Source organism: Gossypium hirsutum, chromosome A06, assembly GCF_007990345.1.
Source record: "Gossypium hirsutum isolate 1008001.06 chromosome A06, Gossypium_hirsutum_v2.1, whole genome shotgun sequence".
NCBI lineage: Eukaryota > Viridiplantae > Streptophyta > Magnoliopsida > Malvales > Malvaceae > Gossypium > Gossypium hirsutum.
This window is the reverse complement of record NC_053429.1, coordinates 23,659,426-23,731,514: the sequence shown is the minus strand read 5'-3', so window position 1 is coordinate 23,731,514 and position 72,089 is coordinate 23,659,426. Positions and strand designations below refer to the sequence as shown.

Here is a 72,089-nt window from a genome sequence, read left to right as displayed (position 1 = left end):
AATATTGTGATTGAATCTAATTGCTAAAGTATGATCAATCCTTTGAATTATCCAAGTGTTGACGTGTCTAAATTCAGTATTCTCGTTAAAGACTTTGTTCATCTTTGTTCCTTTTTCTCTGACGTGTCTTTTTATTGGGCGAGAAGGGAAGATAATAAGGCAGCTCATAAATTGGCTAGGATGGCTTTATCTTGCACTTGTTTTCATGATTTTGAGATACCTATGAATGTTCTTTCGTATTTTCTTAATAGATTTCATATTTTCTTAATAGAGATGTAGTGTCTAACTTTTAAAGTGTAACACCCGAAACTCGGTCTAGAAGTTAAGACCAAATCTAGAGGAGTTACATTAACACATCAAAAACTGATTTCCATAAGTATCTAGAAACGTTCAAAGATTACTCAACGATTAGCGAAAAATCTTTTCAGAGTCTTATTTTGAAAACCAAAATCCATTTTGTCAACTTCAGTGATTTTGTAGTTTCACGTTAAAAATAATAAACTATTGACTAATTTAGAAAAAACCAAAATGAGCTCAGAAACAAATTACAACCCCCAAGATCAAACATTTCTATATTATTGCAAAACAATCCGAGCTCCCACACGTCGTTTGGTCCTAAGTTAGGTATTTACCTAAAAACACAAAGATAAAACCAAAAGGTGAGCTATAAATCCCAGTGTATAACCAATATCAATTATAGTTAACAAAACATAGTATATAAATCAGAGTAAACACAGCGAACTTAACAGCAAGTGTAATATAACAGAACAACGCAACCCAACCAGAACAAACAGAGTAGAATAGAATAAGGCAAAACAGAACAGAGCAGAACTGAACAGAGCTAAATAGAGGATGTATGTTTATGTAGATGTGGTATTTTTCAAAACCAATCAGGATGCAAATTTATTAGAAAACATCCTACCCAAGTCCGCTACACACCAAAATAGAGTTCCCCAGAACTTGTCCAGCCAAATCACACTAACAGGTAACTGTGGACAGTGCCACCAGAATTTTACAGTTAAAACTGCCAGATCAGGTACATATGGTAAAGCCACAAAATTGTAGCCAAGCTTCCAGAACAGGAATGTGGATAGACTACCAAAAAATGTAGATAATCAAACTACCAGAAACTTTCTCCTTTCACATCATCCCAAGTCCATGCAATGTGATACATATACAGAAGTAGAGTGATAAGCATGTAAGTTATACTATTGTAGTAAGCATAGGAGTCCATGCGTTATAAGGCAGATTTATCGAAACTTAACAAATAATATCATATTTTTCATGAAGTCACATGCATGGTTATAAATAGGAATTAGTGCCAATCAATTCAACATATTTGGATATCACATGTTTTTAAGCAATAGAGTCACGTAAAGGCGTACCAACAAACTTAACAAAATACAGATCGTACCTGGATAATTCACATTTATTTGACAATAGCACATTACGTTCTGATAGATCCTACTTAATTAGGTTAAAACATAGAAAACAAACGTACAGTCACAAGTTGTTCATTTCAAACCATCAGATATCAAGTTATTTAGCCTAATTCAGATCGTACGAATCCTATAGTAGGCCTACGTTCATTTCGAACGACGCTTGTGGCCTAAGGGAAAAGTTTCAAATATTGTTTCACATGCCAGTGTGGTTTCACACGACCTATAGAACTAGCCCGTGTGACTCCACACGGTCTGGCACATGCCTGTATGTCCTACACGGCCTAACACATGCTTGTGTCACTTGCCTGTATGGTCCTAATTTGGAAACAGTGAGTTACATGGCCTAACACATAGTTGTGTGGCTCACACGGCCTACCACTAGACCTGGCACATGGTCATGTGGTCTCGACAATCATGTTTTTCAACGACCAAAATTTGAAGAAGAAGGGGGTTTCCAATACCCACCTGATACAGATTCGATTCAGGAGAAACGAGGATGAATTCTCGTCCCTAAATGACAAGCAATTGCCTAGAAAACAATTAATTGCCAGTCAAATCGCTAAAAACTAACATTCTAGAATTGAAGTTATGTTGAAGAACTTTCAACACAAAAACATTAAATGAACTTACCGATCAACGAATTGAACAAAAAAGGAGAAGTCAGAACCTATACTGAATCAATTCGACATTACATAGCAAAAAGAAATGTAGTTTGAAGAGAAGAATCAAACAAAGAAAAATAAAGAAAGAACGAAGGAATGGTAGAAACAGAAATGGAAAGTCAAACGAAAATAAAGCAATATCATCAACTAAGGAGGTTTTTGGGAAGTTTACTTAACCACTTGAAACTAACTATCACATAAAGAATTTCAAAAAAAAAATATTCCCTATTATTTCCCTAGAGATTCGAACATCAAACCAAAGAGTACACAAAAGATTAACCATTGAACCAGCAGGTTCATTCTTGTCATCAATTGGTTGAATTTAACTTATAACCCACATGTCTAAAGATAGAGATTTAATCAAAGGTAGAAAAGTTTCAAGAGATATGATTCAAACCTAGAACCTCACATATATAACCAAAACACTTAGCCACTAAACCAAATCAAATCAATTGTTAAAAATTTCCAAAATCTAAATTTGAAATCGAGGGATGACCACTCTTGGTTTCAAAACTCAATTTCTTCTAACCCAATTTTTGGGATATTACAATAAGAATGAGACATACAAAATTGGGTGTAAGGGATAAGTCTATTGGCTTGGGTTTAGTTTATCTCCCTCTTGCGTGTTCTGTTCTATTTTTTTATATAAAATGTGTTTTACCCTAAAAATGTACATATATAATATAATTTTTACTAGTTGTATATTATAATAAGATCCGTAATTAGTATAATATATACAATAACTCTTAAATTTGTATATATCATACAAGAATCAGTATGATATAATTAGGGTAAAATGTAGCCCTAAAATCAAAAACATTTTTGTACTTGGTGATTAAAACATAATTTAAAGGATATGGATGTACTTAAACTTGGCAATTTGTACCTTTTTTTATACCTAATCTTTTTTTTAGACTTAATTAGAACTTAAGCTTAGAAACTATAAGTCAAATTTGTACTTTTAGATACCTGAATAGTAGCATTAAAATACGTTGACGTGCCACTTACAGCCAAAATACATTTGAACTTGGACAGCCATTTGTCCAGATGCATTCTAGACAAATTATTTTAGTAATTATTTATATTTTTTATTTTTCATAAATTATCATATTATGGAATTAAGAAATTAAAATACATAAAATTTGATATTTTATAAAATCTAGCATTTTATACAATTTTATACATTTTACATTTTATATAAATTCAGGATCTTATTTATTAATTCGTGTAGATTATAGTTAAAATTTTAAAGAAGCATGGGTGTTGGAAAAATATAGACATCACATATACAATAAGCATTATTACATGTTATTATTTACTATCATCAAATATTAGTCTAAATTAAAAGTGATCTAATTTGGTTAAAATTTATTGGGCTTCAGTTAATAAATAAATTATGAGCCACATCCGTGTAGATACTCTCATAACTAATTTCTAATTGATGATGGGTTGATTAGAAATTAAGGTTTATGTGCAAAATTTATATATTAGGATTATGTCCTCAAATCAAATTACATATACCTAACTTTTTTGGCATCTCATCTTCAGAAAAAAGAAAGCCACATTCTCTAAATTACTTGTGTGTTAATTTTGAAGATCAAAACCGTAAGACTCGAATATTTCAAGATATCAATGGATTCAGGTATGGTTTTGCATTACATATTCTGGTTTACTAAGTTTTTATATCCATTTTTTTTATTCTTATAAGTTGTATCCAAGCCTCGTTATGTCAAATCATTGAAAATGAATTGATTCTCCATTATTTTTTAAATTGATTCGTTTTTTAGATTTTATAAATTTAATATTTCGGTTATATATGTTGATGTTTGAAGATCTATATTGAAGCCTTTTTATCTTGATTATTTTGAATTTTCTGCGTTTTAATGTTTAATTTTTAATTTTGATAGATTTTGAATGTTTGTGCTTTAATTTCCATTGGGAAATCAAATAATAGTGTTGTTGATTGAATTCTATTACTCCATTGATTATTCAATAATTGAGAATTCAAGATTAACAAGTTTTAGTTTTATTTGGTGATTGTAAATGCATTAGAATTTTAGTTTTGCTAAAAGTATAATTAATACATATTATGGTGGATTTATATGTAAATTTATTTTGTGCGTTAAAAAAAATGTTTTGACGCATCTCAAGTTTTTTTATAAGAATTGTTTTGAAGCATTATTGCATTATTTGTTTGATTCAAATTTTAATTGATTTATGTGATTCATATTTAATGTTTTTATGTGTATATTGTTTAATAAAATATATCTTATTATATTTTTAAACAGAATTGAACAAATTGGTTAGGTTTAAATCAATTCCTCATGATGTTTTTAGTTTCGATTAGAAAATCTAAATCAGATAGGTTTCTCATGGTTTTAAAACATTATTAATTAATCGATTAAATTAAAAGAAAAGGGACTTAGGTTTGTGAAATAATAGAAGACGCCATTTGTAAAGAAAGTAATTCAAATTCAATTTTTGTTGGTTTAGTTTTAAAAATTGCGGTATTTTAAGCATATTAGTGATATATATTGATTTTACTATTATTATAGTTATGAAATTATTATAGTTTTTAAGGTAATTATGAAGTTATTATATTAAGATTACATCTTTAATGAATGATATTACCCTCATCGTAATATTAATATGTTTATCATTCTCTTGATTTTTCATTGATTCAAACTTTGGCTTGAATCATGGCGGACTTTATTTATATATATAAGATCTTGTATATATTATGTATTCTTTGTTAAAAAAGATAAATTCTATTCATGATTTGTTTCTTTATTATGCATGAATTTGGGGATAATATTTGCACAAATTTTTAGTTCATTAGATAATTTTCATGAATTGATATTGAAATGATGCAAATAAATGATTCTTGAATTTTCGCATAACTTAGGGAAAATTTACTGATTCATATTTTGTTAGTTTTGTAAAGTGATGATTTTTAAATTGATTCCATTCTTCCAGTTTGATTTTAGTCGGCTATTTTTTTTTTAAAGAAATCTCAAGCACATATATTTTGAATATATATATATAGAATTTTGCTCTATAGAGAATTGTCAATTTATGTTTCGACAATTTTATTATATGTTTAGGTTGAATGCACGTCAATTTTATTATATGTTTAGGTTGAATGCACGTTGAACCCTTATTCAATTGAAGTTATCTTTTTTTATATATATTCAATTTTTGAGTGTTTTGACAATACGTGTTTAAAGAATTTGGTTTTAAGTTTGGTTTTACCAAATTTGGTTTTGAATTTTAATCATAAAAAATTTGATGGTTGCTTTTTTAAGTATTAAAAAAATCAATGAAATATTAAGGTTTTCGGTTTTTTTATTGTGCCATTTAGACAACCTTATTTAGATTATTTTGGAAACTGTAGTACAGTCAGAAATTTTAGTTTTGACCTTTGGCTATTGGGTAAATTTTAAATTTGAGTATTGGTATGTCAATAAGAATTTTAAAACAACTTAATCGAAGCAATAAGTCGTCAAAGTGATCTCTGTTGTGAAAAATTAATTTATTTTAAAATATAAAATGTTGTGTGCATGTAACTTGAGTTAATATTGATCGGCCCAAAGGAAAGTTAATATTTAACAAAATTACATGTACAATGTGGTAATAAACTTGTGACGATTATTTGATTTTGCATGTGAGTAATAAATCAGCCCAAAGGAAGATTTATTATTCGACATGTTCTTATTGTCAGTGTTTGATTACTACACCAAGATATCACTTACAAGTTAACATTTTGTCGAAAGATGAAATATTAATAGAGTGTCCTATATTTGAGATGGGTTTACCTTCATTCAAATTATTTTGGTTTGAATTTAAAGCATTATGTGAGCTTGTTTTGTTTTATTCAACTACTATTATACCTACCAACATCATTGCATACATTAAAACATTCAAAGGCATTATATCTAATAAGATTATCACAACAAAGAATTCATGGCTGACATCGAAAAGAGGTTTCTCAAGAATGGAAAATTTAAAATTGGTACGTTTATAACAAAGCTAACTTCAATAGGGTATATAAAGAAAAATAAGAAAACTACGCATATGACACTTCAAAAGAAACAACAAAATGAATTAACCAAGGATGGTTGTTTCTATTGTGGTGCGACATGTGCATTTCTTAATTTTTTTCTATTTTAAGGTTAATTTGACTTCGGTACTTAAACACACTTAGTGGGTAGATTTCAGTACAACAACTCACATCAATGTGTCTATGAAAGGTTGCTAGAATTACTGGAAGCCTAATGATGGTGAAAGATACATCTATGAAGGTAACGGTAATTCAATAGAAGTTGAAGCAATAGAGACTTTTAAATTATTATTAAGAACTGAATTACATTTTAATTTGAATGAGACTTCTTTTTTTTTTTGTAAAGGCGGAACTTGATTTCCATTTCAGCATTTGACAAATTTAACAATTTTTTTTCATTTGAAAATAGAAAATTTAATCTCTTTCATAATCCAAATTTGGTTGGTTCTGCTTGTTTATCAGGTTATGATAATCTATATTTGCTTGATACTATTGTTTCATTTAATGAATCCTTGCATACTATTGTAATATGTAAGAAATGCATATTAACTATTAAGAATGCAACTACTTCATTGTGGCACAAGAGATTAGGTTATGTCTCTGAAAAAAAAGAGAATTGAGAACTTGTGCCCAACGGTATTCTTAACCCTTTTATAATTTTTTGGATACTTTGAAAAATTTAAGGGTTACAATTTTTATGATCCCACTACTAAGGTTATTTTTAAGATTCATAATGCTTATTTTTTAGAATGTTGAATTTGTAGGGGAAAGAGAATTAAGGACATTGTATTTGGAGAAAAATAGGTTGATATTTCTCAACACTTCCTTTAATTGCTATTGAATATGATTAGGAAAAGTCTATTATACCTAAAATCATTCAAGTAGTAACTCCAGATCAAGACAATGTCATTGAACCTCCAGGTTAAGTAACAAACTCTACAACCTGAAGAACTAATGACATTAAGATGGTCCACTAGAGAAATAATTATAATGACTTTAGCAATATATTTTTACCTTGAGCTATATTATATGGATATTAAGACTGCGTTTCTCAATGGTGACATTGATGAGATGATTTATATGGTTAATTAGAAAACTTTGTGTTTATTGATGCAAAATTAATTGTTTGCAAATCAAAGAAATTCATCTATGGGCTTAGGTAGGCCTTTTGTTAGTGGTATTACAATATTAACCAAATGATTATCTCATTGGATTATGAGATGAACTTGGTTAATGATTGTATATATCACAAGTTTAGTGGGAGTCAGAATAGTCTTAATCAATGCTCCAAGAATGATTTTGCGATTACGAAAATGCATAAGATTTCCCACATTTCAGCAGTGAGAAGTCTAATATTTGCTCAAGTTTGTACGTGTTCAGATATTGTGTACATTATTTGGATGTTGTGTAGATCTTTGATCAATTTGAGTATGGATAGTCGGAAAGCAACCACATGATTCATACATTATCTTAAAAAACAAAACAAAACATTACATACTCACATACCGAAGGTTTGATAAGTTAGAGATCGTCAGATATACAAACTCTGGTTTTAATGAAATATGGAGGAAAAATTTTGTCACTAAGGTGCAAATTGTGACAACAAATTGCAATCATTTATTCCAATAGCAACAAGAGCACATCAAAGTCAAAGCACATAGGCTTTAAATTCCTTGTTGTTAAAGTAAGAGTTCAAAGTGGTTAGGTGTCAATCGAGTATAATGGTACAAACTCCATGATTGTGGATCACTTACTAAGGGACTACCGCCCAAGGTTTTTATGAGCACACTGCTTATATGGGTGAAATGTCTTTTTAGGATATTCGATCTTAGTTGAAATTTGTAATTTTAAATATTTTTTTATTATAGACACATTTTTCAGTTTTTTCAGTTAATGGATATTAAGGATATTTTCTGTAGAAATAAAGTTTATTTAGTTTATTCACATTACTCTGATTTTAGTAAAATTTGATCTCACTAAGGCTAAGGGGGACTAGTTGGAAATAGACATGTTTTGATCACATTGCATGTAATTTCAATGCTACACATCCATACTTGATCAATGTCATTTGATTGTGTTAATAGACGTGATCATGATGGATTTAGTTATGATATATGTAACAAAAGTCGCTTTGGTTCTATGTTAACATGATTTGTAATGCCCTGATTTATTTATTCATGTTTCTGTAAATTTTGATACAATTGTGTATTTGCTTCAGTGGTTAAGTGTTTTGGGTGTGTGTAAGAGGTATTGGGTTCCAGTCCCACTTTTGCCAAATTTTGTTATTTTTTATCCAAGCCTTACCCTTGTTAAGTAGGCTTATATAAAATTGTCTGTTAATCCATGTTAGAATGAGCCTACTGGTTTGAGTGGTAAGGGAGTTAGAGTGTTAGAGGTCTTGTGCTTGAATCCCTGTGTGAGTGTGGATGTTATTTTTGCTCAATTACACGATAGAGTTTCGGTGGAGTTGGAATTTTGAGATAGTTGAGTGTTAGTGAGTTAGTGGGGAGGAATTTAGAGGATTTGTTGATATATTGTTTTTTATTTTATTATTATTTTCTCTCTTTTCCAATTCCCAAAATTTAACATTCTTTTCCTATTGGCTGGCAAAATTCATTGTCATCTTGTTTGTGAAATTTTGTCGCAATCCTGCCTTTTCAATCCCGGTTTTTTAGTTCTTCAGTGTTTTTGTGCGATTTGGTAAGTGTAAGGGGTGAATTTCGAGTCGGTTAGGAAATCGTTTGTAGGCTGTTCAAATCAAGTTTATTCTTTTCTTTTCGTTAGTTATTTTTTTTGAGTATTTGTAGCAGTGAATCGTGAAGAACGGGGTTCTCCTCTTATAGAATCACAATAGGAATCGTTCGGGGTGTTGGGGTAAGTGATGAACGCTTGAATTGAACTATTTTCAGTTTTTTGGTTTCGGTTTAATCATGAATTAAGATTGATTTTGGGAGTTTTGTTTGATGATTTTAGGTTCTGGTGATCTCGGGTGTGTTTACGCATCAAAATCAAATAGGTGTGTACCCTCTTATGCGAGAAAATCGAGTTTCGGTAAAATCTAAAAGTGCAGTCTGTTGACGCCATACGGGCGTGTGGTCACCCGTGTGGTTGGCCGTGTACAAGACACGGCCGTCCGTTTGACAAAGGTACTGCTGTGCGCAAGACACAGCTTGTGGTGGTGAGAGTGTGGCTGTGTGGGGCACACGGGCTAGGTCAAATTGGGCGTATGGGTTTCAGGCCAAGCTATGTGGGCCACATGGGCAAGGCTAATCTGGGCGTGTAGGCCAATAATTTTAAAATTTTCCTTAGGGTCGTACGGTTCGTTCCAATCGACTGTGGGCCTACCGTAGGGTCGGTAAGGGCTACCAAACCTTAAATTATTTGATCTGATAGTCTGATAGTCTGCTTTGTGTAGGATACTTATCAGTACATCTGTTCTGTTAAGTATATATTTATGCGATTTGTATATGAGCATGTTATGCATGATATTATTGTATCTGTTATTTTTGTATCTGTGATTGGGGTGGATTTTATATATATGGAGGAAGTGATCTGTACGACAATACTTCACCTAAGTTCTGGCAGCTTGACTGCATATTATCTGTAATGTGTCGCATCGACACTATATGGTGTGTAGGGATAGGTGGGTGTTTTTTACCCCACATGGTGTGATGGGATAGTCGGAGATTGTGTGTAGAGGATGGGGGCAAGATTCTGCATATCTGTACTGCTTAACTACTTAATTGATTCTGTTATCTGTATCTGAAATGGACATAAGTCTGAATCTGTATCTAACTGCTTATGAGATTTCCGTATGTATTGCATGCCTATTTCTGTTGGGTTAAACATTGAGTTTACGAAAACTCACATCTATTTGTCTATTCTGTACAGGTAATCCATAGACTTAGGCGAATCGCTATGGCGGAGTGTCACGGTAACCGCGAGTTCGTGAACTGTATTTTAATAATGGTTTTTATTTAATTTGAGGATTATTTCCTGAGAGTTGTGTAATTATTGGACTCTATGGACTGTTTGATTTTTATTTTGGTTTTGGATGCATTTCAACTTTTATTGCGATGTTTGACTAAAATCATAATTTTATACGAAACCAAATTTTTTTTCCCAAAATACGAACTGGATTTCTAAAAATATAACGGTTTCTAAGACTTCCATTGTAAATTATGTTTTGACGAAATGAATTAATTAAATAACGCTTTCAATAATAGTTATAAAATTTGGATGATTTATCAAAATAACACTGTTTTCAAAATCCTACTTTGTGACATCTCCGAATTCGGCCATAACGTCTAGGTCGGGTTTGGGATGTTACATGATTAATGGACGAGATTGTTAGAAATACCTTTTGAATATGATAGTAAGGTTTTGAGCTCATAAGGTTATATAAAGATATGCAATTATAAGGTATATATATGTGGTCCAAGTGGGAGATTGTTGGAAAAATATGAACATCACATATATAATAAGCATAATTGCATATTTTTTACTATCATAAAATATTAGTCCAAATTAAAAGTGATTTAATTGGGTTAAAGTTTATTGGGCTTCTGATAAATTTAGTATGGGTCAAATATGTATATATACACTTGTAACTAATTTCTAATTGATGATGGGCTGATTAGAAATTAAGGTTAATATGCAAAAGTTATATATTAGAGTTACGGTCCCCAAATTACATAAACGTAACTTTTCTGACATTCCATCTTCAAAAAAGAGAGAGCCACCTTCTTTAAATTATTTGTGTATTAATTTAGAAGATCAAAACCGCAAGACGAATATTTCAAAATATCAATTGATTCAAGTACGATTCTATATTTAATTTTGTTCTTGATGACATGACAAATATTAGTTTATTAAGTTTTATATCCATTTTTTTTATTCTAACAATGGGTAGCTAAAACATAATTTAAAAGGAAAAATATTTGATACATTGTTAGTAAAATTTTTAGACTCTACAAACAAGATTGAGAATGATGACAAGTATCTTATAAGGTATAATAAAATATTAAAAATAAATATATAAAAAATAAAGCACATCAATTTTTTTAACTCTCTTTGCAGGATATAATAAAATATTAAAAAAATGAAACTAATTTAAAATACAAGAGGTTTTGGGTTGAGTTATTTTGTACGTAGTAAATTCGAAAATTTAGATGTGCATAATGAAAATTGTGGGTCCGCATTCCGAATTACTATTTTCTTTTTACGTTTAACAGCAAATTCTATGAAATTTTTTTTTTTGGAAGTTTAACATCTTATCTTAACTTGAGATTGAAATTTATCTATAATTTTTTTACTAAAAATAAAACATTAATTTTTTTTATGGTTAACCACTATTCCATATATATATATATGGAATTATATAATTAATTTGACATTAAAATAATTTATTAATATATTGATAATTCTTATTTGATAATAATAAAATTAATATTTATTAATGTAATAATCAATTTTGTCATATCTTTTAAAAAACTTAAAAGATAACATAATATATTACTAATTAAATATAAAAAAAATTTAAATATGTAAAATTATTAAATATAATTAGATAAATTAAAAATAAAAAAATTCAATTTTTTAAATTAAATAAATATAACTTTATGCATAAATGTGGTTTTATTTTAAATATAATAATTAATTGTGTTAAAGTATTTTTTTATCATCAAGAGAAATTAAATGTGTGAGATTGACATTATATATATATAAAGAGAATATTAATCTAATAATATCTATAATGTATAAATTTATTTATTTTTAATTTATAGGTTAAAACTCAAGAAAATAAATAAAATTTATAATAAATTCTATATACTACAATTAAATTAAAAATTAATTTTTTGATAGATACTAATTGCACTTATCAAATTGGTTTGATTTAATCTAAATCCTATCTCAACAAATAGTAGAACTCATATTTATTTGAGAAATTATGTAACACTCCAAACACGGCCTAGAAGTTTAAGCCGAATTTGGACGTGTTACACCAATGTATTGAAAACTAATTTCTTTTCGAAGTTTTAACTTTGAAAACTAAAAATTCATTTTAGTCGATTTAGGTGTTTTAGTAGTTTCGTGTTGGAAATTGACAGATACTGACGAGATTAATAAAAACAAGGCAAGTCCAAAAATAAATTACAAACCCAAAAGATCAAATCATAGTTATATCAGTGCAAAACAATCCGAGCTCCCGTACGTCGTCTTATCCTCAATCAGATGCTTACCTGAACAGACAAAGGTAAGACAAAAGGTGAGCTACCAAGCACCACATATAACCAAACTCAAATACAAATAAATAGATCATATATATAAATCATAGTAACGCAAAAAACCTAATAACAATTATATAACCAATACGGAACAGATCTAGAGTATCACAAAGATTTCAACAACAGTAGTACAACAGAACTGAACTAACAGAATAGAGCAAAACAAAACAAATCAAGCAGAGCAGAGTAGAACAGAACAGAATAGAGCAGAGCAGAACAAAACTATAAAAAGGATTTGTGTTATGCCGATGTTGTATTTTACAAACAGATCAGAATGCGGATTTATCAGAAAACATCCTATCCAACTCCGCTACACACCAAAATAGAGTTCCCCCAGAACTAGTCTAGCCAAATCACACCAACAGATAACTGTGGGCAGTGCCACCAGAATTTTGTAGTTAAAACTGCCAGATCGGATACATCTGGTCAAGCCAATATAGTACAACCAAGCTACCAGGACAGAATTGTGGATAAACCACCAGATAGTGCAGATCATTAAACTGCCAAAAACTTCCTCCTTTCACATCAACCCAAATCTCATGCAATGTGTCTTGGCATGCATATGCAGAACCAAAGTGATGAGCATGTAAGTCATGCCATCTTTCAATAACAGAATCAGAAGACATAAGTGTCCATGTCCTGTAAAACAGACTTATCAAACCTCAACAAATCATATCAGAATTGCCATGAAGTCACATGCACAGTTATAAATCAAAACCAGTAACAATCAATGTAACATAATCAAATATCGCATATTTGTCAACAATAGAGTAATACAGAGGCGTACTAACAAACTTAACAAAATACAAATCATACCTGGGTAATTCGCACATATTAGGCAATAGCACATTACGTTCCGACAGATCCTGCTTACTTAGGTTAAAAAATGGTAGTCATACATATAGATCACAAGTTTTTCATCTTCAGATCATCATATATCAAGTTATATAGCCTAATTCAGATTGTATGGACCCTACAGTAGGCCTATGTTCATTTCGGATGACGCTTGTGGCCCAAGAGAAAAATTTCAAATATTGCTTCACACGCCTGTGTGCTTACCCATGTGTCCCACACGTTCGGACACATGCCCGTGTCACTTGTCCGTGTGGTCCTAATTCGCAAACAGTGAGTTACACGGCTTGAACACACACCCATATCACTGGCCCATGTGAACCTTGCATAATTCATAACCACACATGGTCTGAGCACATGCCCATATGCCCCCAATTTTTGTGAACAGTAAGTTACACGGCCGTGTGGCATCGACAGTCCATTTTTCGATGACTAAAATTCATAGAATAAGGGGTTTCTGACACCCACTCAATACAGATTCGATGCAGGAGCAACAAGGATGAATTCCTATCCCTAAACGACAAGCAATTGCCCAGCAAACGATTAATTCACAATCAAATCGAAGTTACATCGAAGAAATTTTGACACCAAAACTTCAAATCGAACTTACCGGCTAACGAATTCAACCAAAAAGAGACATTAGACCCCGTACAAAATCAATGTAACATAACATAACACAAAAGAAAGGTCACTTGAAATTAAGAAACCAAAATGAAGATTCTAAAGAACAGAAAAAAGAATGACAGAAAAACGTAGCAGAAAAAGAAAGAACAAGATGAAAATAAAACACAATGGAGGTTTCTGGAAGGTTTTAAATAACCAATCTAAATTAATTACCATACAATGAAATTCAAAAAAAAAAACATTCCTTGTTGCTTTCGCCAGAATTCATACATAAGACTAAAGATTATACAAAAACTTAACTATTGAACCAACAGGCTCATCGTTAACATCAATTGATTTTATTTAACTTATAAACTAAACGTTCAAAGGTAAAGGTTTAAGCAAAATAACAAAATTTTCAAAAACTAGATTCGAAACCAGAATCTCACAAATCTAAGCTCAAAATCGAGAAATGACCACTCATGGTTTCAACACCCAATTTCTTCTAACCCAATTTTTGGGATGTTACAAATTAGATAAAAAAAAGTTGATCAATTAAAAATTAGTATTTTGTGTTATCTACTTTTCTCATTTTTTTAATGTATAAAACCAGCAAAATAATATAAAATAATTATAATTGTTTTCTTAATAATGTTTTTGTTATTATCACTTAATTAGACTTTGAATCAATATTAAATTATATTGATTATTTTACATTAATTATTACTTAATTAATATTGCAGTTATATAAAAATCATACGTACATTAGTAAAACATTTTCATTCCAATAGCATGTAGGAAATCATATTTTACTATTATCAAATATGTTTTATTTTCATCACAAAAAAAAGTATGGTTTTTATTATTATTCGATATTTGATATTTGGTAGTTTTACTATTACTTGATTTTAATAATATTTATACAATTGTAAATTATTAAAATAATAGTTTATGTTAAATATGACTCCTATTTTCGGTCAAATTTGAAAAATAATCTTTCAGTTAAACTCTGTTTACTTGTTTCAATCAAACACTGATTAGTTTCGATTATTTTATTATTATTTGACCTATGAATTTAGCCTATAAATAGGCTCATTTACAACATTACAAAAATACACCCATTAGAGATTAGAACTCATAACACATTTAGAGAATTTTGTGTTTACGTTTTGAGGGTTCTTTATTTTCGGGTTTTCGGGATTTAGTCTTTATCTCCATCTTTTGTACTCTTCATTCTTTTGCTATTATAGTAAAATTATTTTTGCCCTTGATTTTTTATCTTCTTTATTTTTGCTATTATAGTAAAATTATTTTCGGGATTTAGTCTTTATTTCCCTATGTTGGAGTTTAGCCCCAAATTTGCAAGGCCATCAGTAACACAATAAAGTAATGGCTTTTTTTTATTTTATTTAATTATTTAATATTTTACTATAAGTTATTTTTAAAATTTTTAATTTTTATTGCTTTTATAATTATATTTTTATTTTTTCAATTATTTTTTAAAATGAATCATTTTTATTATAGATTAGACCAATAATCATTTAAAATGATATAAATTTTATTTTAAAAAATCAATACTAATTAATATTAAATGAGTGAACTTTAGAAGATATTACCTATCAATTTTAATGGTAAATATAAATTGTTGGGATTTTTAGTCAACTTCAAAAGTAAATTTGTGTTTGGCAGACCTAAAAGATTAGAGTATAAGAAAAGTATAATTGCAGCTTACATATATGATTACACTTCAATGTAAAGAATGCGTACATTTAGTAATGGCCAAACAAAAGTGAATTCGATATATTAAAAAGATAAACTGCATACTTTAAAATAATATTTATCTTATTTTAATTATTTTTTATTTTAGTCATTTTAATTAAGATAACTATTTGAACTAGTCATTGCCATTAAAAATTCTGTTAATCCACTAATGAATTACTGAGATGGTATATTAATCAATTGAATGATGACATGTGACACTTTTTTTTTTACTTTTGACTAAAGCTTAGAGACTTCTCTTAATTATCCTAAAACACTTTTTTTTTTCTCTCTTCTCTTTGTAAACCAAAGCCCCCCACCACCATTTTCTCTTTTCTATTCTTCTACCATTGTTGCCAACAATGACTTAATGTTGGGAAAAACGATAAGTTGAAATGCATGAACTAAATGCTTTTTGTTCGAATTACTCATGCCTGGGGACAATTAAATACAACATATGGTTAGAAAAATATTAATTAACAACTTGAAGAAATTAAAGTTCATTGCAACACAATTAGATCTTCAAGTTATACCTAGTTTTGTTCTATGGAGTAATTGGGTTTGATATAATGTGGAACTCCATTTCTATACCCAGTGAGTTGCCATCCTTCATGCTAGCTTCAAGCTTTACTAGATCTTCATCACTGGTTAATATTGTGATTCAGAAAGTTGGGAGACCTTCAAGCCTTGATGCTAGCATTCATATCAAGGAAGGCCATTGAAGGGTATGTTTCATTCCTAGATCAATTATGTGCAAGGGTTTTATACGAAAGATAATAATTTAACAATAGAATTTTATTAATCAATATGTTCAGAAAATTACAAGCATTTATGACGAAATAACTACATTAAGGGCACAATATCCTAACAAAATTCCTTTCTTTTTTTTCAATGGGTGTTTCTTCATTAATTGCTACTACCTTACCTTTGTCATTGTTAAAGTTGTGATTCCTATCAAAATTCTTGCTCAAACTAGTTAGATTTTTAAATTCCCTATTGAAATTTTGAGTGAGAAAGGCTAATTGCTATGCGAATCCTCAATGATAGTTTCTCCTTTAGTTGCAACTAAAGATGCTACTTGTAGTGCGATGTTCTTCTCTGTTTTTCCCTTTCTCTTCTTAGTATCTTCGAGATTCATCTCAAAAGTTTGCAAGGAACCAATGAGTTCATCAATCCTTATTGTATCAATGCCATTGGCTCTTCCATAGTGTAACACCCTAAACTTGGTCTAAACGTTATAGCCGAATCCAAAGATGTCACAAGGTAAAATTTTGAAAACAGTGTCGTTTCGTCAAATCATTCAAATTCATAGTACATATTCCTTTATAATTATTTTCGAAAGTGTTATTTAATTCATTTACTTACCAAAACATAATTTACAGCGGAAGTCTTAAAACTGTTATATTTTAGAAATCCTGTTCGTTTTTTAGAAAAACCTTTGTTTTCGTGAAACCATATTTTTCATCATGCATCGCAACGAATGAGTCAGAAACAGCATCCAAATACAAAATAAAGACCAACTGTCCAGAGAGTCCCAAAAATTACAAACTCTAAAATGAAATTAGAATTATAAATAAAAACGTAATTGACTAAGTAAAATAGTTCTCGATCAAGTGGTCATCGCTGAGCCTCTGTCGCACCTACCCGTCTAAGTCTATGGATTACTTGAACAGAACAGACAAACATATATGAGCTTACGTAAACTCAGTGTGTAATCCAACAAAATTAGACATACCATTCATACAGAAATCTCATATATAGTCAGATTTATATTCGGACTTAAGTCTTTTACAGATACAGATAACAGAACAGATCTACGATCAGAAATACAGAATCCTACCCCCATCCTCTACACATCAACTCCGACCATCCCAGCACACCATGTGGGGTTAAAAACACCCACCCATCCTTACACACCATATCGTGCCATTACGACACATGTCAGATAATATGCAGCCAAGTTGCAAGAATATAGGCGATGATCGTCATACAGAACACTTCCTCTACATATACAAATCCCACCCCAGTCAGATACATATAATCAGAATAATCATGCTCACATGCTCATATATAGTTATCAGATATATATATTTACATCAGACTAACCAGTCATGCATAACAGTATCATATTCAAAGTAGAATATCAGGCTAACAGATCACATAGTTTAAGGGTTTGGTTAGCCCTTACCGACCCTACAGTAAACCCACAGTCGATCGGAACGACCCATGTGACCTTAAAGAAAATTTTAGAAATATGGGTCCACACGCCCAGATTGGCCTTGCCCGTGTGGCCTATACGCCCAACTTGGCCTAGCCCATGTGGCCCACACGGCTACATTCACACCACCACACGGTCGTGTCTTATGCACGGTCATGCCCTTGGCAAACACACAGCCGTGTCTGGCAAACTGCCAGGCACACGCCCATATGGCGTCGACAAATTGGTTTTTCGGCTTTTGTCGAAGCTTATTTTTCTACGTTTTGGGAACACATTTGGTGCTTTTTTTTATGCGAAACCACTCCCGAGCCTTCCAAAACCTAAAAACAAAGTACCCCACATCTTTTAGCAACTAATTTACAAGTCTAAAATGATTTACCCAAATACACAAAATCGATTTACCACTAACAAAAATGACCACAACCTTGAATCAAGTCGTTGAAGTGAGATTTTTCGCCTTACAATCTTCTTTTAATCACAGAATTCATCACTTAGCCACCATAGACTAACATTGCTAAACCAAACCAAAAGTTAAAGGGTGTAAAATCACTTACCAGCTAAATAAAGAACCAGGAAACCGCAGAAACGATGATTAAACGCAGGATTCACAATCTGAATCAAAGGAAACAAAAGAAAGTTTACCGAAAGGAGAAAAATGTCAGAAAATGGAAAAGGGGAAAAAATTGACGTTAGAACTTTTGGGGATTTTTGGAGGTGAGAGAAAAGATAACAAATAAAAATAAAATAAAATAAAAAAGATTTAAATCTCTCAATATCCCACTAAATCCACCACTAACCGATAACTACCTACTCACACAGACTTTCAACTCTATCCAAGCTCTCACAGTTAGCCGAAGCAAAAACTATCACTCATGCTCATACAGGGACTTGAACACAAGACCTCTAATACATTAACTCCCTTATCACTTGAACTAGTAGGCTCATTCTGATATGGGTTAACAAACATTAAACAAGGGCAAGGCTTAAATCTAAAATAACAAAATTTGACAAAAGTGGGACTTGAACCTAAAACCTCACACACACACCCAGTACACTTAACCACTGAAACAGATACTCATTTATGTCAAGTATTTACAGAAATAGAAATAAATTATTCAAGGTATTACACATAGTAATCATCTTAATCGCAAATTGTTCAAGTAATGACCTCAATAATTTTTGACCAACTTGGTGTTAAACACTCTTCACCAAGAGCAAATGCCTAGTCTTTAAATTCACACAATTTTGCATAAAACTCATATAAGGACTCATCATTCAACAATCTTATAGTTTTAAACTTTGTTGTCAACATTTGAAGTTGGGATTGCTTGACAGTATTGGTGCCTTCATATGTAGTTTCAATAAGCAGTAGTGCACTTAGAGATACATTTTAACTCTTGAAGGCCCATATCATTAAAGGTTGCATTGATGGATTTTGATTTTGTATTTTCCATCTTGCGTTCTTCAATAGTCCAAGTTATTTTTAGTTTAGGAGTCTTCACTCCGCTTACATCAGTTGTAAAGGGCTCCCAACTAGTTAATATAAAACTCCAAGCTCTGTCATCCATACACTTGTTAAACACCCTTATCATTACCTTGTAGTAGGTGTAGTCAGAACCATAGACATTAGGGTCTTGAGACCGATATTCCTTCCATCTCTTATGTGATTCAACAATAGGCTCTTAACTTAGTTCGTCAAGTGTCTAGCTTTGATACCCATTGAAAGTGCACTTAATTTACCTACCAATTGCAACTTGTGGAAATAATTGGAAGTGTAAAAGTAAATATGGAAACATAAGTTTGTTACATAGTTCAAAAAACTATCCTACGTCTACAGGTCCTAAAGAGTAATCCTTTATGAAACTACAATACATTGATTTAAGTTTAACTAAATCACCAAGTTGCAACCTTACCACTATACATTAACTAGATCACTCTTCCTACTATGATTTTCCCCATGAAAAACTAGTTATAAATTGACCATGGAGAACAATTTGTTTACAAAGAATTTGCACTAAAATAAGTTCTTAACAATGAACAATTAAGTGCTCTCAACCTCTTATCTTAATAAAATAAGTAAGCCTTCCATATATAAGCATTAGTGAACTTCAATCTTCTTAAAGTCGTGCTCGAGTAAGTCTTCAATATGGCATCAAATAACAGAGATCTTTTAGGAATAAACTTCTTTTAGAAATAGGATTTTTTTTAATTAAGCAAATCATATCACACTAAAAGCCTTCAAGAAGTCCTTGCTTGACTTGATTTTCTTCAAAATTCAATTCAAGTAATTGTTACTAATAATCTTCAAAATTATGTAAAAAAAAGTCTATTTTTTTATTAAAAGGATGTCAACAAATATGGCATATTGAACAACAATCCCATTGTAAGACAAATTACAGCTGGTGTTGCACCTGATATGTGCAAATAGATAAGTAAAATTTTCTAAATTTCAAATGCAATCATTTAAACTTGTGTTTGGTAGGCTTAAAAGATTAGAGTATGAGTGGAAGAAAAATAAGTATAATTGCAATTTACCTAAAATTAGACAAAATGAAAGAATACGTAGGCTACATTTAATAAAAATTGAAATGGAAAATCTCGGAAAGAGTTTGCTCCGAATGTAAAGACTTGTTTAGTTTGGTATATTAAAAAACAGACTTTGAATCTGATGTTACAGTTTATAGTCATTTCATACTTATTCATTGCATCGGCTACAAACAACTCAAAAACTAAAAATAGAGATAGAAACATAAATTAATATTTACTAAATTAATCAAAATATAAAAAGACATAAATATTTAAAATAATATTTGTTATTTTGTAAAAATAATGGGTTTTTTTGGTAATCTTACAATTGAATTGTAATCTGAAACTTTTAAATAGCATAGAATATTAATATTATTACTAATAATATTATTTTTTTAGGGTAAATTACACCAACAATCATTCAACTTTGGAGTAGCTGACAAAACAGTCACTCAAGTTTCAATGCAGTCACTCAAATTTCAGAAAATAACAAAACAGTCACCACTAAACCATTTTTCTTTACAAACGTAATGGAGATATCACTTTTTGTTACAGACTTCCATTTTCTATCCCCTCTACCATCCCTTTCCCTCTTCCTTACCATCCCTCCCCCTACTCTGATTCTCTCTGCCTCTGGCCTTTTTCCCACCATATCTCCTCCTACTCTAATTCTTTTCCTCTTACATCACCGTCCCTTTGCCAACCCTCTTCCCCTACTCTGATTCTTTCCCTCTCCCTCATTGTAAGAAAAGAAAAAGACCCAACCATCACATATAGAACATTTGAGTTAAAAAACGTAGGAGACTCGATAAAACCAACTATGATAGATGAAAAATAGTGACAAATAACAAAAAGCTTGTCCCAAGCAGAAATGAACATTGCTAAGAAAAAACACCAGAAACCCAATAAACTAAAACCTAGACGAGGAAGGAAGAAAAGATTCCCTAAAATCCAGAACCTAGCAGCGGCTATATTCTTAGGGAACTCCAACCATGAAGAAACCAACACTCATTATTGGGATTCAAAACCTGGTAACAAATCTCTGATGTAAAGAGACCTGTAAAAAAGAAAAAATGAGAACAGTGGTATTCCCTAAAAAAGGGGACTGGGTACTAGACAATTGAAGACCCATAGCTGATGGACCCAAAAACTACACAAATTGCTAATACTAACAAAGGCTATTCTAAAGCATCTCAAAGGGTTAAAACCCGAGTTGTTGATAATCCTATCCTGCAACATCGTTAGAAAATGATATCACACCTCCATAGGTACTCCACTAGCAGGTCAACTGCACCACTGTTGATTGCCTTGCATTGCTGTAGATTTAATTTCAAGAGGGTTTGACCCAATTTTCCAAGTGATGGCAAGCTTTTGTCAGAGAATAGATTGCAAACCAACATTTTAGGTGATTTCTACTGGTAGGGGAGAGGGAAAGAATTAGAATAGGGGAGGGATGGTGGGGAGAGGGAGAGGGATGGGAGAGAGGGATGGAAAATGGAATTCTGTAAAAGAAAATGGTACCTCTGTTACGTCTGTAACGGTTTAGTGGTGAGTGTTTTGTCATTTTCAAAAGTTGAGTGACTAAATTGAAACATGAGTGACTGTTTTGTCAGCTACCCTAAAGTTAAATGACTATTGGTACAATTTACCCCTTTTTTTTACTGTTAGTATCAAACTATAACTAGCTTACTATATGAGTGAAAAAAAATTGTATAACAAATATCTTTATAAAATTTCATATTAAAAACAAATAAGAGTTTGGTTGAAGTAGTAAAGCGGAGGTTTGAAAACTGTTATAGCTTGTGTTTGAATACCACCATAAATTTATTCTAATTTTTATAGATTTTATGTAAATAAAAAAAACAAAAACACAATTATTATTTTATAAAGATATAATGACTTATTTGGTCTTTCACCTTTATAAAAAAATCATTTTAGCCTTCTATTTAAATTTTCACATCTTTTAGCCATTGTACTTGCATTGCTTGTCAAATCATCCAAAATAGATAAAAAGGTTAAAGTTTGTTAACTTTATTAACGTGGCATACATGTGTATTACCATGTGAATGTCACGTAAGCAATTAATTAATTTTTTAAATTTAAATTTCTAAAAAAATCATTCCAAAATAGATGGAAAAGTTAAAGTTTGTTAACTTTGCTAATGTAGCATCCACCTGACAGTCCATGTGTATGCCCGTTAGCAATTAATTAATTTATTAATATTAAAAATATTTAAAAATTTAAAATTAATATTAAAAATTAACTAATTGATTATGTGACATCCGCATAACAATATACGTATATGTCACGCCCCTAAAATTAACAAACTTTAGTTTTTCCATCCATTTTTTATAAGGTTGTTGCCCTTTTATAAAAGAGAGTTTTTAGCCATTTAGATTAACTACGACAACTTATTATTATTATTATTATTATTATTATTATTATTATTAAAATAGTCACTTTTGTTTATCTCAAGTTACATTTTATTCACTTATATTTGAAATGTTATGTTTTAGTCACTTACGTTATCTTGTTGTAATATTTTAGTCACTGAGCGTTAATTATTGTTAATAGTGTAACGGTAAGCTGAAGTGGTATATTAAATTATCATTTCAAATGAAAATTTTAGGTTAAATTGTACAATTGGTCCCTATATTTTTTTGTTTTGAGCAATTTAATTTTTTCTTTTATGTTCTTTGAACCTTTTTTTTCTTTTCTTTTTTTCCATTCTCTTCTTCTTCTCCCTTTGTTCTCCTCCTTTCTCTATTTCTTTTAACATAGTTTTTCTATATTTTTCATTTGTTAAAACTAGTCCCAATACTTTTATATTTTTGAACAATTTTATTTTTTTCTTTTTATTTCTTTATTTTCCTTTTCTTCTTCCCCTTTATTTTTCTCTCTTATCATATTTTTCAATGTAGAAACATAATCTTTGCCCACCAAATAAACTAAGTCCTTGTTTCTTTCACATGATTCCTAAATTGAATTTCACTCAAAACCAAATATCAATAATTCTTAATCAAATCTCGATTTGAATATAACCTAATTTTGAAACTAAAATTGGATCCAACTAATCAATATAAAAAACAATATCCTTAATCAAATCTAAACATAAATTGAATTCTTTATATTCAAATTTTTTTTTCCATTTCCAAACTTTTACAGAATCATGTAAATTATTCATTTCCTTTTCTTTTATTTTCTAACAAATAAAATTAAGCAAACGATAAAATTGATCCAAACCTTCTTGGATATTCCCAAGTAAGCATGATTGCAAGCCAAACATGAATTAATCGAAGAGAGAAAAGGAGAATGGAACCAAGCTGGTTTGCATAAAGTTGAGGGTAAGTTTCATATGGTGGTCGTTTTAGTCATTGAGAGTGTAGAGCTCGTTTGAAGAATCCGTGAAACAACATAGTTTCAAGAGGGCGAGAATGTTGTAGGTAAGATGGATAAGGTGGTTGTGGGGGTGGTTAGGACGTTAAAGGAACGGGCTTGGAAAACTTTATTGAGGATGAACTGCCATAAGTCATGATTGGCGAGGTTTTCGAGTGAGGCGAGCTTGTGGACTAGGCCATTGAAAGATCCAAATTGGTTTGTTAAAGCGATGATGGACGATGAGGGTTTGTAATTGTAGGGTGAGAATATACGAAGTGTTGGGGACTGACCCTATATGCAACGAAGTAGTAAAAGTAGAAAAGAACAAACACAAATAGTTTACATGGAAAACCCTTAAAGAGGGAAAAACCACGGGAAAATGAGGCTTCAACTTTTCACTAAATGAGTAAACAGACGAGTGTACAATATGAAGAAAATAAACCTAAAAGTACTAAACGTACAATACCCAAAACCTCGAATACAAAGCTTAAAATTTGAAAGAACAAATCGGTAAACAAAACCCTAAATCTTATAAAGTACTTACAAACAGGGTATAAAATACTCTCCGTAATTACCACAAAACTCTCACCCAAACTCATATGCGACTACATCTTGTCGCCCTCAAAGAAAAACCCTTTGTTGATTGGCCTATCAAAATAGGGATATAATAACCCCTTTAAATAGGACACAACTAGAGTCCTAATATGACTATAATATTCCTAGAATAATCAGAGTTTAATTAAAGAATAAATAGTAGAGTTTAACTAGGAGAAGAAAACCCAATTGAATTTGGGAACACGTCACCACGTCGCGACATTGTTTTCCTCTCGTTGGGACGTCGTTTGTCACGTCATCACGACGCCGTCTCGTAAATATGAGGCACACCCTCACGAAGCAAGTGTTATTTTGGTTTCAACGTTCGCCTTTTCTTTTTTCATAAACATAAAACAGTTTTAACAAATGGAAAATATAGAAAAACTACGTTAAAAGAGAGAGAGAGGGAGGGGATGAAAATAGAGGGAGAATGGAAAAAAAAAGAAAAAAAAAAGGAAAGTTAAAAGAATATAAAAGAAAAAAATAGATTACTCAAAACAAAAAAAATATGAGGATCAATTGTATACTTTAACTTAAAATTTTTGTTTGAAATGATAATTTAACGTGCCACGTTAGCTTACCCTTAAACCGTTAATGGCAATTTACAACCCAGTGACTATAATATTCCTAGAATAATCAGAGTTTAATTAAAGAATAAATAGTAGAGTTTAACTAGGAGAAGAAAACCCAATTGAATTTGGGAACACGTCACCACGTCGCGACTTCCTCTCGTTTGGACGTCGTTTGTCACGTCATCAGGACGCCGTCTCGTAAATATGAGGCACACCCTCACGAAGCAAGTGTTATTTTGGTTTCAACGTTCGCCTTTTCTTTTTTCATAAACATAAAATAGTTTTAACAAATGAAAAATATAGAAAAACTACGTTAAAAGAGAGAGAGAGGAAGGGGATGAAAACAGAGGGAGAATGGAAAAAAAAGAAAAAAAAAGGAAAGTTAAAAGAATATAAAAGAAAAAAATAGATTACTCAAAACAAAAAAAATATGAGGATCAATTGTATACTTTAAGTTAAAATTTTTGTTTGAAATGATGATTTAATGTGCCATGTTAGCTTACCCTTAAACCGTTAACGGCAATTTACAACTCAGTGACTAAAATATTATAACATATTAATATAAGTGATTAAAACATAATATTTTAAACATAAATGACTAAAATATAATTTTAAATAACAAAAGTGACTATATTAATAGTTTTCTCATTATTCTTATTATATATTAAAAGGAAAACGGGTAAAATAAAATGAGAAAAGAATCAGCCAGGAAGGGCCTGCTGCCTCGTTCGCTGGCTCACAACTCACAAGTCACAGGTTACACAGTTCACTCTTCTCAAGTTCAGATCGAGATCTCTCAAATTGTCCGACTCTCCAATTCCCCTTATTGTTAGCTCCTCGTCTCCTTCTTTTATATTTCCAGCTGCTGCGACATTTTGGGGCAAAATGTCGGGCGAGGAGAGATGGTGCGTGGTAACGGGCGGCAGAGGATTCGCCGCTCGTCATTTGGTCGAAATGTTAATAAAATACGATATGTTCGCTGTTCGAATTGCCGACTTGCCTTCTAAAATTGACCTCCAATCGCACGAGGAGAATGGACTTCTCGGCCAAGCTTTACGGTCCGGTCGTGCTCAGTACGTCTCCACTGATCTTCGCCATAAAGCTCAAGTACTCAAAGGTCTCTATTACTTCAAAAAACCGCATTATTTTCAGTCGATTTATAAGTAACACTCATTTTGGAACTGTTTTTTAATTGTCTATGTAGCTTTGGAAGGAGTCGAGGTTGTTTTCCATATGGCGGCTCCTAATTCGTCGATTAATAATTATCAGCTTCAACATTCGGTTAATGTTCAAGGTATCTTTTAGTGTTTCGGAATTTATTTCAATTTCTCTTTTTTTTTTATATATATCTTTTACTGCAATCTGCAGGTACTAAAAATGTTATTGAGGCTTGCACTGAACTTAAAGTGAAAAGGCTTATCTATACGAGTTCCCCGAGTGTTGTTTTCGATGGGATTCACGCAATCTTTAATGGGAATGAATCCTTGCCTTATCCAGATAAAGTACTAATTTCAATCAATTTGCTTTTCTTTAAGTAGGATTTGGTATATGTTTTTTAATTGTTTGCAATTGATTCACTATTTCATTTTTTCAGCATAATGATTCATACTCAGCCACAAAGGCGTTGGGAGAGGCATTGGTCGTCAAGTCAAATGGAGTTAACGGGCTTCTAACTTGTTGCATACGTCCTAGCAGTATTTTTGGCCCTGGAGATGGGTTGTTGGTTCCATCTTTGGTTGCGGCAGCCAGAGCAGGGAAATCCAAGGTGGTTATGTGACTTTTTGTCATTATTTTTCATAGTGTATGCCTCTTTGTTGTGTCTTCTTATTTGTTTTTGTTTTAACTGATTAGTTCATAATTGGTGATGGCAACAATGTATATGATTTCACTTATGTTGAGAATGTGGCTCATGCTCATATTTGTGCTGAACGAGCTCTAGCATCTGGAGGAGAAGTTGCAGAAAAAGCTGCAGGGAAGGTACTCTTTTAATTGCCTTCTGCTTTTGTAATCTGTATTTGCTATCAAATGGAAATGAAGTTTAGTGTGCAAGACATAGTTTGCTTTACCTATCTGGAGATTGGTTTTTGTATTCTGTTGCTAAAGTCAATTCCTTGCTTGATAATGGTTATATGATAATTTGGCAGGCATATTTTATAACCAATTTGGAGCCTATCAAGTTTTGGGAGTTTGTTTCTCTAATACTTGAAGGTCTTGGCTATCAGAGGTACTCTTCTTTCTCCATTTTGATTTCTAGATTAGCTTCAACCCTTTTTCTTTTAAGTTAATGCTGATACCATGTTCATGTTATCTCTTTGTAAAAGCAAGTCATAGGTAACTTTCTCAAGATCCAGGTTGATTATTCAGGATTAGCACTTTTTTCTGAGATTGCTAACTTTTGTTGCATCTTTCTTTCCCATTACACCCTTCAAATCATAAAAGTTTCGGATAAGCCGAAAGATTGCATATTAGTATGTTTTACTATGCTATCTTTGTTAATTTTGTTTTATTTTTATTTTGAGGCTGTGCACTAAGGCACTTTTTGCAGATTATGTGTATTCTTAATCTGTTTCTGTTTATCATATTAATTTCCAATTCCATTTCCCTCTGGTGGAAACTTAGGAAATAAAGATAGTTTTGAAACTGCCCATATTCTGAACTGCTGTACTTTTTAGGCCAAAAATAAAGATTCCTGCCATTGTTGTAATGCCAATTGCACATATTGTGGAGTGGACATATCGGCTATTAGGCCCATATGGTATGAAGGTTCCACAGTTGACACCTTCAAGAGTTAGAATTCTGACTTGCAGCAGATCATTTGATTGTTCGAGAGCAAAGGATCAGATTGGCTATACACCAATTGTCTCACTCGAGGTTCTATCATGTTTTGACCTCTCTTGTACTTAATTGCAGCATTTTTTTACCATTAGGTTTAATTACGTTTATGACTTTGAACTGAGAGACTGATGTGTATCTGACAATATAAAATGAAACTACACTAGTTTGCAACTAGGTTTATCATTACTTCTAGACTTCTCAGTTAAGTAATTTCCCCATTGTTGGCTGTTCCATCATGATGGGAGTGACCCGTGTATTTGACCAGCTTCATGCTTCTACTCTAAGTTCAGCATATTGTATCAGATGGAATTGTGGTTTTAAACTGGAAGTATTGGACAACATAGACTTTTGAATGCTTTTTATTGTCTGTAAAGAGAAATCATCTACAGGCTTCTCCTTTGTATGGACAATATTATACAGTAAATTATTACATTGATGGTTTAATTATGATGTGACTTAATAATGTTGCAGGATGGTCTGCGTAAGACAATTGAGTCGTTCTCACACTTGAGAGCTGAATGTCAACCCAAGAAAGGAGGGCCATCTAAAGCTTCAGTTTGTCTTGGACGGGGGAAGGGTACTTTTATTTCTTTCTGCTTCTTTTATGATGCCTGACTGTGCTTATGTAATGTACCGTACACATCCTCACAAGTCAAAAGTTTGGAAGTTATAGTAAATTCAACTTGATTAGGCTTGTTGAGTAATTCTTATACAATTTATTTGAAAGGCTCTAAATATTGATGGAGCAGAAATATCTTTCTTTTTGTTCTTTTTTTTGGGGGGGGTAAGAAAAAGAACATTTCCCGTCATGACATACTCTTTCTCTGCAATACCATGTTGCAGCATTGTTCACATTTCTGTTGGTTGTGTTGTTACGGGTCTCTGTGTTGTTTTTCAGTTCTTCTCTTTCTTCTATTTTGGAGGGTCAAAATTAAAATTGTTTAAGGGTTAGGATTTAAGACTTAGGATGTAATCTTAATATACTTTAAGGTGGTTTTGTTGATATAATTAAATTGAGATTCCTGTTTTATGGAAACCAGGAAGAGAAGCCTTTCGGCTTACTGCTTTGCCGTTTATTCTCTTTCTTTACTAGTTGAATATTTTTGTTTGTTTTCTCACACAAATTCGTTCCACACAAAGGGAAGCTAATCCCATAATCTTGGACTGCCTGTAGAATTTTATGAAATGAAATAGATGGATTTAGTGAGTTGAAGGTTAAAAGGTCGTTGGGCTAGTTGAGAAAGGGCTGTGCAAATCTTGTACTGAAGCTTTAGATGTGGTATTGAACTGGTATTACATTGATAATGATGATAATCCATGTTATAAACTTATAATGGAATTGGTATATTAATTCAATGCATGTGCATGGTCTACATCACCTAACCATCTGTGCTTTTGCAGTTGCTGACACACTACTTTGGAAGAATAAAAGGCAGACATTGACAGTGCTGTTAGTAATGGTTGCAATTTACTACAACTTCATTGCTCCGGGTGCTACCATTCTTACCACAGTTTCAAAGCTTCTCTTGTTGTTACTAATTTTCTTGTTTATCCATGGCAGTTTACCGAATAAAATGTAAGCATACCCTCTCATTTTAAGCTGGCAATATGTCAATCTATTCTTTTCTTACAGTCGCAAGTTCTTAAAAAGGAAATTATTATATTCCAATTTATTCGAATTGCCAAAATTTTGTAATGTCGTTCGCTTGCAAGAGCATCTGATTAGCCTTTTCTAAAAAAAGGAAAGATTACCATAATCTTGGTCTCAATGAAATAAAAATTGTATGCTCTGGAGTCACCCACATAGCTAGATTTTATGTATTCTGGATCTTATTTTTTTATGGCTGGCTAAACAAGAAAATTCCCTAATGCTGAGCACAATAACTGCTGTATGTAAATGATATTTTCTAATGGTGCAGATTGGGATATACAGTAGAGAAAATTCCAGCATCAAATTTCCACTTATCAGAAGAGAAATCACGGGACGTTGTTATGTCAATGGCTTCATCCTGGAACGGTCTTGTTAATGTTTTGAAGTCTCTTTGCAAGGGGAAGGACTGGATACTTTTCCTCAAGGTATTATCATTCTCTTAGTTTGCTTCTTATTTATGTGCTTTCAAATATGTTCTCTAGTACCAGAACCTTTCCTCTTTCTAATCTTGAATACTATAAAATTGCACGTCATGAAAAGCTGTGTACGACAATGCAACATCTGGACTTATCATTTCTGTTGCAAGTTCATACTCTCTTAGATAAATGGTGAATGATCGATTACTAAACCAAGACTGGATCCTCAATTCTTTGCCTTGGAGATCCAAAGTACATACATGATAGGTTCAATCTATTAAACATGAGCTCATGTGCCTAAACCACCAACCCTTTCTATCTCTTCCATTTCTCCGGTAGCCAAATGGCCAGTACTTATGCTTCCATTATTAGACATAGTTTATAAATGTGTCTTGTTTTCATTGTGAAATGGCAACAAAAATTACGGTGGCTGTAATCATTTGACATAGCTTTTTCTCTGGCAATGAAACAGGTGGTTTTTTCTTTACTGCTGCTTAGCTTCATTGGAGCCCTGCCATTTCGGACTATTTTTTTCATAGGTTCTCTCTCTCTCTCTTTCTCTCTCTCGTGGACACACACACACACTGCGATTGTGTCGCCTGTCCTATATAAAATAACCTGAAATTCCTAATGATTATGCTTAGATATTTTATCACTTGAAGTTCTGGACAAAACATTGTCATCAGCATATTTCCTTCGATAAGCTCTTTGTTTTATAATTTTCTCACTGCAACTGAAAACGTATTATTGCAGGACTTCCACTTGCCTTTATAGCTTTCTATGTATATGACAAAAAAGAGCAAGAAATTGATGCTTTCATTCTAGAAACTTTCTCAATGGGATGCAAATTGAAATCTGGTATTGCCAGGAAATTGGTGGCCTCCAAGAAGAAGGAATGATAGTATACTAGAATTGGAATTTGGAGCCCCAATTTTCCTTAAGATGAGAAAAAAGGAGGGGGGGGGGGGAGAGCTCTTTTCGAGGATTTTAAGCATTTGGACCATTGTTACTTGTATTGTAGGCATTTCACTTTGAGACCCCTTCATATCACTTGTATGTATTCCATAGGAATGTTTGATACGTTTTCCTCTTTGGATTGTATACTGAAGTTTGGTTTGGGTTAGTGTACTCTGTGTGTGTTGGTTTGATGAATAAAAAAACAACTAGACTTGGTTATCTTTGTCTTTTATCAAAAGGTGTTTTTGGTTGTGAAATCCAGGAAGGTATTTTTAAGAGGATAGAGTTGCTTGACAGTAGACTCACTCAATAAATTGAAAGAAATCAGAAAAGCCAATTTTGGAGGGAATTCTATTAAGTGGGTTTGCAATGAGAAAATGATATTCGAAAACCACTTCCTTCCAATACTATTTCCGGTTAATGCTATTAATTAATTAATTCATTTGCAGGGAGTTACCAACACTAACCATGATGTCACAGTCAACATCAATCCTATGGTGAATGAATGAGGAAAGACAGGAACATGCACATAGTGACACAACAACAACATCCAATGATGGACATGGTATCCCAAGACCAACCAGAAAAATACCCAAACTTAAGAAATGTTGGACAAATCTTTTTGAAATCACAAAGCAGGATCAAGTTTGTTCTTGGTTACGCAAAAATCAGGTTACAGACTTATGTCTTAACCAACCAATACAGACACAACCTTAAAAGTTAATATTGAATTGGTCCAACAACAGTGGCGGATCTTCATGCTTGACTTTGGGGATCAGTATTTTATTATTTATATGTAGTTTTCTACTATTAAAAAAATTTACATTATTTCATACGAGGAAATATATATGAATAACACTTTTTGAATTGAATTTGAAGCAGATCTCTCGTATATATATATATTGGCTTTTGCAATATATTAAAACTATATAAATCAGTTTCTATACCAAGACAATTTAAAAAATAAAAATAAAACCCAAAGCATATTAGCCAAAAATCATTCTCAGGTTTTTCAATTAGAAAGATGACAAAAAGATAAGAAGTATCTGGTTGAACTTGTATGAGAAGTTAATGTTTTAAAAAATAAATTTAAGTTACCATGTTTATACATGGTGACAAACCAATTATTTTATGAATAATAAATAAATAAATTTAATTTAGTATTTTAATGTATATAACAACAAAGGGGGATATTTTTGAGAATCCAAAGCATTGGAGAATGGTCCACTAAAAGCCTGCAGTCTTCTTTCAAAGAATTGGGACACGGGGCAGCGTGTGATCAAAAGCAATTAAGGATTTTGTTTAGATCATCGGGGACACTAACTTTTACTCGAAAAAGAGCAGTTACTTTGGTTAAGAAAACGAATGGACGTTGATTAAGGTATGAACTTTTTTGAGAATCTTCTTAAGGTATGTGAACTTTGGTTAAGGAAACGAAAGGTATATTACTATTTCGCGAATCTTAGAAAATAAAATTGAACACGTCAACTCAAGCATACATGAAACTTAAATCAACTCGTTACCAATATTACATGATAAAATGCTTTGGTTTAAAAGAAAATGAGGTTAATGAAACTTTTAATGGCTAAAGTTCTCACTTAGACACAATTTTCTTTTTAAGAATCTTCTCAAGGTATATCTCACCTATGGTTGCTTTAAATTATTTTATTAGTATTAAAATTCCTTTCTCAACATGTGGCTCCAGCGACTGAAGTCGCTAAACTATAAGCCTTCTACTGAGAACTGGATGACATAGGACTGCCTGCTGTGCATCTTATGCTCCATAGGGGATCCAAACAAATAAGGTTTTGTTTTCAAAAACACACCCCTAAGTCTATCCCGTTTCCACCTGGCTCCAATCAATACCTAATTTATATATTTTCAAAAGATAAGTATATATTAAATACAAACAATCTTCTATAAATATGAATTAAAGAGGTAATTTGCAGAAAAGACATTCCCTTTGGAAATCTACAACTGAAATATAACAGTAACATTGACAAAAAGATCAAATTCAGAAATAACTGCAGATTTATTAACATGGTTTGTTGGTAGATTATGGACAATATATACATACATGATATATGGTTGATATTTTGTTACGAGCCCTCAGTCATCGCTTACAATTTTAAACCAAGAGTCAAAAGTTAATAATTGGGCAGTGACGATATTGCAGATCACCTTTAATGAACACCATTGATGGTCAACTGCTAGTAGACTTATAAGGTTTCCTCAATGATGAGCTTCCCGCGCTGTTCAAGCTCATAAAGCATAAACAGTGCTGCTGAGTCTGAAGAACTTTTTTTGTCAGCTTTTGCATCTCCAGTGCATTCAATAATGTCGTATCCTGGGACATTCAGGATGATTTTCGACACAAAGCTGATAAACCCTTTTTTCCTCTCAGGACCTTCACCAATTTCCATGGGAGCACTACAAAGGAAAGTAATAGTGAGGCTTCGAAACACTGAAAATGTACTAGCAGATCAAGAAATGAAACTTCAGCAGATGAAGTATTTGCAAGAGATGAAAGAGAGATGCCTTGATTTGTGTTCTGTTGCTTTGATACTAGGCATAGGCCACAGCAGTTTCTTGCAAAGCTCAAAAAGAGTGGTCCTCGGCCCTCCTTTCTTCGTTTTTACCGTTACAATAACTAGAAATCAAAGAGAGGAAAATGTCAAGGACATGTTTGCATAAAGCAGAAAAAAAAAACACAATCTGATTTTAATTCCTAACATGATGGAACCAATAAGATATTCACGTTTAAAGCCAATTTATTTACCATACATGCACCCTACACTAATAAATTGGTATTTTTTAGACAAAGACATCATCTAACTATCCAAAAACAAGGGAACTAGATGAATATACTCATTTACTACAAGAACATAACAAATAAAAAGTTTAACTGTGGATGATATTTTACATGTTTTCCTATTTCTAGTACCAGGCCTTGGTTCGGTATATGGTACCATTGAACTCATTCAGTTGGCTCATTAAACTGCAGTCAATATCCTCCAACAATTTACATACCTGGGGTGGCAGGCGTAGCACTGCATGCTTTCTTTGATTCATCAAGCAACTGAATTTCGGCTCTCCTTTGCATCTTAGGGATTGTTGGTTCTAACGAGTCATCATCCATGGTTTGACTTGAATCCACATAGTCATGTTTCCTTTTCTTCCGGGAGATTCCTCTGTTCTGTTCACAAAGAGTATCAGGACCATTGCAAATGTTAGCTCAAACAATCAGTTTTCAACATGTAGTGATGGATTTATGACTATATGCCTAAATGACTAAAGCCTAAACCGAACATGACTACATATCTAAAGGACCGAGGCCTAAAGGGAATCAAACAAATCAACAAATCCACCTAAAGAAACAAAGACTAGACACACATATGATCACCAATTGTAAGCATAAATGTAGAACCTTAATATTATATTATATGAAATGAAAGAAACTTCTAATTGGTCAAAGGAAGGCAGGGAGTGAAGAATAATTGTGAAGTTAAATGGCTGATGTGACCAGACTCACTCCTTTCTCATGTCCTGACAAACTTTTATGAATGCATACCTCAAGGTCCTTCAACAGACAAGAAGCGGCTTTTCCTTTTGCTACTTTTCTACTTCTATCAAACCCCTCTCCTACCAACAAATCATGATCTAGCTGCAATAGAAGCTCGGCGTGCACCACTTCCCCCTTATTTATACATTTTTCCTTAATAAAATATCCAAGAGAGTCGCATAATTCATTCAGTTCCCGGAATGGAGGCAGCTCAAGCTTATCTGGGGTTACAATTGGAGACAACAATGGTTCAACAATTCTCCAGACTTTTCCAAGATTCAGGTTTGTATCAATCAGAATTGCCCCAACAATACTTTCAACCAGGTCTCCAAGAGCCTGTAGCAAAGAAAGTGGACATTATATGTCGTCAAGATCCCTGAATCCCATGGCCAATAATCGCCTCAATTCAATGAGCCATATGGTATACATGGAAAGTGCATCGAAGACAGTAATGGAATACAATAGAACCATATAAAAGACCTCTAATTATGCACCATAAAAAAAGATTAATAATACCTTGGGACCTTTTATGCTGGGATCTAATCTGGTGGTGTTATCAGATTCAGTGAAGGACTGCACATATTCACTTATTTGGTTTGATAGTAAAGTTGAACAATGTTGAAGATGCTTATGAAGGTCATGGCGCACGGCAACTTGACCAAAATTTTCATTATTAACCGAAGCAGAGCGCAGGTCAGTCAACTCACCCGGATCTATATCAGTGTGATGGTTGTAGAGATACTGGGTGATCAGCAAATCCAACACAGAATCACCAAGAAATTCAAGCCTCTGTAGAAAATTTTCAATAAATAAAAAGGTGAGCTCACATGGGATCTATTGACCTAAGCAGCTGTTTACAGTTGTATTTATATTATTCAGAATTAGTATTAAAACTATTTTATTCCAATTCATGGAGAAAAAGGAACAAAAGATTAACATCAATATCCTATTCACAATGTATGCGCTTTTCCTTCTTGGACTCTAAATCACTTAAACTTTCTGAGAGAAAGAAGGAAAAATAAAGAACTCGAATATATATAGAGAACCTCCATAACTACCTGGTAACAGTAGGACTCATGCACAGATTCATGTGTCAATGCCTCCTGCAAGAAAAACTTGACAGAAAAATTGTAGCCAACTTTTGACTCTATCATGTGGATTTTGTAATTGGGGACATAAGTTCTTAAGGATGCCTGATTAATGACTTCAGCTACCACCGAGGGATCAACTTCGGCATCAATCCCGAGCCACTTCATCACATGAAGGGCAGCAACAAGTCCACCACTTAAGTAGTATGCTGCTATGAGAGCTTCAACACAATCTGATATGGTTTTTGAACAGAACCATCGGTGGCCTCTATCACAGGATTTACCAACCTTAACTTTCGGGTCTTCTGTCTGAAATTTTTTATCTAAAGGAACTTCTAGAGAGTCCACACCACACTTGCAAGGAACAGGGCGAAGCACTCGTTGTCCTGGAGCTACCCAACGACGGGGATCAAAAGCACTGTCCCTAATGTATCCCTGTTATATAAAAAAATAAAACCAAAGTAACAATCAAAAGTTCGTAATACTTGTATATTTGCCAAAACTGGCATAAATAATAAGAAGTTGAGCAGAATGGGCAGCTTCTGTGCCTAAATTATAGACTCCAGTTTTCAATAATGCAAGAATTGGAAAGGACAAAAGAGAAGTCCATGCGTTGCTGCTGCTTCTTATTTAAACCAGCTTATTAAACAACCTGAAAACACTATGTAACTCAATAAAGCAAAAATACCAAAGTTGCCTGCTTTTGAGCACAAAGGATCACAATATATTATTATAAATCCTTCAATATAGTACAAACATTAAATAATTTTACGAAGCAACAAGTGTCATGTTCTCTGTTAAGCTAGAACAATAATATTCCACTAGCAAACATATCATTCGTAGCCAGAAACCATCTCTTTTAAAATTATACAATTAGAGGAGGCAGATTATACAGGAGATACACAGAGATATTGGTGCACAATGAACAAAAAGAATGATTATATCCTATTAACAAGCATAAACAGTTGCCTCAAAGAATATATATCCATCAAAAATGGATCTCAGCGACTCAGCCTACGCAAGGATTCTAGCCAATATAAGGAAATATCACCTGTATTTTGTGGTCAGTTCCCAACTTATGCAGGGTTGAATTACAAACTGCCAACGAACGCCTGGCAGATAATTGTCCCTCGTGTTTGTTGGGATATCTAAGAAAGAGGTGGCAGCTAACAGCATACTTCAGAACTGAATCCCCAAGCAATTCCAGCCTTTCCATTGAAAAACTTTCACAGCATCTAAGTGTTGTTAGTGCTTCCAGGATCTATTAGTTTAAAAAGATATCAAATTATTGTTAAAGTAATGAATTGTTTCAGAAACAGACGAGTTTAGAGGAGATTTAGAGAACAAACCATTGAGCTTGGAATATCAATGTTGCTAGAACAAAAGTTTATCTCTTCTCTGAGTTGGTTGGCCAACATTAAGGACTCTAGCCGATGCATCAATGATGGCAGTAAGTACAATGATTTTAGAACACTCACTGGGACATCAAGGACAAGTAAAAGCTCGGGGGGCATGTGGACATGAAACCGAGGCTTTTCATTAACCACGCCAGCTTGTGATGCCTTAGCTGATACACCTGCTCAGAAATTGGAAAAATATTTAGAAGTCACATGGACATAAGGTACATAGTGTTATTTCAGGTTTAAGACTTTATTTAAGTTGCTAGAAATTGAAAATCAAAACCACATTAAGTGGTAATCAAGAACTTCTACTTTTGTTGGATTGGAGGTAGAACAATGGGTGAAAGCACCTGAGAGGTCCCTCAATTATAGGGACCTCATCAAATTAGTTCCTTTACTATTAAATGGATCAATTTAGTCCTACTATTAAAATAAATCAAATAAGCCCAAATTTTAACATATGTAACAATTTCTGTTTAAAAAATGACATGATTTTCTTTTTTCATTCGCAGTTTTACTCCAAACAAAATAATTCTTTTGAAGAACCGTAAAGCTTTAAAAATGTTAACTCTGTTAAATAGTAAATGACAAATGACAATTTTTTAAACAGTAAATGTTAACACTGTTAAAATTTGGGCTTATTTGATTCATTTTAATAGTAGGACTAAATTGATCCATTTAATAGTAAAGGAACTAATTTGACGAGGTCCCTATAATTGAGGGACCTGTAAGATACTTTCACCTAGAAAAATGTCTTGGGAATAACGAACTGGATAAAATGATCACAGAACTACAAGATGGGGGCATTGCATCTACATAATCCCTAATTGTAATTAGCTAAAACATTTACAAACCTTCATCATTAAAATTCACAAGCAAATTGTGCGGGTTATGGCTCTGCTTTAACAGCATCAAAGGCTGTCCTGGATGTTTCAGCACAATATTGTACCTGATCAAAGCCAACGTTGTAATTTGAACCACTTTGTGATGCAGAAATACATAAAAACTAGCTGGAAATTCCTATCACTTACTTTTTGTAGAAGTATTCATAGAAGTTAGCAAACTCTGATGAGACCGTATCAACAGTTTCAGCGAAAGAACTTTCAGCAGTTTTATCACTCACAGCTTCAATGATGCAGTAGATTCTTCCAGTGTGAATAGCCAATACTACAGTATTTCTAAGACTATTAGCATCAACTGAACTGTTAGCAAAGCGGATTATATTGGTTTCTTTGCAGTCTGTCACAGGTGAACCAGTACTGTTCAATGATGGATTGCTTCCACCATCATCAGATTGCTCAGTGCCTAACAAAGAATTTTTATTTAAAAATTCCGCAGCTAATGTGCAAGCTGTTATCCCTGGCCAGTGTATTCTCAATTCATCAGTTGAATTATCCTCGAGGGGCAAAAGCAAATACATGCGGGATGGACTCCACAATGAGCTTGATTTATCCCGAAGTAGAAATTCTCTTGGTGCTCCAGATGATTTAGATCCAACAAATAACTTACCAAACAAGCCATTAAAGAAAAATTCCTGAAAGCGCTTCGCTTTCATCATCTATAGTGAAGAAAATAAAAACAAAACAAAGAGAAGAGAAGAGAAGAGAAGAGCATGAGATTGAGATTGAGATTGAAATTGAAATTAAGGACTTCATGTAGGAAAAAAGAACAATTATACAACATTAGGTTTATTTATACCTGTTCTGCATTCAAATGCACTTGCCCACAGGAAGAAACACTAGCCTTAACCATCTTACCAATCAAGAAAAGATCCATTTCAGTATTCCCCACATCATCCGCAAGCTTTGATTCAATTAGAAGAACAAATCCAGAATAAACCACAGTAATGATATTGCATTTGAAGTCAAATTTATAGGCAAAGAAAACAGCATCATCAGATTTTTCTCCCCAGCTTCCACATAATGCCTGTATGCAAGTTGTTCCATGAAGCTCCTTCCGTTTTGTAGTTCCTTTGTACCACAAAAAAAGAAAGAAGGAAAAACAGAAATATGAAACCATTTTTTATTTTCTGCAAGACTAAAAAATGCAAACAATGATGCTAGATAGAAAGACAAGCAAAGACATAACTAATATCCCAAACAAAAATTCACACCCCAAAAATGCTGGCCAAATTCTGTGCCAGTAATGCAAGTAACATAGCATCACTATGTCCATAAAGCAAAACCAAATCTTCGTGCTCGCTGCTAGCCATAACTTGAGAAGCACATGCTAGGAAATTAAAATGTAGTCTATTGTTAATATTTTCATTTTTTTTATTGCTACCACGAACCTGAATGGTAATGATGCAAGTAGCAAGGCACACTATTTTGCAGATGATGACCAGGAGCACAAGAAAGAAAGTACTATACATTTAGTAAATAATACGGTTCAAGTTTGAACTCAGGTCAACAATACTTATCAAAAACCACGAAGAGGGATGTTGTAAAATCTTCTAACACACTCACACCAGAGTTGCAAAATCAATCATTAAACAAGAATTTCATACTTAGAAAGATTATGCATATACCTGCACCTGCACCTGAATCTTTTCCTTTAGAAACACAAGCATTTTCTGAAGGCTCTTCAATGGATGGAGTGAGATGATCATCCAAGGCACCCATTTGATGAAGCTGCTTACATGCTTCTAAGCATACAAGCTGCTTTGCTAAATGAGAATTCCTAGATGGTGGACCAACTATTGTTTGAACGGCTGCATTAACAGGTAATGTTAATTTACACTTATATAATCCTTCAGAAGACGTGAACTGGAAATTTGGCTTTGGTGTGTAATACCTACATTGAACAGAGGACAAAATGTGCATTAATATGTCATCAACAAACTCCCACACATAGTGAAATTGAAGATGAAACAACAGAATATAACAAGAAACAGCATACTTATCACCGGGGAGCTTCCCACAATATTTATGGATGAGGCTAACAGCAGAATCTGCAGTAACTGAAGCTCCAGTAGCATCCACAATAAAAACATTTGTTTCTTCAAATGTATGATCTTTAAGAAGGCATGGATCAGAATCGGGATCTCTTTTAATTGCCAAATTTGTCATTGAATACTCACTTCTGATTATATCATATAGTTGATTTCTTTGTTTCATATTTCCCCTGTCAACACATCAGTTAGACCCTATGCCATTATATCATAAATAGAGGCACCCATGACGAAATATCTTCAGACAGACAAAAGTACTACAGGCAAACAACAAATGCATGCTACAGAAGAACACAGTTCTACCTCTCAAGCATCATAATGAATTCAGAATTGTTCTGCCTAGCTCTTCCTCGAGATTGTACATAACTCCGGACTGTCTTTGGCAGGTCGAAACGTATCACATAACAGCAATTTGGTACATGAATTCCCTCCTCAACCACATCAGTAGTAAACAATAGATTCACCTACATGAAGCTTTTAATCATTGACTATAAAATATCCAAATTTCAGCGCTTATAAGCTATTACATAGAAGATGAGATACCTTCCCAGATCGAAATGACTCCAAGGTTTCCTTTTGTATTTTTGGTGCCAGGGAATCAACAGATGTATTACTTCCAGTCATATATGAAACCATGAAATGTGATAAACAGCTTACTTTTTTTGCAAATCTTTCAATTACTTTAGCAGTAATAATTCTTTCAACAAAAATCAGGCACAATACTTGTCTAGTTTCTCTGCAACAACAGAAATAAGACTTAAGTCAACACTGTCAGTATATTCCAAACACTAACCACTGAAGTTTCCTATTACCCAAATGATTGGAACAGTTGAAGTAGTTCATGCAGTTTTGGAGAAATATAGCCAAGATCTACTGCCTTTAAATAGTCAAATCCAGAATTCAGAAAATTTTTATCACCTGAAGAGGTGAGAAGCGAACAATATTAGTGACAGACAAATGTATCTTTAGATATGTAAACTTAAACATCTAGAAAACACGGTTTAAACCAGATAAAAGAACTACAATAAAAGGTACATCACATCATACCGAGGGGAAGAGACTCCCCAATTCTACATTGGACTTCCTCAAGGAAATTGTTATACTGCAACACACTTTCTCTATATGCTTTAGATTCCTCTGTGGTGTCAAGGATGTTCTCTAGACAAATGTTAACAGCCTATGAAAGAAGTAGCATAAAGCACATCACATCAGGAGCAAACAGGAAGGCATAGCAGAAAGAAACAACATAAAGCCCAGCGAAACCTTATTTTTTATTTAAACTATGGTGATTGTATAAAGTACAGGGTTTTTGTCAAACTTTACTCAGTTAATTGGTTTTTAATGTAACTATTAGAGTTAAATTAGATAACAAATGCATCCAAGTAAATAATAGAAATCAAAAGATGTGGATGTTATAAGAGTAGCTTGAATTTTATATGGCATGTAAAAACGAGATGAACACACTTTTCCTCTTAAAGATCATTACTCTAATTGAAATTTACATCACATCATACCTCATAAGCACATATGAGACCAAGATTATCAAGGCAATGCAGAACCTTAGCATGGTCATTTGATAATCGCTTCCGTAGATTCTTAAGTTTATCATCCATGTCTTTATGAGAAGTTTGCAGTGAGCTTTGCAAATTTGACAATGACGCATCTGTCTGCCCAGAATAAAATAAAATAAAATAAAAGGCCTTCAACAACTCTATATGAAAAGAGTAAATTACACATTCCCACACATATGAATCACTCATGAAAGTCCGTGGATACCTTTAACCAAGAGGCTTCTACCTTTGCTTTCAAATCCAAGCTAGAAAATTGTGCTGGATCAAAAAATCTACAACTTTCTTTAGCAGAAGGAACACACGCTTCCATCTCTGTCCTGTCTTCAATAGTGTATATCTGCAGCAGCACATATTCAAGATATTGTTCATATCAACATATGGTTTTTCCAGCAAATCAATCATATAGGTAACCAGAAAAACTAAATAAAAAGATACCAAGGAATCCAAAACACATTCAAGTTCTGACATTTGACCATCGCAATTATTGCTGGACAACACACCTACAGAAAGTTGAGTCAAAAGCATAAGAACTACTGTATATATGCAACAAAATATGCTTGTGGGGCAAAAAAAGGTGAAGTATTTCTGCAACACCAAGGAGCTTCAAGATCATTTTCTTTAAAAAACTGATCCTTAATGGTTAAAACAACCATACTTTTAGATCTCTTCTGTAATAGGAACAAAGCTTGAGCAAAATGGGGATATAAACAACTAGATAAACCTTATGAATAGGAAACACTTAAATATCATATGAAAAAATAATAATACAAATACCTTACCTTTGCTAACTACAGGTGATGCTGTCATTCCAAAAATCTTTGGCTTGTTATTAGATTTGTGATAAAATTCCTACACCAAAATATAGAACACAACAACATTTCATTTTTAATCAGAAAAAAGGACCACATAATTTAAATAGCCATCAAAATTCTTAGTGTCAAAAAACAAAAAGTCATCAAGATTCTTGCAAAAAGATTTCAGGATTACTGACCTTCATTATTTTGGCATATGGATGGTTGCCAGTAGCACGATGGCACTCGTCTATTATCATTAAGGACACCATATCCAGACTCAAGAATGCCTTCCTTAAGGCATCCAATAGAATTTGGGGTGTCATAACCAGAACCTACAAGATCAATGATAAAGATATACATATCAAGATCAATGATAAAGATATACATATCAGTAACAAGTTGATCTAAAGGGCCTAGAAGCAGAAGAAAAAAAGTATGTCCCATGCTTTGCTACCCATTTACAAAGTATAGTGCCTTCAAAGAATATCAATGAATAATGCCTACAAGGTGCCCTTCAAAGATAAGTAAACACCAAATGCCAACTTTACTAGAAGTGCATTGAAAAACATTAGTACGAATTACGAAAAATTAAGGCAGAGGATTCTCAAAGTGAGAGTACTAGAACCAAATGGAATTTTTAAGCCAACTCAACATTTATAAGAGTCAGTGCATTAGCTTAAAAAGTAGCCTTATCAAAGCTAGATAATAAGCAAACTTACATCATGCTCCTTTGTTTCTTTCTCCCAACAATCCAAGGTCCATTCATCAACCCCCTTAGCTCCATAATACTGTTCAACTTCCAAACCAGTATGATCTTTTATATATTCAAATTGCTGCAAATACAAATATATGTATATACACACAATGTCAATGTTTAACTACAATTACCTCACCAGGAGGAATTCAAACTTTCGAGTATCAAAAAGCAAACCTGATTGACTAGATGAACAGTGGGAGCCAAGAAAATAATCAATTTTTTACTTTCAGTAGACTCGATAGCTTGACCAAAATCCTTTATGAGCATCACAGCTATCATTGTCTTCCCTACACCTGTATCCAACACTGCTATTATGTTTCTTCTCTTTGCCACCTCATATACCTGCAATTGATACCTGCAAAACACAAAAATAAAATCAAAAACTCAGAACGACACAAATAACAACCACACTCAAAAACGAAAAAGAGAAAAGGGCAAACCCTCTGGGGTTAAAGTCCTTAGGTTTTGAAGATGAAGAAGGGTCTTCTTCCTTAGCAGTTTCATTGTCGCCTAGAACCATCCAATCAGGTGGGTCTGAGTTCGCCTCACTGAAACTCCGTTTTAGAGGCTCACCCTGTTCCTCCTTTGGAGAATGCATGTAGATTGTGAGATTGTAATAAGAGTAGAAAGACTAAACCTTTACCGAATGGGACTGATAAGTATTAAAAAAAAAGAGAGTGAAAACACAAAATATGTGAAACCCTAACGTACGAATAGTTTGGTTAAGATAACCGGAGAAAATTAGGGTGTTGAATGGGACTTCAGCAAAGACATGGATTATATAAAAATTAAAATGTACTGTTCGGGGAATTTTCTAATTAACTCATTTTGGCTATTTTTATGGAGAAAAAGGAAGAACCCTGCCCCCAACACCGAACGGTTTACAATGAAAGCTCGGGACGCAATTAACTAGCCAACTACCAGAAGCTATAAGAACACTGAGTCGCTAAAGGCACTTAATGTATGATACAAGTATAAAATGAAATTTTGGGGATGGGGTTTTGTTAGATTTTACTTAAACTCGTTGAAACTCGAAAACAGTAGCAGTGCTGAGTCTGCAGAGAGAAACAGGTTGAAACTATCAGATGATTTGGACCCAAGCTGTTTTGGTTAACGCGCGTTAGGGGGAGTGTGCAATGACAGCCCAATGATGATTTGGACCCAAGCGGTTTGGTTAACGAGCGTTATGGGGAATGTGCAATGACAGTCCAATGTTTATCGGACACGCAATGCAAACCTCCCTCTTTTATTGGACATGTAATGCGCGTTAAGGGGGTCTGGCTTATGAGCGCAAACGATAACAGTTCGACAGTTGACGTAGTTCATACTTGTGTTATGTTGCATATTGTGATTTTGCAACATTTTTTAACATATTCTTTTTTTTAATAAATTATTCTTATTCAATAATTAAGTTATATACTCGAAGTGATAATTTGAGGGAGTTGAGGCTACACTTAAGTAAAGTGTGGTCTCGCTTCTTGGAGTGAGCCCTTCTCCCGCGATTACTTATGTGGTAAGCTTAAAAATTTGGAAATATTAATGAGTAAATATCTACAGGGTTAAAAAGGTCCAACTGATCCAAACATTTTGCATCACTATATTGTAGGAGCACAATCTTAATAGGTTTGGATTTGTACCCCTTGCGCACAAGGGAAAGTATTAATTTAGTCATTCAATAACCACTTAGTTGGTTCACATATATAAAAATATTTCACTCTTGATATCTAACAAATGTAGGACAAAGGTTTTTATTTTCCTCAACATAATTCACAAGTAGCTTATTTTGAGTATCAATTTCTCACAAGTGGCTTACTTTGAGTATCAATTTCTCATCCATCACTCAACCATTTTGAGTATATGATATATTGTTGTAAAGATCTCATGGAGTAGAATATAAAACCATACTTTTATAATTCAAATCTCCATATTTACTAATCGATAATATGCCTCAAAGCTTCTAAGATATCCATTTTTTCTAATATTTAATGGCGTCGTGACGATATTCTTTTCATAAATACATCTATAATAACATCAAACCACTATAATATCATGACTGAACTTCCAATTATTTATGAGCTAGCGAAAAAACCATTTAAACATATAAAATGTAGACTAAAATAACATGTAATTAAGTTTTGATTTTTCGTCTATTAATTACATTGTTATTAAGTCATAGAGTCAAACCACTATAATTACAAAAGCTATATTTAAAAACTTTTTTCCAATGAGCTTGCGATTTAACAAAACAAATGACCGATGCTTTCATTCCACTTTTATAAATTGTATATTGTCATTAACTTTTGAATTATGATTTTACCATCTATAAGTGAATTTATATTTCAAATATGTTAGTTATTCATACATAGTCTTTCACTTATTCAAGATTAAGGTAAGTACACAATAAACATTACAAGTGAATTAATTCATATTGGGTCTAGTTGAATGTATTGTCAATTTATAGAATCGCATCTATGTCAGTATCTTGGGAATCAATCTTACTCTGATAACTAAGACAAGCTATCTCTCTAAGTAAACTTCTAGACAACATAATAATCCTAACATAAACATTTGCTCCCAATAATTTCATGGGCTATGAACTTAATTTATACTACCTAACTAAATGTATCATATTTTGCATTTTCATTCCCTTTACATGATTAGAGTTTTGATAAACGAAACTGCAAAGTTATCTCCAAATATAATGTTGACAACAATTACTATTTCACCAACAACCACCTTTCTAGCACTGTGATACTTGTGATCAATGTATTTTTTCTATGATGTTTGTTTCCTTAGAATTAGTCATTGTCACACTTTTATTGCAATACAATGTGATAGTAAAGTTATTTTAGACCTGTCCATGAGTCGGGTCGATTTAAAAAGTGAGAGGGTTTGAGCAAAAGTATATATTTGAAAAATGAGTTTGGAAAAAAAAAGCCCCGTTTAGAAAATGGGCTGGACCTCGGGTAAGGTTTATTGGCCTAGGCCTGACCCAAACTTGCAAAAAGAAAAAAAATTGTTGTTTTCTCACTATTTTGCTGTCATTTCACTATTATGTTGCTATTATTTTATTGTTATTGTTCAGATATTGTATAACTCTTATTTTATTATTAATTTTGCTACTATTTTAGAGGCATCTGCTTATTAAGTTGCACCTATGTTAGTGTTATTTAAGTATAAAGATTTTTTTAAAAAAAATTATTTTCAATTTGTTTGGGAACATTTATTTTAATGTTTTTAGTGTTTTTGATGTATTATATTTAAAAAAACTATATAAAAAATAATATGGGTGGGTCAAACTAGGCCCGAGTTTTAGCATTTTTATTCGAGCTGGATATAAGTAAAATTTTAGGCTCATTTTTCGAACTGAATCTAATTCGAACTTATCAAACAAATCTAAATTTTTTTAAGGCCCAATCTGACTTATAAATAGGACTATGACGCATTGCCAAAGACAAATACATTGATTTCCTCAAATCCTTGAACATTTAGAATTCAAAATTTGCATATCACATTAGTGTTGGATCACTTCCACAATGCATTAACATTTTTTTGGTGAATGACAATAACAAGGCAAAATCTGAACAATAAACGCGACTAGCACGACTCGAACCCAGACCTCACCTAGGACGATGAACACCCTAACCATCAGATCATCACGTAAGTACAAAATGCATTAACATTTAATCCCTCAATATTTAGTCGTCAACTTTGTTAACACCATCTTACAACTCCTCCTCCCACTAAGTAAGATTAAAGAAAATATAGAAAAAAATTTGAATTTAATTCAGGTAATTTGTAATTTTTTTTTTGTTTTACTTTCAAAATCATGTTATCCTAATTTTCTCTCATTTCTTTTGTCCAATTTGGATGAGTTGTATTTTATTATGTAGCAAAAAAAAACATTTTCATTCAAAGGCATATTCAAAGTCAAAGGCAAGACCTTAGCACCAAGATAACAAGGTTATATTGGAATTTTAGACCCCTTAAAAATTAGCAATTTAATTTAACTCTTTTAGCATAAAATTTTAAAGTTTCACCTCAATAATTTATATTTTTATCTTGAGCCCCCAATTAAAAATTTTAGGCTTCACACTTGCTTTTATCCTATCTTCTGCATATATTTTTTCTCTCTCTCTTTTAAATAGTAAAGCACCACCAAATATATAACCTTCACAAGGGTGAATCCTAAAATAATAGTAGGAAATTATATTTTGGCCTGTTTAAAAAACAAATAATTAAATTTAAATTTAAAAAAATTAGTTTTACCCAAAGTATTTATATATATTTCAATTTTACTAAGTCAAAATGTTTGACCCCGTTCATGTCCCTTCATTATAGTACTTCACTATTTTTTTTTAAATTCTCAAGATTCTATATTATCCTTTTTAAGATATATGTCTATTTATTTTATGAAATTTAATAAAAAAATGAAAATACTCAAATTTTCATATGCTATAACTTTGCCTCCAAAGGTCGAAGAATGTATTCGGCGGTGTATGAGGGAAATCACTCCTTATAATAGCAGGCTTCTTCATTAGGGAGTTTCTATTGATCCAACATGTTTTTGGTGTCAACAAGTGGACGAGGATATAAGCATGCTCTTTTTCACTAAACATATGCTAGGGATGTTTGTATGTTGATTGGTATTGATAGCTATTCTCTTTCAGTTATAGAGTTTATTACTATGGTTCTCATAGAGCATCAAGTCGTACGTTGAGCGAGAATACTTTGTACTATATGAAGGATATGGCTTCACAGAAATTACATACTTTGGAAAAGCAAACACAGACAGCAAAGTACATAGACCAACATGTGAATGGATATCTCCATAGTTGGCTGGCAACTCGCGTCGTTCATAAGGCTAGGGGTTTCCCCAAACAGTCGACCATGAGTGCTAATGGTAGATAGGGTACACCACCTTTGGGTAAGATTAAATGTAATATAGATGGGGGTTGTTTTTATGAACAATGAGATTGTTGGCTGGATGGCCATTGTGATGAGTGATTCGAGTCACTTCGTATGCTGCATAATCGGGTTTAAGTCAAGTATTCTGGACCCTTTTATGACTGAAGTTATTGCTGCTTGCGAGGCCTTTCATGGCTTCATTCTTAGCACGTGAAGAATGTCATTCTGGAAATTGATAATCATTGTCTTTGGGATACCTATGTGGCATCCTATCAGCCTTTGTGGTGTACTCTGAATGAATCACCTTTGTGGTATACTCTGTATATATAACCTTTGTGGCATACTTTATATATATGGCCTTTGTGGTATACTCTGTATGGTTTGCCTTGGTGGCATATTCTGAAACAAAGACTTATGGTATGTATAGTTCATCGTTTGTTTTCCTTTAATGTGTTCTCTGAAGTCCGCCAGAATAGTAAACACGAGATTCTGTATGAATGTTTGTATGGCGTGCTCTATTAGGCCTATGTGGCATGAACTTTCAAGAATTTCTAGTAAAATTTGAATTTGAATGTCTGTCATTATTGTAAGATATGAGTAAATTTTTTTAGTTCTATAATAAGTAAACTTAAGATGAGGTATTGATATGATCTAGGTTATGAGTGACTAAGTCTTAAGAGTTTCTATGAAAAAGAGACATGTATCTGTATGTTAAGAAGGGTATTCATTATGATGATCTGTAAATATGAAAAGTGAGGGGTATTGTATCTTCTTCAAGAATTATTCTGAATCTGAGTTAATGTTATCTTGAATTATGGGATTTTGATATATCACGACATGTAATTCATCAGAGTAGTCTATGTAGTTATTTATCAGTATGGATATGAGTGGTATTGAATCAAGGTATGCCTGAGTATGAATTTATGGTATTATATTCTGCGCAAGTATTCGCCAAACATATAAGTATCCGCCCATGATAAATGTCCGTGAGCAACTGTTTGATATAAGAGTATTAGTTAAGGCAAAGATTATTGGAAGTGGTTTCTAAGGGTATGTATTGTTAAGAAATTATTATTGGACAAGAGATTTATGAAACGTTTGGAAGGATTCCTCAATTAGATAAATAAGGAAAATGGAGTATGATAATAGCAGGATAGCTGAAGTTTAATAGAATAGTATTCTGTGGAGGTATCCATTGAAATAAATGATGTAGAATAATTGGCACCCTATAATTTATACAAGATTGCAAAGAATCTATTAATGTATTGTTATAATGAGCTCACTAAGTACTCATGTACTTACAAGATTTGTTATTGCTTTTCAGGTATCTAAGAGGAGACGTTGCCTGGAGGGACAACGCTAGGGGTACGTCAAGGTGCTGGCAGGTGAGCTATAATGGATACAATGGATATGTAGTGTAGTCTAGGAATACACCCTTTGAGTCTATAATAAATAAACTTCCTTTTTGTAAGGATTTGAATTAATTCAGTTGTAATAAGATTATTTTAAGTTATTTCCTTTGTCTTCATACAATAAGTTTCTAATTAAAGTGTAAAATAACATGTTTAAAGAAATGTGAAATTTTGAACTGTTTTCGTTATTGATTAAGTTTTGGTGTAGTAACATTCGAAATCCAAACCCGGTGAATCGGGTTGGGTTTGGGGCATTACAAGTTCAATCCAGTTCATACATGCTATAAAGCTCATTATATAATTGCAACATTTTATATAATTGAATCTTAGCTTTATATGAGCTTACGAAAGCTCTTTCGATAAACCAAGGTTAGTTAAGGACTAAAATGCAACAATTTCAAAATCATTGGGTTGACATCGCAACATTGGAGGTCCATGGTTGCGATGTCACTCTCTGTCAATTTCTTTCGGGACGTTAAAGGTTTGATGTTGCAACATCACCTACTATTTCCATAACATCTTTGAATATAAAATCACAACAACTCTATAATATGAACATTAACATATTTATATTCTTTTAAACCTTATGCTTCTTACATACATATATATATCATATACAACTATTGTACCATATATCAAACTAACCATTATATCCAAAACACCAAATCGATAACTTACTACTTAAAACCGACTCAATCCTAGGTACATGCCACATATTGAACCATAAAAAAACTATACAAACTTTACTGAGTCGAGAGTTGTGGTTTGGATGTTGGATCACTCCTTGAGTCTTTGAGATCTACTAATACCTGCGTACAAAATAAACAAACGTGTACTGAATGATAAAGCTCAACGGTACTTTCATGATTCAAATCAATAATATGATCAACATAGCATGTTAGGCTTACAATAAAATCATGAACTAGTTTTCAACAATATCAATTTTCAATTCATGTCACATGTATCCAAAATGCATACTTTATGTCAATTGATAAATTCATATTAGTATTAGCATACCAAGTTTTCTATCATTGCAATAGTTCAATTATATACCAATGCATATCACTAAGTCATTTTATTTTCATATTTCCTTCTCGAATCTTTTGATTCATTTCATTTTCATATCGACCCTCAGGGCTTGTATAATCGGTTTGCATGATCTTTCACATACTGTCAATTATCACATTTCATATGCATACAAAGTATTCCATTTTTCAAATGACATTTCATATCAACCATCATTTCAGTTTCATGTTTTATAACCTTGATAACCGAACACAGACTTAGAACAAATATACAAATCATCCAACCATCACACTAATTTGGCACCCAGTGCCTCATCGGAACGTACGAAGTATAATTTACACTAACAACTTATTGGTATATCTGAAGTAAAACGTGAGCCCAACACTCATTAGAACATCCTAAGTAATATGCACTAATCACTCATCGATATATAATAGAAGTAGAACTCGTACACAATCTAATCCGATGGCATACCATGTAACGCCCCAATTTTCGGGAATTCTGTGAATGTTGGCAAAATTTCATGCTTTAATTTTGTCATTTGTGAGTGAAATTATGAAATAGGACCTATGTGAAAATGTTTGAAAATGCTATAGGCTAAATTGAAGTGACCAAATAAATAGGAGTGCAAAATAGGAGGATTTGCATGACAAACCTCCCATTTTACATGAAGTGGCCAGCCATCATGTTGTTGTAGACAAAATGTGCACTTGATATCCATAATTTATGGTACAATTTGATATAAATTGATAATAGGTTTGGTAAATGTTCCATGATAATGGGTTAGGTAAATGTTTCATGATAATGGGTTAGGCAAATGTTTCATGATAAGAATTTCATGTCTTTTGTATTAAAGAATTAAATGGATGAAATATGAAGTTTTATTAAAAGAAAAAAGGGTGAAAAGAACAAAGTTTTGTCCATCTTTGTTCATCATAGCTGAAAGTTAGAGAAGAGAAAGGAGAGGAGAAAGCTCTTGAGTATTCAGTCATTAGGAGGAGGAAAATTGAAGGTAAGTTCTTGGTACCTTGATTCTATTTTGAGGTTCATGAGTTCTTCTTGATTCTACTTTAACTTTTGAAGTATATTTTAATTTTTGGTTGTGTTGTGAGCATTTGGTCATGAATTAAAATGAAGGAAATGGTTGTTGTTTCATGTTCTTTTGATGAAAAATAGAAGATATGTGAAGTTGAGCCAAACAAATGAGCATGCATGTGCCTTAGATGCTAAAGGGAAAAATCGGCTAACATGTTGTGCTTTAAAATGATGAAATGGAGATTATGCTTAAGTAAAAATCATAGATATGTGATGATTGATTGGTGATATACATGTTTAAATAACATGCATGCAAGATAGGTGTATGAAAGAGTGATTTGGTAATAAATCTGCTTGGGACAGCAGCAGTAACGTGACTTTGGAAAATCACCATAAATTGTGGGAGATGAATTAGAAGCTGAATAACTTATTCTATTTCTATGGTTTTATCTGAGAATTTCGTGTCTTTTTTTTATTCCAATTTTTGCTAATTTCGTGTTTTGATTGCCTAGTGCAATTCTATTTTTTTATTCTGATTGTATCTACATATTCTAATTTTTTTCGATTTCAAATGGAATAAACAAGAACATATTTTGAATTCTGTACAATGAGAAATTTGATTCGTAATGAAGAGTGGTCAGATTAGTCAAACAGTGAAACATGGGAAACTTTAAGAAAAATCTGGTATTGATTGGCCAAACCAAAAATTCTGAAAATTTTATGGATAGAAGATATATGAGTCTATTTTCAGGAAAAATTAACGGCACCTTATTTGGAGTTTCGTAGCTCCAGTTATAAATGATTTAGTGACTGTTGCTCAGGAAGACAGCTTGCAGTGAAATTATGATTATGTGGTAAACATTGACAAAAATTTGTTAATGAGTTGCTTATTGATTTCTTATAAGCTTACTATGATCTGTAGGTGTGGTTGGCCAAATATTGTAAGGGGTTAATACGTAGTTCATATTTGAATAGTTAGATTAACGTGTTAGTAATCCAATTGTAGGCAGTTCGTGTGTGGATCTTGTCAGCATATCGTCGCAAACAGGTGTGTAACTAACACCCTTTTTCTTAGTCTGGATCGGCAAAAGTCGAAAAGCCGAAATGCCGAAAACCGGTATTTTGTAGATTTGCGAGTGTGCGAATGCTCGTGAGGTAAAACGATTAATGTTTTTGGTAAGCTGCAAAATTTGGATTGCAAAATGCATGATTTCTGTGCCATCGATATTTTTGGGCTTAATGGGCCAAAATTGGAATGATGGGCTAACGGGCCCAATTCAGTAAGAACGCTCAGTACGTGATTCTGTTAGTACGTGAAAAGTAGGAATATGCATGAAAAACCCTAAAATAGATAAATTACTGAAATACCTTTAAAAGTGGAAAATTTACAGTTTTACCCCTAGTAGATAAATTACTGAAATACCCCTAGGGTTAAATTGACCTAAATGCATGTTTGACTGTTGTTATTTACTGCATGCCATGTTGTTATTATCTGATGCATGGGATTGGGATATTGACGGAGGAAGTACTGAAAGTGGCTTGTCCACGTACTAGAGGCTTTGCCTCAATTTACTGTTAACTGAGCAGCAAGGCTGCAACTGTGGAGTGTTGGGCTGGGTGGGTTGAGCTATCCCCACATGGAGTGTATGGCTGGTACGGGTGAAGTGTAGTGGTTGGTGGGTTGAGTAGTCTCCCTAAATGGGCTTGCATATGTTTACTGATGTTGCATGTATTTTGAAATGGGTCTATGGGCCATACTGTTATCTGAATAAGGGGCTAAGGCCCAGTTTATTGTAATCTGAAAAGGGCTCTGGCCCAGTACCACTATTACCTAAATGGGTTTAGGCCCAATGGGCTTGAGTTGACTTGGGCTTTGAATGGGTTTTCCTTACACACTGAGTTTCCCCAAACTCACCCCTTTTATTTTCATCCACGCAGGAAATCCCCAACCATAGTGGGCTTGGAGCTGTGAGGGAATTCGGAGTGGCCACCCGTTCTGAAAGTTTGATTTTCTTCTGGTGAATTGGACATCCTTTTATTTACGTTTGAAGTTTTGGGTTTTTAAATGTAATAAGGCCGCTTAATTATTTTTAATGGTTTTTAATATGTATTACTAAGATAGGTATTACTTATTTTAACTGTTGAAATTGGATAGCTTTAGGGCGCGTTTTCAAAAACAACAGTTGATTTCAAAATAACACGACAACAAGAAAAGCTTCCGCAATGAAAGTAGTTTCCAAAATTAATCACTTTTCCTAAAAATGACTTAATCAAATCGGTTTCCTAGAAGTATCCATGACGTTAAGGTGTGGCAATGGCGGTATGCATGTCTAGGATTGGATCTGAAGGGAGCTTGGTACTTAAGCAGTCCGATGGACTCACCACCTCTTTTCCGGTTTCCTACCTGGTGCACAGCTTCCATTCACTTTAACCTTTTATGAATTAATCTTTTGAACATCAAGTACGATTTTCTGGACTTAGAATGGAATTTTTTTTTTTACGTTTTTGATGTGGCATGCCGGATCCGGCCATAACTTCTGGGCCGGGTTTGGGGTGCTACATACCAACTATATCCAACTTTATCCGAGGAAGTTAATAGGATAACTAATGTTCCAATTGCATATTATAACCCGATTCACATATCATGATCTCATACCATCTCATCATCAATTCACATACATAACATTTATCATTTCATATCTTACTCGTTTCTACTATATTCAACTTAATCCAATTCTTGACATTTAATATCATAATGTATAAACCGAGTTAGGAAATTCTTACCTTAATAAGTAGGTTTTCAACAACCACATGTATGTATATATGCATATGTATATGTATTTATGTATTGAACTCAAATTATAAAAGTACAAATCGTAATTTTTGTTATTTGTCCATGACTCTCGTCTTTCCCTTCTCTCGCAATGGCCCAATGTTGTCTTTAGCTATATCCGATAAGTCAATTATAAAAACAATATTAGTTTACATCCAATTTACATTCAAACACATAATTAAACATATTTTGTATTTTATTCAATTTAGTCCCTATATCCGGGATACTCATATTCTTCCAAATCTAACATTGGATTAAAATCCTATTTCGCATTCTTTCATTAAAGGCCTTATACTTTCTATCTATAACATAATTTCATGACAACTTTCAATTTATTCAATTTAGCCCCTAATGTTACAAAGTTATCTAACAAGTTTAACTTACTTTCTAATTTGGTCCTTATCATAATCTAAGCTTACTAACTACCAATTTTTCAAATCAAGCTCAAAATAATTAATTTTTAATGGAAACTTGCTAAATATTTAACAATTGAAGAAATTGATACATGAGTTATCTAAATCAAACTCCTATGATCATAAATCTATAAAAAAATTCAAGAATTAACATATTTCCATCCACTAATCTATACAGTTTAATTAACCTTTAATTAATCATGTTTAATTAAGGTATTGATATACTAATTTAATTATAAACTAAACTAAATGGAAAACACCATCATCTTCCACTAACTTATATTTAAATTTTGTTAAGTAACCATTTTGGTCCTTTGGGTAATTGCTATTTAGGTCCTCAAGCATTTTCTCAATTAAAACTCAATAGCGATTAGACTTTTACAATTTTGTTTCTGAACTTTAATTGACAGTTTTCTTGGTTAAATTACTTAACTAATCTTTACTATATTTTCATATTAACTCTGATAATATTTATATTTCATCCTTACAGACTCAGTTTATGGAAATAAGGTCTCGAAACTGCATTTTTGACACTGCCTAAAATCAGGTTGTAACAATAAAACCTCTAAAAAAGTATGTGTTGCCAAAGTTAATCTTTCAAAGAAATGAAATGAGAATGATAAAAGATTTTACAATATGAACTTTGAGACTATGTACAAGACGAAAATGAGAAATAAAGAATTTGAAGCTTTTCTCTTGAATTGGATGCTTGGATATGTGTCTCTTATGTTTTCAAATGTTCTTGACTTGAGTTTACACACTCTAACTGATTTTGGACGTTTGGAGCTGTTGGAGAGAGTTTTTAGCAGTTGAAAGAAATTATCTCACGTGTTTAGTGTAACCTATAGGATTAAATCTCAATACTTGGAAGATAGGTATAAAGACTTGGCTGAAAAATAGTCATTAGAAGACATGAGGTATTGAGACCTTATAGGCAAGTCTCGAGACTTGGGAGTAAGTCTCGATACTTTAGGTAGTAAGCCTCAAGACCATGCTACTCTTAAAAGGCCTATGGCTACTATTTTATAAGTCTCGATACTCGTAGCCCAAAGTCTCGAGACTTGACTGCTAGGTGTGGAGACTTGGCACATAATTCTCGATATTATATCTTTCTCAAAAGCTTTGTTACAGTTTGCTTGAGAGGTATCGAGACTTGGGAGACTAAGTCTCGATACTTGTCTTGAAAAATGCTTTGAAAGGCTTAGAACAAAAGGTCTTGGAGATACTAAAAAACCTTTTATGAATTGTCTAAGTCATTTAAGACTATTGTTTGTAATACTTGAAAATAAATTTTAGATATTTAATTAAGGAATTTTAAAATTTATTTTATTATATTAAAACATTTGAAATAAAAGCTAACATTAACTTTTTAAAGCTTTTAACTCAAGCTATTTAAAAAAAAAAAAAACTAAACAACCTCTTACAGTTGGAAAAGTGTATAGTAGGTTTTTGTCTATTCACAAGCTAGGAAAAGTCATATATTTCATTCAAAATGCTTCAATAATATTTTTGCTTGGATTAGGCCAAACTGAAGCAGGCATCTCTTATTTTTCAAACATTAATCTTACCAATCAACCTTCATAAAATGACTTCTTCCATTGCCCTTCATACAATATTTTCAACTTTTCAACAAACACTTTCGAATATTCTATGTTTATGGTGTAATTATCTGATTTTTTTATATAAAAAAAACTAAAGGGGTATAAAAGTCCTTTTTTACAAAAAATATCAATTAAGTCCCTCCTTGGAAAACACACTTAATTTAAGCTCTTAAACTCTCAAATTGCATAAATTAAACCTTTTGACCAACGTTTTCCATTTTTGACAATTCTATAAATATCAATTATATTTGTATTTATAATACATTCATATTTAACAATCATCTTCAAATTAAAATAACATAAATTATAACTTACAATTTAAAAATTTAAAGGAAACAAATGGTTTATACTTTGTTTTTTCCTTTACATTACTTCATTCTATATGAAATTGTTAGTGTTGTGTTCTCTCTTCAAAGAGATTATCCATGCTAACTAACAAGTGTTTAATGTAGTGGTAAAGTATATTGTACTTTTAGAGAGAGAATTCAAATTTGAATTTTGGAGTTGACATTGTTGGGATAGACAACCAAGAACCCCAAAATGATTAATCTTGATGAATCGTAAAACTGACATGATAAATACCTTAATTCCAGAAAAATATCCTTGCTATTTAGTATTGGATATGCTTAAACTTCCCTTAATTATATTAATTAACAAATCAAATAAATGTTTATTAGTATTAATACATTTATTATCATCATTATAAATCTAGAAAGTCTTAGTTTAGTTTTGTAGAAAATTTTATTTAGTTTTGATATTTTTGGTTATTTTTAGAATAAACTTGCAAATAAAGACTTCGAGTAAAGAGGATGCATACCAAAGTTAACTAAAAGAGGTAAAGAGGATGCACAAAATGAATAAGCAAATTCGTGTATAATTGATTCACATTTATCCTAATGGGAGCTTTATGTTGTGATTTTGTGCCTCTAGTGTAGTGATTTTGTCATCATGCTTGTAACTTTTTAAACAAATGGTTAAATAGAATTTCATAGTTAAATTATTATCTTTTGTACATTTTCTTTAATGGTTTTTACACGGAAAAGCATAATGAATAAACAAATATTGACTAATCGATTACTTAAGATTTAACTAATACTAAGTTGTATCATAGGGATGGATTATGATGTAGGAAGAAGACTTATATTAATAGGCAATTTAAATGGTCCGTAGTTTGAGGGATCAAATTTAAACAATTGATTCAAGGGACTATCATGTTATTTGTTAAGTCCAGTTGGGGAGATACATTGTCTTTAGTATCAAAGTGATTGATTCTCAGAAAACAGAAACATAAATGTGATTGTCTGGATTGACAATACATCATGTAGAACCTAAGTAGACTTTATCTTTGATCCGTTTTTGGATAAATTCATTTGTGACGTTCATAGTAGTATATAACTCATATACTTTAATATATTGGAAACTTGTGTTCAACGGTATCAAAGTCGAAAGTTGGTATGCTGGGTATATGACTTATTTATGACATGATTTCACTTGCAATAGTTGAATTCGTATCTCAATTAATGACAAAATGATATCCTCTCACTGTTATTATATGAATTATGAAAAAGGAATGGTCATAGATCATTTGTCTAGGTTGACTAATCATTATTACTATTTGTTAGTATAATCGTTTTCAATGTAGAAGATGTAATGGTGACCATGAGATAAAATAAGATTATATTGGGTTCACGAATTTAACCTAAGATTAAATATATCCTATGAGGGTAACACACTAATGACAAGGTCATTGAACAAAGCATAAACTAAATTGCTTTCATAATAGTATATAATAGGGAGTTCAATCATGGTACTTTTAATGAATTGACCTCATGACTAAATAAAGTAGTAATTAATAGACGAAAAATCAGAACTTAATTACAAATTATTTAAGCCCTAATTATATATGTTCAATCAGTCCATCTACTAACTCAATACAACCTTCTATGGATTGCAATTAGGTTTGATATGATAAATGAATAAAAAACGAAAGATAAATAGATTTTATGAATTAATATTAAAAATTCATATTCTTGAAAAGGAACAAGAGGTGACTTAGAAATTAATTTAAATTTTTTTGAATTATTATTTAATTGAATGTAATTAAACGATTGAGTTTAAAGTGAAAATTAAATTAATTAGTTATCGTAGTTTTATAGAATAAAACATTTAAATTTATTTACTCATAGATTCTAATATAGTAAAATCAACATGACTTTGACGAGATTAGAATTGAGTTGAGAAAATAAATAAATAAAATTAATTAATTTTAAATAAATAAATAAATAATATTTTAGAAATAGAAAACTAATTATTAAGTTGAATAATTATATAAACTTATTTTAATTTAAATTAAAACTGAATTGCACATATAATTATACTCAATAAATAAAATGCCTATCAAGCCCTATGATACATGTGGTAGGCGACACACTAGGCATAAGAACTTTGGGTTTTCTATTAAATAGTGTGTGCGGCCTAATGTGTAGAGTCCTAAGGGGACTTTGGGTTTTCTATTAAAATATTATTTTCTCTCTCTCTTCTTATTCTAGTAGATATTTTCTGATTTTTTTACTATATAAAGGGACTATGAGATAGCCAAATAGAAATGCAAGTCATATCTAGATACTCAGCTAAAATTTAGGGAAGGTTTATTTAGCTGCAAACAAATTCTAATTTTCATTATTACTCGTGATTAAATTAGTAAGATTATACTTGTAACTTAATTGGCAATTATAATTCAATTTTGTGAATACAAATTTCAGTTTTGGTTGCCCATAGAGAAAGTGAACTTTTCTTACTAGAAAATTACAATTTTTTATAGGAGCCCACTCTGTTTTTTATAGGAGCCCACTCTCTGTGTATGTAAGGATTCAGAAATAACAAAGAAGATCATTTGGTCGAAATTAAACTGGAATTCGATAGAACTCACTATCTCAAAAACACACGCTGGTAAAATTTATTGTCATAGGTAACATAATAAAGCTTTGGTTTTATGAAAATTTTTGAAATTTTGCCGTGCAATAAAATGCTTTTCATAAATGATTTTTCCAACACTTTAGCTATCTAGATAGTCATAAAACTTAATGAAAATTTTGTTTTTCAATTTTTGACAAATTTAGTTGTTAGGCCTGAAAATAATTTTTAAAAAATAAAAAAAAATATTGGCAGCATGATAGTCATGCCATTCTCTATAACAGCACCAAATAAAAATAATAATTTGAGTTTAAAAAAAATCACTTAAAAAAAGTTTGACGCAATAAAATTGGTGGTGACAATCTATTTGGCTCCACCACTATTCTACCATTGGTCATGCCAAATAGATTGGCGCCTCTCAAAAATTTATTTTTTAGCCCACAAAATACACGAAAATATTAGATTGGAGGTGATATTTATACAAGTGACACCAAATAGATCGGTTGCACAAAAAAAATAATTTTTTAATTTTAGTAGCCAATGATTGGTTGACGTAACAAGTGGGTGACACAAATCTCTTTGACTCCACCCGTTTTCAATATTAATTTTAGATTATTTACGTATATAATAAAAAAAATGGATCAGTTTTGTAATTAATAAAAAAATTCTAATTATTTTTATAATTTTTTTTTTCTCTCAAAGTCAATGTTATTAATGAAAATGAGTTTAAAATTTTAATATATATATTTAAAGTTTAATTAATTACCATGGTACTATTTGAAAATTAATTGTTATTTTAAAGTCTATAGTAAGTTTTTGTCTATTTACAAGGTAGGAAAAGTCGAGCAATAATATATATATTTCATTCAAAACACTTCAATAATATATTTGCTTGAAGGATGGCCAAATTGGGTCAAACATCTTTTGTTTTTCAAACATTAATTTTACCAACCAAGTTTCACAAAATAACTTCTTCTATTGCCCTTCATACAATATTTTCAACTTTTCAACAAATATTGTCGAATATTCTATGTTTATGATGTAATTATTTGATTTTTTATTTAAAAAAAAAAGACTAAAATGATTTATAAATCTCTGAATTTTTGTAAAAAATATCAATTAAGTCACTCCGCAAAAAACAAACTTAATTAATTACATAAATTAAATTCTTTGACCAACGTTTTCTATTTTGACTATTACAGCGCTGACGTGACCTTTAATAAAGCTGATATAATGCTCTATGTTAGCGACAATTACTGATATGACAATGCCATATTAACTGTTAAGTTAACAAAAAAATTAATATTCTTTTAAAAATAAAAAACTTAAAAGGAATATTTGTTTTTAGTTTTTCTAGTTGTTTCATTCATTTCAAAATTTAATTTTTAAAAATTTAAAAAAATAAAATTTTAAAAATATTAGTTTTTGTAAAAATTAATCAAAACTATTTAAAAATTAAAGTCCAGAATAAATCTAGACATACTATTGTCCAGATTCAATGTGAACCTAGACTATAATATATCTAGATTCATTGATGATGATTTTTTAAAATTATATAAAATTTTAAAATATAAAAATTATAATAATATACAGTAAAAAATAAAAAAATACCACTTTTAATTTTTTATTTTAAAGAATTTTGAATTTTTTTTATTTTTGCTGACGCTAACATAGAGCACCACGTCAAATGTTGGTCAAAAGACTTAATTGATGCAATTGCAGAATTTGAGGATTTAATTGAGTGTGTATTTCACAAAAAGACTTAATTGATTTTTTTCCTAAAACCCCTTTATCAAAAAAAAAAAAAACTCTGAGCTGTTTCCAGTCGAAATTTCTACCTTTGTTTTTCATTTCGCACCACATAAATTCGACCACATATATCTGCAATTCTCAAATGCTTATGCCACATGGAGATTCAGCATTAGCTACCAAAGAAAGAGGCAATTTGATCATTTCGCCAACCACAACGATGTAGTTCGTGTTTTTCTACACCGCAATCCTTGGTCGTAAACAACTCCTTGTCACCATCGGTTTCATTTGGCACCACATAAACAAAAGGTCCAACAAATTCATCCTCAAACCCCTGAACAGAGTCCAGGATCTTGACCACATCGCCCATGCTAGGCCTTGGCTTTGGTTGGTGGCTCAAGCATTTGTATGCCAACGCAGCCACCTTTTGAGCCCCCTTGTTGGAAAATTGTCTCTCAAGTCTAGCATCTATTAGCTTATCAAGCTTCTTAGGGTCCCTTAATAATGGCCTTGCCCATTCCACAAGGCTCTGCTCTCGACCGGGCCGGCTATTGTCCACAGATCGTTTCCCTGTTAGTAACTCTAAGAGAACCACTCCAAAGCTGTACACATCACTCATTGTTGTCAAATGACCTGAAATTAACATATAAAAATCGGGTTGGGTTTGGTTAGTCATATGCTTCGACTTAGAGACTTATATGTATATGAACATTAGCTCAGCTTACCAGTCATGATATACTCTGGAGCTGCATATCCTTGTGTGCCCATAACTCGGGTCGTTACATGAGTCTGTTCGCCTTCTGGACCATCCTTTGCTAACCCGAAATCCGATAGTTTGCAATTGTAATCCTGAAATAAGAATCGCAGACACCCAGTCAGCCTTTTGAGAACTATTTTCTCTCAGAATTTCATCAAACACTTACATGGAATTATTAAAACAAATAGACAAGAAAAAAGGGCTTACAGAGTCTAACAAGATGTTTGAAGATTTAAAGTCCCGAAATATTACTGGTTTATCAGCTTCATGTAGGAAAGCCAGGCCCTTTGCTGCTGCCAAGGCAATTTTCATCCTAGCAGACCATGGTAAGGGAGCTGAATACCCTGTAAAAGTTGGCCTATATAAATTCAGTGATCTATATATACATGTACATACACACTCTATGAAATAAAACAACATACTTCTAAAGAGTTGATTTTCTAAGCTTCCTCTTGGCATATATTCATACACTAAAACTCTGTTATCTTCTTCATAACAATATCCAATCAACTTAACCAGATGAGGATGCCGTAGTTGACCAAGAAAGATTATTTCAGCCTGCAATTAAAAATGTTACTATATGCTCATATCAGCACTCATGCTACATATATAGATTTATATGTTGTAGTTGATGAGTTAAATTAACCAGCCACTCCCTATGACCCTGCAAGCCATACAAGTCCAGTGCCTTGACAGCAACCGGCTGAGCCTTCAATCCAGGCCTAAGCTTGTCATCAATGAAACCTTTGTAAACCGGTCCGAACCCTCCTTCACCGAGCAGATTACAGCGTGCGAAATTATGGGTTATTAGTCTTAGCTCCGCAAAGGTAAACACATGAAGATTTGAGCCGAGTAGAGAGGTCGAGAGATCGTCGACAGAGAGTGGCGAGCTGCGATCACTTACGTCGGACATTGATAGTCTTTGGAATTGACATGGTTTCGAATCCTTCTCCCCTGAATCAGATGGAGAGATGATGTCCTTGCTATTGTAACAGCTTAACATGAGAGATTTCCATGTAATCTTCTTCACTGTCATGTTTGAATGAATTGTTTGCTTTTGCAATATGCAAGAAAATACAAAGAAAATGGAAAATTTCTGCCAGGGTCTATGGATTTTTGTGAAGGCTTTAGAGATTTTTATAGTAATTCATTCACTTACCTACCACTTCTCAAATCCGAATGTATTTAAAATTTAGATGGAAAAAAAAGTAATTATATGCTTCATGTATACAATGCCCTCTTCATTTTCTTTTTAAAATAATTTGCTAATTTTTCAAACACATTTTCACTTTTCTTTGGGCGTGAGAAGACGAAATTTACCACTAAAATTTAAAAGAAAAAAAAATCTAAAAAGAAAACCCAAAAAGTGAAAAGGTGAAATAGACAAACCCGAGTTGATTAGTAAAGGATTTAATCCATATGAAAATTAAGATTAATATATGTCATAATCACTCCAAATAAGTATTCATAATTAATTTTGGATACAATATATTATGGATGCATTAAAATTTAAAACAAGAATAAGTAATAATTGGTAACACTGATTCTAGAACACATTGACCCATTTTCATTCGGCTAATTAAATTAGAAATAAAAAGAAACGGGTTGGGTGAGAAGCATCAAATAATTTCAAAAACATGACTTCATGTTGATAAGATAAAATAATCAATAAAATGAAAACAACATGTTTGGCATCATATTCCTTCACTTATACTTGTATCCAACCCTGCTTTATTATTTCCTTTTTAATTAATTTAATACATTATAAAAATGTTAATTGCCTCTAAATACCAACAAATAAGCAATATTTAATTTTAAATAATGCATATTATCACCTCTTTTTATAAAAAATTATAATGTTTTATATAATCACTCAAGTTCAAATTTAAGAAAAATGGTCAAATTTCAAAAAAATTAAACTTAGAGATTAAATTTTAAAAATATATATAATATAATATATATCTATAAGGAGGTAAATGTTAACACCCAATTCAAGTTGCTGTTAAAAAAAAAAAAAACCAAAATCAATCTACTCACAACCACCCATAGAAAATGGATGAAAGACAATGAAGACTCACTTTATATAATCCCACATGACAATAATTTAATTTACATTTTTAATCTTTCACAATTACCTAATCGTTTGTACCAATAAAACTCAAACCAAAAAATCATAAAATCCAAACAAACAAACAAACAAAAGTGTATATATATAGCATTACAGTTTGATGTTGGAAGGCTAAACTAATTTTAACTGTGCAGTGTGTCAGTTATGTTGACAAGAATGTTAAAAAAAAAAACACTATGCAGAAAACAATGGCCGCCTGATGGCGGGGCGGCTTTTTAACATTTGGTTTTAGTTTTAAGAGAAATGATTGGATGAAACGGTTACGTCATGTCATCCGTGTCTCTTCCTAATCAATTAATGACATGTCAGCTATTTTTTACATGTCATTTATATCTCATTTAATTAGATTTCTAATCATTTAATGACATATCTCTCCTCTTTAAGAGAAAGGATTAGATGAAACGGTAAGCCGTGTCCCTTTCCAATCAATTAACGACATTCAGCTATTTTTTACATGTCATTTATACCTTATTTAATTAGATTTCTAATCATTTAATGGCATATCTCATTTACACCTCATTTAATTAGATTTTTTAATCACAAATCTTTAAAATCCCAATTGAAAATTACTCAACCCTATTAAAAATTCTATTTTCCCTAATAAAATCTTCACGTCTCTGCTTGCTCCCTTACTGCTATTTTTTTTTTCTGTCAATCTTCACCTCTCTGCCTTGCTATTAAAAATTCTATCTTCCCTAATAAAATCTTCACATCTTTGCCTACTGCCTTGCTGCTATTTTAGTTCTGGTTGCTGCTTCTTTCGGCAATCTTCAGCTCTTCACGTCTCTGCCTGCCATGGGAGAAAAGGAAGGGATGTGAACCATGGGAGAAAAAGAGCAGTAGTAGTGCCCTTCAAGCGATGCCGGTGGTGGACGGCAATAATGGAATAAGCATAATGCTAGAATAGTTTTAGATAAAATTAGTAAATTCTAGCATTATGCTTAATTGGATCAACATGTTAGGTTATTTAAGGCTGGTTGGGTGATTTAGTTTGGGATGTTAAGTATTTCCACTTGATTTTTATTTGTTTGAAATATAGTTCTATTTAGATTCGTTGAAATAATTGTGATTTTTAATAATAATGACTTAGCGTACTGAAAAAAAATTATATGATTTTTGAGCAGTGTTTTTATTAGATTTTAATTGTTCTTTTAAAGTTTTTGACGATTTCTTGTATTATCATGATTTTTATTATATATTAAAATTTATTCTCAGGTTTTGTTAATTTATAATTTCATTTATGGAGACAAATCAAGATGATATAGTTCATCTTGTCGAGAAACAAGATAATTCTGTTGAAGAAATTATAAAAGTGGGACTGAAAGTGCATTCCGAAGAAGAGGCTTATAATCTTTATAATCAGTTTGCTTTGAGTAAGGGGTTTAGTATTCGAAAAGGAAATAAGAGACGAAGTATGACTGAACCTATAAGACAACGTGAATTTTTATGCTCGAAATCTGGGTATCATGAACACGAAGATATTGGCAAAGTGAAAAAATTTAATCATCTAGAGACATGGACAGGTTGTCAAGCTAAAATTCGTTTTACAATAGAAAAAGGTGTTTGGGTTGTTTCTTACTTTAATGATCATCATAATCACCATTTAGCAACTTCACAAGAAAGAATTAATTTAAGATTAGGAAGAAAAATTTTGGATGGACATGGAGATGTTATTCGTTCAATGGTTGCTGCAGGAATTAAACAAACAAGTTCATATTCGTTTCTCAGGAAGGAGATTGGGTTTGAAAATATTACATTTACCAAACAAGATTGTCATAATTTTTTTCGAATTGAAAGAGAGAAACTGATTGAAGCAGGGGATGCATAGAGTATTATCAATTTTTTCAAATATAAGCAAGCTGAAGACCCTATGTTTTTCTATTCAATACAAGTGGACCAGGATAATTGACTAGCTAATTTTTTTTGGAGAGATGGAAGATCAAAATTGGATTACGATTGTTTTGAATATGTTTTTGTGTTTGATTCCACGTATAGAACCAATAAGTATAATTTGGTTTGTGCTCCATTTGTCGGAATCAACAATCAGTGGAATACTGTTTTGTTCGGTTGTCCTTTTTTATCGAATGAAACCACTGAGTCATTTACTTGGCTATTTGAAACATTTTTAGAAGCCATGGGCCATCGACAACCGAAGAGTATTTTTACTGATCAAGATCAAGCGATGATGAAAGCAGTAGAGATTGTCCTCCCAGAATCTTCTCATAGATTATGCATGTGGCATATTTCAAATAATGCTAAACAACATCTTGCTAGTCGTTTTGTCAATGCCGAGTTCAAAGCACAATTTAATAAATGCTTTTATGGATTTGAAAGTGAAACACAGTTTGAATCAAGTTGGGTTACCATAATTGAAAATTTTGAACTTCAAGATCATTGGCTTAAGAGACTATATGAGCTTTGCGTAAAATGGTGCCCTGCCTTTAGCATAGATATTTTTTCGGCTCGAATTAGATCCACTCAAATAAGCGAGAGTATGAATAGCATATTGCATCAGACTATGAATTGCTCTTTATCTCTTATTTAGGTTATACAACATTATGAGGAAAAGGCAAAAGAATTTCGCCAAATAGAGTTAAATCAAGATTTTTGATGTAAAAATGGAGCACCAAACAAAGTTAATGGACGTGGGATTTTGAAGCATGCATCCAATGTTTACACTCTTGCTATGTTTAAAAGGTTTGAAGAGGAGTTGATGGATTGCATAGGCTTGAATTATGTTGAATTTAGTAACATCGAAAATATTTCTTTATATCATGTGACTGAAGATGGACGTGAAAGAATTTACTGTGTGGAGTTTGATGTTCCAAATAGCATTGTCTCATGTAGTTGTAATATGTTTGAAAGTCTTGGATTACTTTGTCGTCATGCTTTACGGGTTTTACTTATGAATAACATTAAAGAGATACCCGAAAAATATATACTTAGGAGATGGACAAAAAAAGCAAAGTCATTGCAAGCAAGTGATTTTAGAGCCTCATCAGCACATGAAGAAAAATCTAGTTGTTTATTGCGCCTCAGTGAGTTAAATCATATCGGTTACAACCTTTTTGACAAAGGTTCATTGACTCCTAAGTGTACTCAGATTGTCAAAGAAAAACTATTTGAGGCATTGCACTTAGTTGAAAAGGAGCTGTCAACTATGCAAGAAGCTAATGATTCGGAAATTTCAAAGCATACATCTTTTCAAGATGCTATCAATGATGGCAATGGGAGATCAAGTGAAAAATTAATGTTTGATCCTGTATGTGTCAAAACAAAGGGTTCAAGAAATTCTCGAATGAAAAGCCAATTCGAGAAAAATCAAAAGAAAAAAAACAAAGAAGGCAATGCTCTCTCAAGTTTCAAAAGAGAAGGAGAAAATATCAAGTGAGTATGCTTTCCTTTATTATTATAGTTGCATCTATTTGTTGTGTTATTTAATTACTTTATGTCTTGAATTTAGCAGATAATTTTTATTTTGACCAAGGGAAACAAAACAAATCACTTATGCACGAAGGTTCTCCAGTAGTGCCTCTCCCAATGGAGTCTCAAACTCAAGATTATTCTTCCTATCATCAAATCCCAATGTTAATGACTCCAAACTACCATAATCACTTTTTTCATCCTCTATAGGTATTGATTGAATGCATTATTCTTTTTAAATGTCAAAAGCATAAATATTTAAGTATATGTATTGTAAAAATATTTTTATGTACGATTTTTCTTCAAATTGGAGGTTCAATTCTTCATCTAACATGAGTTATACTAAATTGCTGGAAGAGAATGATCCATCGCTATTCAAGACTCAAGTAATATGTTTTTACTTATATTGTCACAAATTATTATATATATAATTCAAGGGTTTATCTAACAGTATAAAAACTTTTTAATAGCAGGAACATTTCTCAAATGGTTTAGAATCTCAAAAAGACTGATGATAATTCATGAGAAAGACTTCAATTTTATTATTATTTGTAATTCTTTTATAATGTTTTGAGAATAATACTATTATATGGTTTTTATAGTGTGATCTTGTACTTTGTGTTAGCTATTATTTAATATGGAATAAGTTCAATCAATATTTTTGTAAGTATATTGTTTTGGTAATTCGATGTATTTTTTATTCTATCATTTGCTTTTTATGTTGGATTATCAAAGGTGCTTATAAATCATTGAAAATATTAATTTTAGATTATTTGTTCTATTTTCAATCGGTTATCTAAACAAAGATCATGTTACTTCGACAATAACCAATTAATTATTTTTTTATACAATTGAATAAGTAAATTGCAATGGGGAAAGGAGGAAAGATTTACAAATATAGAGAATAAACCTTGAACCTTGTCTCAATCAACTTAAAATCCGCACAAATTTATCGCTGAGCAAGTGAAACATCCACAATAAGCAATTAGTTGCTATATTAAATCGATTGTTGAACAGAATAGCCAAAATCGAAGTTCAACTAAATATTTACAGTATCAACACATAATTTGTTTGTAAATTGAATCACAATGATAAACATTGTAGCAGTTTGTTTTTGAAGGTGGCCTTTCTAAAACCTACAATTTCATTGAAACATCACCAGGAACTTGAAGAGAACAAAGGCAGAGTAATAATTATTACAGGCTCTTGCTTAGCTGTAGCGTTCTTGTTGTTCCTTGCTGGAGTTTGGTTCCTTGCTAGAGTTTGCTGGAGTTTGGTGACTTTATTGCCAAATTCTTCCATCCTGCAAATGCTGGCAAAAATCGAGTATAAGAGCTGTGGACCGAGTTGCTCTAGCAAGCGCAGGAAGAGCAAACCAACGAAGAAATTGATTACCTGAAGAGCAATGTAAAAGCAACCAAGAAAAATAACATTAGAAGATAACAATCTCTTTGAACAAATGATATGGAAGAGAAAGAGAAAAAGAAAAGTGGAGAAAATTAGCTAGTGCACTGACATAGAACGCCACCATAAAATTTAAATGTTAAAATTAACTAATTATAAAGATAGAATTTAAAAATAAATTATTTTAATCAAAACCTCACCATAAAATAACATAATTTGTGTAAAAAAACCTTCTTTGCCGGTCTTAAAGTATTTACTTTGCTTTTCTCCAACATTGCTTCCCTGCCCAGTGGCCCTACAGTCAAGCCTCATTTGCCAAACATTCAGCGTTGCACCTTATCCCTGAAACAACCCTATTCATCATCTGTTATCTTATTCCATTATTGTCGTCCACCACCGGCATCGCTTGAAGGGCACTACTAGTGCTCCTTTTCTCCCATGGTTCACATCCCTTCCTTTTCTCCCATGGCAGGCAGAGACGTGAAGAACTGAATATTGCCGAAAGAAGTAGCAGCCAGAACTAAAATAGCAGCAAGGCAATAGGCAGAGATGTGAAGATTTTATTAGGGAAGATAGAATTTTTAATAGCAGGGCAGAGAGGTGAAGATTGCCAGAAAAAAATAGGAGCAGGGGAGCAAGCAGAGACGCGAAGATTTTATTAGGAAAAATAGAATTTTTAATAGGTTGAGTAATTTTCAATTGGGATTTTAGGGGTTTGTGATTAAAAAATCTAATTAAATGAGGTATAAATGACATGTAAAAAATAACTGACATGTCATTAATTGATTGGGAAGGGACACGGATGACGTGGCGTAACTGTTTCATCCAATCATTTCTCTTAATTTTAATGTGACAAATTTACTCATCCTTTTCACATTTTTCTTCTTTTGTTTTTTAATGAAATCTTTGATCACAAAATGTTTACTCTGAAGTGAAGCAAGGAAAAAGAGAATACCTAACGTTTCTTTCTATTTTTCTTCTTTAAATGTATATCTTTTCTATAAGTGAAGATTTAATTTTTTAATTTGATAAATTTTTTTGTTTAAATTAATCTCATAACTTTGAAAATTTTTCTCATTTTTAATTTATGTGATGGCATGATATTCTAAAATTACGTCCTGTTAAATTATTTAATTTTGTGATTAATATGAACCAAAAAATTTAGAAATTAAATTGAGAAATGTTGTTAAACTCAAGAAAAAAAATGTTGTTTTGCCCGTATATTCTTAGTATAATGGCCTGTCAACATTGAATTTAAATAATTTTTTAGTTGATTTAAAAAATATGTATGTATTGGTTTCATTTAAGGATTAGATGAGCACAAAATGGGTCTGATTTTGACCATTTAGTCTCATATAAACTTGACTTCCTTTTTCCCAACCAACATCTAGGGTTGTTGAATGCATTTACAACTTGTAATTGTTTGACCGCCTACTTAAGTTGTTATAGTGAATTATAGAAACAATTTATAATCAGAAAAAAATCAATTAAATTATGTAATCTATTTGTTTTCCTTAAAGAATAATATTTGTTTTCCTTAAAGAATAATCAATTATAATTTTTATAGTAAAAGAGATTATTTAAACTTAACTTTACTCACACTCGTTACAATCTCATTCTCATATGATTAAATTTAAAAAACACACACACACACACTCTACTCACTTATGTTAATTGCAGCCATATTCTCATTAATTACAATGAAAGAACTCTCTCAAACGAGGGATTCAATTACAAAGTTTTGCTTAAACTATTACTACAGTTTAATTATAATCAAATTACACAACAATTTGATTACAAATAAATTGTAATACACCTAACTCTTATCCGTCGCCGGAACAGGATTATAGAGCATTACCAAACTTTTTATATTCGAATACAAGCATTTCATAACATTTAATATATATATCAGAAACCAATCTTAAATCACTCATATTGTCTCTTGTATGAGCTCTCGAGGCCCAAAATACACATAAAAAATAAATTGGGACTAAACTGAAAACTCAGATAATTTTTCCCAAAATTTCAAAATTTTTCTTAGGTGCATGGGACACACGCCGTTGTGGCTCACACGGCCAAGCTACACGCCTGTGTGTTAGGCCGTGTGCAAAAACCTAAGCATCCTGTTTCTAAATTTTAAGAATGCAAGGGACACGCGGCCATACCACAACCCAAGTGCTTGGTCGTGTGTCACACATGGCTGAGACATACGCCTGTGTGGACAAAAATTACCCATTTCAAGGCCACTTTTCTCACCCATTTTTAAATTCCAACCTAAACACTTCAAATTACACTCTCATAAGCCATAACAAATCCTTCAATACAACTAAATCAAGCTTTAAACATATGTTATTACCACCTACATCATAGTATTTTGAATTTACCATATTGATCAAACCACATATTTGATTTTTTATACCAATTAAAATATATTGCACATTCACCTATATGCCTATAAGCTATTCATCATTTAACCACTCTAAACATATATCAAGCATGATTAAACCATACATATATAAGTTGATGGGAAATATATAACAAAATGTGATTTTTAAACATTTGCACAAACTAACTTTACTTAAAACCATTCCAACTCTATACATGTCATATAAACCATAGAATACGTTTCAAAGACTACCAAGATGAGTTGGATAGTGTGACTTGATGTGTTGATCCGATCTTCCGACCTCACGTTTATCTACAAGGAAATTAAATAACACAAGTAAGCTTAATAAAGCTTAGTAAGTTCAATAGGTTAAACATAAATCTTACCCAATCGAATATAACAAATCAAATTTACAAAATTATTCATGCAATCTTCCTGTCAATCACAACCTTAATTGATGAACTCACTTATTTCAAATCAATATCAATAATAAACAATAAATCTTTCAATTTCAATTACATAAGTCACTTACCAAGTCTTACCAAATTGGAGAATAGCATACAGATATGAGTACATCGTTTTTAGAAGCCCGAAGGCTAAACAGAAGCACATAAGTGCTAAACAGAAACCCATAAGGATTGAACGGAAGCTCATAAGAGTTGAACGGAAACCCATAAGGGTTAAATAGAAGCTCAAAAGAGCTGAACGGAATCCCATTAAGATTGAACGGAAACTCTTATGAGTTAAACAGAAACTTGTGAGAGCTAAACGAAAAGTGAATACAAAAGTTCGCAACAAATGCTGAACCTTGATTTACTTGGGTAATTTTCCGTCAATTCTTTCTTTCCTATCTTTCGCCATACAGCGATTGTACTCAATCCCGTGTTCTATTTAAATTGGATATTCACTTCAAATTTATAATTTAACAATATTCCATTTTTCAAAAATATACCAAAATACATAATATCAGTCACCAATTCAATATAATTAATAAAATTTAACCATACGAACTTACCTGGGTTAAATTGTAAAATTTGTAGAAGTTCAGAGACTATTCTGCTAATTTCCCTTTTTCACGAGTATCTATGGGCTCTTGATCTAAAGTATAAAATTACTCATTCATTAGCATATATTTCAATTCCAATTCACTTCACAATTAATACCCCTC

General features: G+C 32.2%; 3 protein-coding genes and 2 long non-coding RNA genes across 8 annotated transcripts; 1 reads left to right on the top strand and 4 right to left on the bottom strand.

The window, feature by feature from the left end:
* Positions 1-20,677: 20,677 nt before the first annotated feature.
* Positions 20,678-22,013, bottom strand: LOC121230646 (uncharacterized). The gene is made up of 2 exons (XR_005928687.1): positions 21,669-22,013; positions 20,678-21,465 (listed from the first exon to the last, which is right to left on the bottom strand). It is a non-coding gene; the product is annotated as an uncharacterized lncRNA (long non-coding RNA).
* A 3,598-nt stretch (positions 22,014-25,611) lies between these two features.
* LOC107961633 (3beta-hydroxysteroid-dehydrogenase/decarboxylase) lies at positions 25,612-31,683 on the top strand. Of its 2 annotated transcripts, none has more exons than XM_016897690.2 (12): positions 25,612-26,069; positions 26,157-26,246; positions 26,321-26,454; positions 26,547-26,717; positions 26,804-26,929; positions 27,097-27,176; positions 27,625-27,823; positions 28,259-28,364; positions 29,189-29,363; positions 29,707-29,863; positions 30,327-30,393; positions 31,261-31,683. In XM_016897690.2, exons 1-12 carry the CDS (start codon positions 25,838-25,840, stop codon positions 31,275-31,277), a joined length of 1,554 nt encoding a protein of 517 aa, XP_016753179.1. In that variant the 5' UTR covers positions 25,612-25,837; the 3' UTR covers positions 31,278-31,683. The 2 variants fall into 2 exon arrangements, with proteins under 2 accessions (XP_016753179.1, XP_016753178.1); XM_016897689.2 differs by lacking the exon at positions 31,261-31,683 and adding an exon at positions 30,608-31,030 and having other exon boundaries at positions 25,614-26,069.
* Positions 31,684-32,824: 1,141 nt separating this feature from the next.
* Positions 32,825-44,045, bottom strand: LOC107961631 (endoribonuclease Dicer homolog 3a). 3 transcript variants are annotated; one of them, XM_016897686.2, is made up of 25 exons: positions 43,374-44,045; positions 43,108-43,288; positions 42,896-43,009; positions 42,374-42,508; positions 42,162-42,231; positions 41,818-41,882; positions 41,588-41,719; positions 41,326-41,478; positions 40,859-40,988; positions 40,624-40,729; positions 40,355-40,547; positions 40,115-40,275; positions 39,760-39,984; positions 39,389-39,654; positions 38,560-38,831; positions 37,893-38,419; positions 37,716-37,810; positions 36,811-37,037; positions 36,513-36,722; positions 35,432-35,896; positions 34,890-35,162; positions 34,383-34,709; positions 33,842-34,007; positions 33,350-33,461; positions 32,825-33,241 (listed from the first exon to the last, which is right to left on the bottom strand). In XM_016897686.2, the coding sequence occupies exons 1-25, from the start codon at positions 43,529-43,531 to the stop codon at positions 33,031-33,033; spliced, it is 4,974 nt and encodes a 1,657-aa protein (XP_016753175.1). In that variant the 5' UTR covers positions 43,532-44,045; the 3' UTR covers positions 32,825-33,030. The 3 variants fall into 3 exon arrangements, with proteins under 3 accessions (XP_016753175.1, XP_040971825.1, XP_016753177.1); XM_041115891.1 differs by lacking the exons at positions 40,624-40,729; positions 40,859-40,988 and having other exon boundaries at positions 41,326-41,474; positions 43,374-44,007; XM_016897688.2 differs by lacking the exons at positions 32,825-33,241; positions 33,350-33,461; positions 33,842-34,007 and having other exon boundaries at positions 35,081-35,162.
* A 16,847-nt stretch (positions 44,046-60,892) lies between these two features.
* Positions 60,893-62,891, bottom strand: LOC107961630 (probable serine/threonine-protein kinase PBL12). Its single transcript, XM_016897685.2, has 5 exons — positions 62,227-62,891; positions 62,003-62,138; positions 61,788-61,924; positions 61,549-61,672; positions 60,893-61,456 (listed from the first exon to the last, which is right to left on the bottom strand). Exons 1-5 carry the CDS (start codon positions 62,614-62,616, stop codon positions 60,996-60,998), a joined length of 1,248 nt encoding a protein of 415 aa, XP_016753174.1. The 5' UTR covers positions 62,617-62,891; the 3' UTR covers positions 60,893-60,995.
* A 5,310-nt stretch (positions 62,892-68,201) lies between these two features.
* Positions 68,202-69,458, bottom strand: LOC107963365 (uncharacterized). Its single transcript, XR_001701882.2, has 2 exons — positions 68,736-69,458; positions 68,202-68,526 (listed from the first exon to the last, which is right to left on the bottom strand). It is a non-coding gene; the product is annotated as an uncharacterized lncRNA (long non-coding RNA).
* Between the last annotated feature and the right edge of the window lie 2,631 nt (positions 69,459-72,089).

What these genes read in the sequence shown, in the direction of transcription:
- LOC107961633 (XM_016897689.2), top strand. Translation starts at nt 25,838, where the DNA reads ATGTCGGGCGAGGAGAGATGGTGCGTGGTAACGGGCGGCAGAGGATTC. An exon ending in CAGAAAAAGCTGCAGGGAAG is followed by an intron (nt 26,930 to 27,096) that starts GTACTCTTTTAA and finishes ATAATTTGGCAG; the next exon opens with GCATATTTTATAACCAATTT. An exon ending in TTGTCTTGGACGGGGGAAGG is followed by an intron (nt 28,365 to 29,188) that starts GTACTTTTATTT and finishes GTGCTTTTGCAG; the next exon opens with TTGCTGACACACTACTTTGG.
- LOC107961631 (XM_016897686.2), bottom strand. Translation starts at nt 43,531, where the DNA reads ATGCATTCTCCAAAGGAGGAACAGGGTGAGCCTCTAAAACGGAGTTTC. An exon ending in AAGGACTTTAACCCCAGAGG is followed by an intron (nt 43,289 to 43,373) that starts GTTTGCCCTTTT and finishes TGTGTTTTGCAG; the next exon opens with GTATCAATTGCAGGTATATG. An exon ending in TAGAAGCCTCTTGGTTAAAG is followed by an intron (nt 41,479 to 41,587) that starts GTATCCACGGAC and finishes TATTCTGGGCAG; the next exon opens with ACAGATGCGTCATTGTCAAA.
- LOC107961630 (XM_016897685.2), bottom strand. Translation starts at nt 62,616, where the DNA reads ATGACAGTGAAGAAGATTACATGGAAATCTCTCATGTTAAGCTGTTAC. An exon ending in AGGGTCATAGGGAGTGGCTG is followed by an intron (nt 62,139 to 62,226) that starts GTTAATTTAACT and finishes TTTTAATTGCAG; the next exon opens with GCTGAAATAATCTTTCTTGG. An exon ending in CAAACATCTTGTTAGACTCT is followed by an intron (nt 61,673 to 61,787) that starts GTAAGCCCTTTT and finishes TTCTTATTTCAG; the next exon opens with GATTACAATTGCAAACTATC.